Here is a 72,089-nt window from a genome sequence, read left to right on the forward strand (position 1 = left end):
CTTTTCCTTTCTCGTTGCCAAAAAATCTTAATATTTTATGAAAGATAAAATGGGCCCATAAAAACACTCTCTAAAGCATTGTCCGACACTTGTAGTGGTTGGACCACATCGCTGGCCATTTGGAGAGACCTCTACCAGCGTTCCCTCGCTGAGTTTTTCTGTTTAGTGGAGGAAACCCCAAAAACGCATTGAGAAGGTGAAACTTGATCAACGTCCCCTTCATTTTTTTTCTTTTCTCTTCATTTTTGGCTAAGTCGGAGAAGCATCCTCCCAAAGCTCTTCCGTCGGAGATCGACTGCACCACCGAAGGTGTGTGTGTGTGTGTGTTTGTGTGTGTGTGTGTGTGTGGGGGGGGGGGGCTGGGTTGTTGAAAAAAAATTAACGAATTATCTCTGTACATTTGCCAGAACTAACGCTAGTGGTGGGCTCCTCCTCCTTCTCCGTCTCTGCGTTACAACACTGCCACCACTCTTTACCAAAAAATGCAGCAATAGTTGCAGGTCTTGTGAAGGACTCAAATCGTTGGCCATCGGTAGAGAAACTCCATCGTCGAAAAGGGTGAAGGGGTCGAATCGCAGAGAAAAGAAAAGAAAATTTTGGGATTTCGATTTTTTTGAGAAAAAAGCTTCTTGAGGAAGAAGAAGGGCCGAGACCCTTCTTCGATTTCTCATTTTATTATAATCGAAAGTTTTTTATTTTAAGTCCAACTTAATTTTAGAAATTCTGTTTAAAGACCCTACTATTATTTCTATAAAGTGGTTATATTTCTGAAATTTGTAAAAACAAACTTGTCTGTTAGAAAATTCTCTGATAGAGTCTCTGCCTGTCGATTTTCCAGAAACAGACTTACAATCTTTTCTGAAATTATAGAAAGGCATTTTAGCTTTTCTGTTTAACTCAAAAAATTTCAGATTTGCAGTTTAAGGTCCTGGTTTACAAACCAACACTCTAACTTTTCCAAAATTACAGAAAAGTGGTTCTCCTTTTCTGATAAACTCAAAAAATTTTAGAAAGTGTTCTGTTTTATTGAATTTTTATAGAAAAATGCCTTTGATCTTTTTTGATATTATAAAAAGAGGGCCAGGACTTTCTGTTTAACTCAAAAAGTTGTAGAAACAGGCTTTTGTGATTTTTGTTTACACATAACCTTTGATTTTTATTTTCTAAAATTACAGAAAGGTGATCCTAAGTTTCCGAAAACCACCTAGTACATATTTTGGCAATAGTGCTTAAAAACTTAGCACTTTTTATGTATTTCTTGCATATTTAAGTATCTTGTTGCATGTTAAACTAGTTTAGAATGATTAAAACTAGTTACATTTATAAATATTAATTGAAATAGTTTTATTAATCATAATATTTGTTTATAATTAGGATAATGGCAAATTGAATACTCATGGCTGAGTTGTCTAAAATTGAAAAACTCAATGGGACGAATTTTGGAATGTGGAGGAGGAAGATGGAGTATTTACTAACACATAACAAGACTCTGTATGTATTGAATAATGTGAAATCTTCGTTAACTGATAAATCTAGTGAAGAAGAGAAGAAAACTTATAATAAGTTTATCGAGGATGATCAACTTGTTCGAGTAATTCTTCTAACATTCATGTGAGATAACCTCATCCGAGTATTTGAAGACTTTGACACCACAAAGAAAATGATGAAAGAAGTAAAAAAAAAGTATGATATGACTTCAGAAACCTATATTTAACTTCTTCTAGAACAATACAACTCATACATGATGAAAGAGTCAGACAATGTAGTCGATCTTGTGAATCAAAATCAGGTAATGGCTAAGGACTTAGCCATATCTGAAAATGATATCCCTAGGCGAATGCAAATCTCCACCATACTAAACAACCTTCCTCCAACTTGGAAGATTGTGTCAATTATCATGAGATTGAACCAGAAAAGTCTCTCTCTAACTGAGCTCCCTTTGCAATTGGCTCTTGAGCAAGAGCACATGTCAAAAGACAGACAAAAAAAAATCATGAATACCCAAGAATTCTTCCCAGCAACCTCTCATAGGTTCAAGCCTAAAGGCACATTCTTCAAAAAATTTAAGAAGAATAAATTCAATAAGAAGCATCCAGTGCAAACCAAAAACTCTAAGACTGCAACCAAGGGAGCATGTTTTTCTTACAAAAAAGTTGGACATTTCAAGAATAATTGCCCAAATAGAACTAAGAAAGAGAATTCAGGAAAACAAGTAACTAGAGAATGTGAAATAATATGCATTGTATCTGAATCATTGATCATAGATGGTGATATCTCAGGATGGTAGATTGATTTAGGAGTGACATGACATGTGTCTAAGTCAAAGGAAAGACTTGTGGAGATGAAGAGTTGAAGCGTTAAGATCACAAGGCATATATGGGAAATAACACCTATAGTGATGTGGTCGGGATAGGGACCTACAAGCTCCAAATAGAAGGGACTAGTCTTCTAGTGACAAATGTACTTTATGTACTTTCCATGAGAAGAAATCTTTTAGCAGTAGGAGACCTTGCTAAAAAGGGCTTCAAAATATGTTTTCGGGGTGACAAGGTTACTATTGAGAAAAATAAAAAAATGAAGCTCAAGGGTCACTATGATGCTGACTATGGTCACTTTCGTTTAAATGTAACTTCTTCTATAAATAACACAATGAATGTTTCTGGTTATATTGATTGTGCAATTAATGTTGATGCATATTTATGGCACTTAAGGTTAGGACATGTAAATGTCAATTAAATGAAAAGAATAATTCTTACAAGATTATTACTTTCTCTTAAAAATATAGAATTTGAAAGATGTGAACCATGCATATCAGGTAAAATGACTAGACAACCTTTTCTTAAGGGTAGTAGGGCATGCGACTTACTAGTTTTAGTACATAGAGATATATGTGGACCATTAACAATAGAAACACGTGAAAAAAAATCATATTTCATCATATTAATAGATGACTACTTAAGGTATGTATACATATACCTAATCTTTAAGAAATCAGAAGCTCTAGAAAAGTTAAAGGCATATAAACATGAAGCTGAAGGATTATTGGGAAGGAAAATTCAAGTTATTAGATTTGATAAAGGAGGTGAATATATCTTAGATGAGTTTAAGACCTTTTGCAATGATAATAACATAATTCATCATATAACTATGCCTTATACACCTCAAAAAAATGGTATGGCAAAAAGAAAAAATAAAACTCTAATGGATATGATAAGGTCTATGTTGGCACATGCAAATCTTTCTCAAAAAATTTGGAGAGAAGCAATATGCAATGCTATGTATATTCTAAATACGGTTTCTTCTAAGGCTGTAGAGCTTACACCTCATGAGTTATGAACTGACAAGAAGCTATATTTTAGTCATTTACGAAAGTGAGGGTCACCTGCTCATGTGTTAATTCCTAGTCAGATGAGCGACAAGTTAGATAGCAAGACTATCAAATGCATCTTCATGGAATACCCAAAAGGGTCAAAGGGATATCATCTATATAATCTTGAGAAAGGATTTATAGAGTAGGGAGGTAGAATTCTTAGAAACCAAAGAAAGCAATTTTGATCCTGAAGATGATGGTATCTTTCTAGATATCATAAATGATTCTAGAGTACCTACTCAAGAGTTAGAGCATAACGATCCAATTGTGAATAATGAACAAATTTCACAACTAGTAATTGAACAAAAAAGAACAAAAACTCCTTTATCTTATTTGAATGATTATTATACATTCGTGAGTGAGGAATTATACTATTCTATGACTTTGGATGAAACTCTTGACAACTTAAGTTTTGAAGATGTAGTTACTTCCAATGAATCTGAACTATAGAAGGAAACAATGAAAGATGAGTTGGACTCCATAGAAAAGAATGGAGTTTGAGAACTACCCACATTGCCTAATGGATATAAGGTAATTGGTAGTAAGTGGGTTCTCAAGAAAAAACTCAAGGTAGATAGATCTATTAATAAATTAAAGGTAAGATTAGTAGCAAAAGACTATTCTCAACGAGAAGTGATTGATTATGAAAAAACTTATAATCCTGTAGCCAAACTGGCATCTATTCGTATTATTTTGGCATTGGTAGCTTATTTTGATCTTGACCTATATCAAATGGATGTAAAAATGACCTTCTTAAATGGTGAACTAAATGAAATTATTTTCATGCAGCAACTAGAAGGTTTTGAAATTGAAGGTCAAGAGAATAAAGTATACTAGTTGAATAAATCCTTATATAGACTTAAGCAGTTACCAAGATAATGGTATTTGACTTTTCATAATGCTATAATCGAGTTGCGTTATGAGGCAAATAGTCTGGACCACTGTATATATGCCAAGAATAGTGAGAGTAAGTTTACTGTGTTATCTCTCTATGTTGATGACATATTAATTATAGAAAATTACATAAACATGATAAATATGACTAAATCATGGTTAAGTTCTTGATTTGAAATGAAGGATATGGCTGAAGATTCATATATCCTTGAAATTAAAATACAAAGAAATAAAAAATCAAGGTTGCTATGTCTAAGTCAATAAAAATATCTTGACCACATCTAAAGAAATTTAGAATGTGAAGTACCAAGGCAAATGGTACTCATGTAGTAAAAAGTCTAAAACTAAGTATGAATGACTGTCCAAAAAATGGATAAGAAAAGTTGAATGTTCCCTATGCTCAGGCAATTGGAAGCCCGATGTATGCAATGCTTTGCACTAGACCTGATTTAAGTTTTGTTGTAAGTCTAGTAAGTAGATATCAAAGAAATCCTGAGCTCTTTTATTGAGAAACAGTGAAAAATATTTTTCGATATCTAAAAGAAACTAAGAAACTCAAGCTATTCTATTAGTCATATAGTCTAAAGCTTGTGGGTTATTCAGATGCAGACTTTGCTGGTGATAGGGATGAAGCAAAATCCACCTCTAATTATATATTTATGTTAGGAGGTGGGGCAATTGCATGGTCATACAAGAAACAAGAGTGTGTGACACAACATACCTAGGAAGCTGAGTATATTGCCTGTAACATGACAACCACTTTTAATGTGTGGATAAATCGCTTCCTAAATGAGTTGAAATTGGATATTTTAAAAGATCCAGTTCAACTTTATTGTGACAATAAAGCTACTATAACACTACAACAAAGCAGTAGATTAGCGACGACCACATTCCGTCGCTAATCCGTCGCTAACCATGTTAGCGACGGATTAGCGACAACGCGGCGACAATATGCTTACGTCGCGAATATTTCGACGCTAACTGGCGACGGAATAATTCTGTCGCCAAGTCCGTCGCTAATTGCGACGGAATAACGAGCGCTATATTCCGTCGCCAATCCGCCGGTACTAAACGGCGACCACGGCGTGGCGACGGATTTAATTCCGTCGCTAAGCCGTCGCTAGATTAATATGAATAGCGACGGAATCATCCGTCGCTAATCCGTCGCAAAAATGAAAAAAAATCAAAAAAAAATTATTTAAAAATTAATTACCGAGAACTGTACAATTTATATTTCATGTACAATTTATATTTCCTGTAAATAAAAAACAAACCACACAAAAAAAATCATATAACAAGTATCTATAATAATTAATCGTTCCACCTTAAAACTAAGAAGTTTAATTATTTACAATTCAACAATTACAATTAGGAAAAATAAAAAAAATAGAACTTCTTCAACACAGTCCTCTAATCATCGCCAAGATTTTGTGCGTCTTCTTGTTCATTGTCTTTATCTGTCCCTTCAGCTCCACTACCCTGATTATCGCTAGCAGCCTACACAAGAAAAGAACAGTCAGTATTGATAAACAAAATATAATGAAATAAATTACACACTATATGTGATTCTATCATGTGCTCATGTGTGATCTAAGGCAATAAAAAAACTCTATATGTGATTCTATCATGCTCATATGTGTGCTAAGGCAGTCAAAAAATTGAATATGTGATTATAGCATGTTCATATGTGTTCTAAGGCATATAAAAAAACTCTATATGTGATTCTACCATGCTCAGATGTGCTTTAAGGCAGGCAAAAAACTATATATGTGATTCGATCATGCTCGTATGTGTGCTAAGGCAGTCAAAAAATTGAATATGTGAATATAGCATGCTCATATGTGCTCTAAGGCAGGCAAAGCCAAAAATTTTATATGTGATTCTATCATAAATGATATATAACATGTTCATATGTGTTCTAAGGCAGTTAAAAAACTCTATATGTTATTATAGCATGCTCATATGTGTGCTAAGGCAGTCAAAAAACAGAATATGTGATTATAATATGCTCATATGTGTTCTTAGGCAGTAAAAAAACTGAATATGTGATTATAGCATGCTTATGTGTTCTAATGCAATCAAAAAAACTTTATATGTGATTCTATCATGCTCATATGTGCTCTAAGATAGACAAAAAGTTAAATATATATATATATATATATATATATATATATATGTGATTCTATCATGCTCATATGTGTGCTAAGACAGTCAAAAAATTGAATATGTGATTATAGCATGTTCATATGTGTTCTAAGGCATATAAAAAAACTCTATATGTGATTCTACCATGCTCAGATGTGCTTTAAGGCAGGCAAAAAACTATATATGTGATTCGATCATGCTCGTATGTGTGCTAAGGCAGTAAAAAAATTGAATATGTGAATATAGCATGCTCATATGTGCTCTAAGGCAGGCAAAGCAACTTTATATGTGATTCTATCATGCTCATATGTGTGCTAAGGCAGTAAAAAAATTGAATATGTGATTATAGCATGTTCATATGTGTTCTAAGGCATCTAGAAAAACTCTATATGTGATTCTACCATGCTCAGATGTGCTTTAAGACAGTCAAAAAAACTATATATGTGATTATACCTGAGAGGGACCTGGAATCGAAGATCCCCTATCCCATTTCGGAGAAAGGGGGCGACAGTGTATTGGAAGTAGTTATTCAGTGATTCATTAATGATCTCGCGTACATCATCACCGGAAAGAATAGTCGGCTGCTTGGAGCTTATGTCGGCGCAAGAAGTCGGTGAGCCGTAACTGGAAGAACCAATAACTGGTGAAGTGTTCATATTACTCCCAAACCCGAACACGCGACCTTTTTTGGGTTCACCTGCTGCAGTCACCCATGCTGTAGGATCAAATAATGGATGCTGAGTAGCGTCTTCGCCATATCGCTCTACCATCTATTGCTCATATGCCTCCTACAAAATAATGTTTAAAGTATTCATTAATAATTAATGATAACATTATGATGACTTGCATATATATTGTAATGATTATTAATAGAATTAATACATACCGTTGTCGTTCTCGCCTTCTCTGATACGAAGACTCCCGTGGTCTTCCGTTTATGTGTTTCTACAAACACATCCTTATATGGTACACTGCCTCCTTTTTCTGCTTCCTGCGAAGTTAAATGACAAAAGATTTAGTACACAAATTTGCAACAATACTTATAAAATTAATATTATATATTGATGAGTTACCATTTTCTTTAGGTGGCTCCCAAATGTCTTAGATCCACCTGTGTGTAGATGGGCTTCGAACATCTTCGATCGATTTTGTGAAGCCTTCGCAGAGCGATTTTTAAATACATCTCCCGCCCACATATCGCACATTTCATCCCAGTAATCTCTCCTGATAGTAATAGGACCATGACCCTTCCACAGTAATGGATCATCTACTACGCCAGATGCTTTTTTTGCTGCAGTCTTCATAGTGTGCAGCATGTCTGCAAATCGATTGGCAGCCACCTTCTGCCACACCTTCCTTGCATCATTTTCTTCCACCGTAGTTGCAAAGCGATTCGAAGCCTACAAATATTTTCAGAAAGTTAGTAGACATTGCTTAAATAACTTAAATATGAAACACATTAACTATGAGGAACAACTGTATACCATGAATGAGGACCACAATCTGTCTAACACCTCCTTTGGGTACTCTTTCCATTGAGCAACTGGTCCTGGTAAATGTTGAAGAAGTGAATTCCTAATCTCTCGTACTACTTCTTGTGGCTCAAACCTCGTGCTGCACATGAATTGTTACACAGTAAATATCAATATAAAATATTTAAAAGATATGCAATAATTGAAAACAAAATACTTACGGTCGATTATCGATATACACTATTCGAATGAGTCTTCTTGTGCCAGCCTGAGAAGACCCTGTTTCCTGTGTTGGTTGTTGACTTGTGCGATCAACTGGTGTAGGTGGGTCGTGTACAGGCGCAACATCATCTGTAAAAAAATACACACCAAGTTCTCAGAATGTGCATTTGAACTAATCAAGCATCTAATTAGTTATATGATATACCTATCACAGGAGCCCGTGAAGATGAAGGTTGAGCCTGGCTATTACTGGATGAGCGACCACTATAACCTCCACGAACCATATTCTAACAAATAACATATGTCATACAATACATTCAAATAATTCACATCAAGTATTACAATGCATTCAAGTCATTCACATCAAGCATTGCAATGCATTCAAATAATTCAAATCATTGACATCAAGTATTGCACTAATTCAAATCATTCGTTAATTGCATAAATTATAATACATTCAGATAATTGAAATCATTCACATCAAGTATTACAATGCATTCGAATCATTCGTATCAAGTATTACAATACATTGAAATAAAATTTTTAATCATTCACACCAAGTATTGCAATACAACTCACATCAAGTATTACAATGCATTTAAATAGAGGTTTGTAGTATAAGATTTTGCTCACTAGCTTGAGAATTCTTCCTCGTCACTAGTTTGACTTTCTTCTTCTTCTTCTTCTTCTTCTTCATTGTTTGCTCATCCACTTGGTACATCATTTGGATCACATTCCTCTATGAATGTTTCATCAGCCAATGGAGATATGACATGCATATCATGCGCAACATCGTGACCATAAGCGAAGTCACAGACATCATCTGATTGATAGTAATCACTGTCTTCAGCTAACTCATCTTCCTGTAACTGATCATACTCGGGGTATAGTTTGGATTTCACCTTGCAAACTGCCCACCATTCATTTCTATCTGACTTTTTTATACTCGGATATGAAGTATAATAAACTTGTTGAGCTTGCGAGACTAATATGAATGGTTCATATGTTCCAAACCTGGATTTATGATTCACCTCCACAATGCCTGAAGCTTTGTCGAGTCTTGTTGCAGTTGGATCAAACCAATGACACTTGAATACCGTAACCCTGTTAATCATGCCTAAGTAAGTCAACTCCATTATTTCCTCTATAACACCGTAGTAATCATGTTCATTTTCACCGTAGCTGCTACCCTTGACACACACGCACACTATTTATCGTTGATTTGTTTATACCGTAGTCTTTTGTATGGAATCGATAACCATTTACGATATACCCGTTGTAGCATTGCACAACTTTGGTCGGACCATTTTCTAAATCACATATTCCTTGATCTTTAACATCACCATGGCGAACCTACGCACAAACATAAACAATTATTGTGATCACGATCAATTAAGTAACTTAGTGTTGTTTATAAGTACAAAATTTATGTTAGCTTCTTTACCAACTGTTTCAACCACTCCACAAACTTAGTTTCACGTTCTTTTTGTACTTCTGCATTAGTGAGATGTGAAACTTTGCTTTACAACTCCAGATCAAATCGTCTGCAAACCATAAATACTTATATTACCGAGCCATGTATCCACATATAGAACATAAAAGGATTTATAATTGAGTTGCATATACATATACTTACTCGATGTATGGGTCGATCGCTGAACAATTAAAAAGAATATAGATGTGTGCTGCATCTTGCTCTCGATCTGTCAATAGCCTTGATCGGCAACTACCAAATGCATGCCCAAGTGGTTGAAATATCGACAGCTTGTCAGCTACAGTTACTTGTTCTCCATCATCGTTACGGGGCGAGCATGTGTAACGTGTTGAAATATGAGGTTCGAAGTACATAGATGAGAAATTTGAAATCTCTTCTAAAGTGTACGCCTCACAAATAGAGCCTTCTACTCTTGCTTTATTACGAACCTTTTTTTTTAGGTCGAACATGCATCTGACAAGAATATACATTTCAAATTTTAAATATCTGTCATTAAAGAGACAAATATAAAAAAACATATACCTTTCAAATGGGTACATCCATCGATATTGCACAGGGCCACCAACCCTTAGTTCATATGGCAAATGTATGATCAAATGTTCCATAACATCGAAAAATGCTGACGTAAATATCTTTTCTAACAGACAAACAGTGGTGATGACAGAGTCCTCGAGATTCTTTACATCTGATACAATGACCTTCGATGCGCACAATGTTCTGAAAAATCCGCTCAACTCAGACAATACCCCCATATAGGTTTGTCTAACATATCATGGAATGCTAGGGGTATCAATCGTTGCATAAAGATATGACAATCATGGCTCTTCAACCCATATAACTGTCCATCGTCAATCTTCAAAGCCCGAGCAATGTTAGAGACATATCCATCTGGAAATCTCAGTTGTCTCAACCATTGACATACATGTTTTATTTGATCAGGTCCGAGCACGTACTTCGCCTTTGGTTTCAGTACTTTGCCATTATACTCTTTGAGTTCCAATTCTGGTCTTTTACATATTAATTTTAAATCCATACGGGCCTTCGGATTATCCTTCGTTTTTCCTTTAATATTCATTACTGTATTGAACACATTATCAAACACATTTTTCTCTACATGCATCACATCCAAATTATGTCGTATCAATAGGGTCGGCCAATACGGTAGTTCCCAAAAAATAGATTTTTTCGTCCAATTGTGTTCCTTCCCAAATCCACGGAAGGGTGTAGGACTGCGGGCATCTGTTAATACATCTGGAAAGTATCGCAATCTTCTTAAAATCTCTATGCCAGACAATCTTGAGGATGGACCTTCCATTTCAGTTGTGCCTGCTGTAAATGCATTCTTTTGACGTCGGAACGGATGATCGCTGGGTAGAAATCGACGATGGCAATCAAACCAGCAAGGCTTCCTTCCATGCCTCAATCTAAAAGCTTTGGAATCCTCCATGCAGTACGGAACAGCCAACCTCCCATGTGTGCTCCAACCAGATAACATACCATATGCAGGGAAGTCACTGATTGTCCATAGAACAACGGCCTTCATGTTGAAATTTTGTTTTTTGTAGGCATCATACGTGGTAACACCGTCATCCCACAGTACTTTTAATTCATCAATCAATGGCCTTAGATATACATCAAGATTTTGGCCAGGTGAGGTCGGACCAGGGATCAACAGAGACAAGAAAAGATTTGGACGTTTCATACACAAGCTTGGTGGAAGGTTGTATGGAGTTACAAATACTGGCCAGCATGAGTATGGAGTTGATCTACCCCCAAATGGATTAAATCCATCTGTACATAGACCGAGTCTAACATTTCGCACTTCCATTGCGAAGTTCTGATGAGTACGATCAAAGTGCTTCCAAGCTTCAACGTCAACAGGATGCGTGATCTTGTTTTCATCGTGTCGAACTTTATTTGCATGCCATCTCATGTGTTTAGCTGTCTTTGAAGACATATACAATCGCTGCAATCTAGGAGTGATAGGAAAGTAGCGGAGCGACTTGTATGAAACTTCCTTTGATCTCGTGCTACCATTGCCTCTTGTCTTTGGCTTGAACCGAGGATGCCCACATGACGGGCATGATATGTCGTTTTCCTGCTCCTTGAAATACAACATGTAGTGATTTGGACAAGCATCAATCTTTTTGTAACCCATACCTAGAGCGTTGACCATAACTTTCGCACGATAGAAATTTTGTGGCAATTTCTCATCTTTAGGCAACATACTCTTCACAATCATGCACAAACGGTCAAAACATGATTGACTCAAATTATACTCGGACTTCAAATTCATTAGTTGAAGAACTGCAGACAAGATAGTGTGACTCTCACAACCGTTCCAAAGTGGCTCATCAGCATCTTTAAGTAAATCATAAAATCTACTAGCTGCATCGTTTGGTGATTCTTCATCTACGGCAGTTCTTACATCACTAGAACTCATAGCAGAACCCAGTTCTGTTCCTGCAGCATCAAATATCAAATTCGTATATGGATTATCGTGCACCACATTCACCCGTGCATCAAAATCGTTTCTAAATTCTTCTCCATGAAACGTCCAGTTCTGATAATCACTCACAAAACCCTTCCTGTATAGGTGATGTCTAACGCCATGAGGTTCTACAAATCGATTATTCTTACAAATCTTGCAGGGACACCTAATCCGACCTGTGGGATCTACCGTACTGACACTCGCCGTTGCAAATTCAATAAAACTATCGACACCATCCATATATTCATGCGATAACTCATTGTCCACTATCCTACGGTACATCCATTCACGGTTTGCAGTCATTCTGTCGTATGATGTTACGAATAGTATCCTAACGAATTAAGAAAAAAACAATCAGAATGCTACGATGAAGAAAATATCAAATTTATCATGCAATATACTATGTCAAACAATAACAAGAATTTTGATGCATGCATTGATAACTTAATATTTTCATGTGCAAACTATTAATGACATGATACAATCATTTGAAGCATGCTTTTATTATAAAATTTCACATAGAAGTCAAAATCAAATTGAAAGTAACTACATGCAAGCATGGATACAATTACATCAAACATTGCAATACATCATAATCATTCATATCAAATAAATGGCAAACATGTACCTGCAGCAAACACACTTCAATATCTCACTAACTACTACCATGCTTAGCATGGACTCCGTACTCCAAAAATAAGAACACTTCCATATTTCTACATTAAAATCATGCTCAGCATGATCTCCAAACTCCAACAAAGCAGTCCTAGATATCAACAACTAAGTGAGTGTGTGAACAATAAAGTGCTGCATTCAATAAATTAAATAACATGTGATATGTTTGCATCACTTACTCACCACGGGTATTTACCCGATTTGCATTGTTTTTGTCATTTACTTACCACAGGTGGCCGAGCACGAGTTGGTTCCGTTGAAAAATCTGCACAAAAACAAAACAAATTAAGTAACAAACTAACTAATCATGAAACAAGATGAAACACTAACTAAAAAAATTAAAACAACTCTAACTAATTGAAAGAAGAGAAAAGAAAAATAGTATATATGTTAAGCCAAATCTAACCAGAAGATGCTAATTTAACAAACTAGCTATAACATGTTGAACCAGTCGACTAACATAAAGTCATAGACAATTTCTAATCTGAACTACTTAGCAAAGGAATAGTAAATCAATCAATTAGTTTACTAGAAAAGATGTGAACTCCGTTTAACCACCACTATCATAAAGAATTCAAATAGCCCTAATCTAACTAACTGATTATGAGAACATTAAATACCAATCTATCTAAGAAAAATATAATTATAAAAGACTAATAGATTGAAATACTCTAACTAACCAGATTTCAAGAAAACAAATTGAAGTAAAACTAACTACCAGTAGACATTAACAAACTAACAAATTGATAAAAAATTATGAACTACTCTAACTAGAACAAACTAACAAATTGATAAAAATTTATGAAATACTCTAACTAACCACAGTTGATTAAATCTCAACCTAGCCAGTTGATTTCGATTTGAATTTTTTTTTTATAATTAATTTTTTTTTTTAATTTTAAATCTCAACCTAGCCAGTTAAACCACCTGCCTTTCCGGCAGGGAAGGGGGTTAAACCCCCTGCCGGAAAGGCAGTTCCGGCATGGGGGGTTGACCCCCTGCCGTGCCTTTACGGCAGGGGGGGTCGACCCCCTGCGTTTTCGGCAGGGGGTCGACCCCCTGCGTTTTCGGCAGGGGGTCGACCCCCCATGCCTTTCCGGCAGGGGGTCGACCACCTCTGCCGGAAACGCAGGGGGTCGACCCCCCTGCTGGAAAGCACGGGGAGCTGCAGCTGGCGAGGTCGCCGGTGGCCGGCGCAGTCGACAGCAGAGAGGGGGAGACCTGGAGCGAATCGCCGGCGAAGGGGAGGATCGTCGGTCGTCGGCGGCTGAGGACGCCGGTTGCGAGTCGCCGGCGAAGGGGAGACAACACCTCCCGGCAGCAGCCACAGGGAGGAACAACAGGGAGGAGGAAGAGGTCGGCGGCGGGTCGCCGGTGCTCGGGGTCCCTGGCGCAGCCGCTAGCCAAGCAGGGAGGTCGGCAGCGAGGATCGTTGGCGAGGCGGCGGCGGCCGGACGGTGGCGAGAGCCGACGGGCGGCGGGAGGGAGAGGGCGGCGGGCGGGAGCAATACAACGAAACAGGAAAAAAAGGGATGGGATTAGGGATTTACGCGATATTTAGCGACGACTTAGCGACGGAAACATTCCGTCGCTAAGCCGTCGCTAAATCAAAATACAAAAACCGCGACGGAATATATTCTGTCGCTAATCCGTTGCTAATTAGCGACGACAGAGTTCCCTCTCTAAATCCATCGCTAAAATGGTGTTTTTGTAATAAAAAGTAGCGACAAAAAATTTAGTCGCTAATCCGTCGCTAAGTAGCGACAGATTAGCGATAAAATTTGTTTCCTCGCTAATCCGTCGCGAATTAGCGACAGATTCTATCTCTAGCTAATCTGTCGCTAATTAGCGACGGACAAAAACCGTCGCTAATTTCCGTCGCTAATTAACAATTTTCTTGTAGTGTAAGATAACAAACAAGAGCTAATAGCTCTAAAAGTAGTTCATGATATGCTTATGAAAAATGAAATAGTAGTATACAATATTCCTTCAAGTGACATAGTAACTGATCCGCTAACCAAGACAGTCACTAAGGATGTTTTCACTAAGCATGTGAGTCAAAGTGGTGAGTGAATAAATATTACTTAGAAAGCATGTATGCAAGGTTTCAATTGAGAACAAACATAAAAACACAAGATATCCCTTATGTCTAAGTGAAAGATGTAAGGTAATATGGCTGACTGTTGGGAGGCCATCCCAACAATCACTCTCTCTCAATGGTTGCAACTGTTCAAGCATATAATAATTAAAGTACAAAACTAATTAATCTAAGTTATAAGATGATAATACATATTAAGATACAATTATATGCTTGAATTGCAAAGAGATGTGTCTCTTGGAGCTGAAGGAATTTCTTCCAAGGATGTGTCACAAACTTAAACCCCTTACATGCTTATAAATGCAGTGTAGAAGTATGGGAACATGTACAGAATCATTCTGAATTCGAATTCTTTGAGTATGAGAGAATTATTGCAGTTTAAGAGGGTTGAGAAGTGTGGACCTTCTATGATGATTTGGATTGTAATGGCGTACGCTTCAGCTCGCCAAAATTCTGCACTTTCGTGTGTTCAAGTTCTAACAAAACTTGGGTATGTTTGGTATCAATTGAAACTTGAGAAAGTTCATAAATAAGCTGCAGCAGCATATCTGGTTCTTTTTAACTTTCTCAATCACATAGAGGAAAAGGTGATAATTGTTACTGATCCTATGAAATTAGCCTTTCCCTCTTTCTATTAAAAAGTGCTTGGTCTTAGATTTGAAAGTGACACTTTGATCAAGATAGAAAAAAGCTCAAAACCTTCAATTCAAACCAGATTAAGCAGGATAAGAACTGCCACGTGGAGATTCCCAAAAGGATAGGGAATACAGCATTTTTGTTTATATCTCCATTGGGATAGTATGTTTGGGGACATGACACAGAAGGGGAATATGATGGCTAAACCTCAAAGTTTGCCCAATCACATTCTTTGTCAATGATTCAACGGATGCCCAAAAATTTTTACTGCAATTTTGCAAGCGAAGCAACATAACGGCCATGCTTTACTTCAAGACTTTCAGTACAATATAAGGTACGTTTGGCATCACATATAAGGGATTCAAAAATCAATAGTTGACAATGCAACAAAATTCTAAAAAAAAGTACTTTGATATTAAAAGATCATGATCAAACGTGCGATCTCTAGCAAACAAACTATGTTGAACATGTATCAAATCCAAGGCTGCTGACCTGGTAAGAGATGGGTCCATAGGGTGCACACCTAGCAATACCAAGGCCGCCCCTAACCAGGATAGCCCTTGTGGGCACCATAGTTAAAGACTTACTCAAATATGCCATTGGATATTTTTTTCCCTCAAATGTTGGTAATCATCTTTTATTTGGACCCGTTTTGGTTAATACACACTTTTGGTAGTTATAAGTACACCTGTTAAGGGCTATGCCCACTTGATAATATTGGAGTCTGGACCTGCTATGGTAGGTCCAAGTAGTTTCCGATCTACAAGAATTAAGTAGTAGATGCACTTGGGCCTGGTTCTTCATAACCAAATCCAAACCCAAACCCAAACCCAAACCAAGACCTGTCCTGCCCAATGTTGTTACAATCGGTATCGGTGCTGAATCGAGTTTCAAAACGATCCAGAGAATCAGCCGCTTCCGATTCTGAATAGAATCAAACTGAATCGCCCAATTTTTAAGCAGTAAATGATACATGTCACAAAAATGTTAAAAGCTGATAAAATATTAAAAAACAATTTAATTAATTTTCATTATTATTTAAAAATAAGCCTAATAGGCATGGTTTCCTATCAACTTTTTGCCGATACAATACGAATCGGCGGATTCGCAACTATACTGATAGCATTGGTCCTGCCCAAGACAGGCCCAATTAGAACTGGAATCGGACCCGCATAAGCACCTCTAAAAAGGATCCGAGTCCGGACCAAATGAGATCCAGATCAAGTCCTACCCGTTAAGGTCCCATTAAATGGAATGAACCGTTTCAGAAACGTATGCCCGAGAAGCCATCAAATACGGAAGCAGATCAGGTCATGTTGAACATGAGCTTTTTTTCTCATGCCAACATCGTGGCCGTCTGTTTGCATTTTGGATGAATGCCACGTAGCATATAACTGTTCTGTTGACTTTTTAGCTTTTCAAAATACAAAACGGATGGCCAAGATGTTGGCATGAGCAAAACAGGTCATGTTCAGCATGACCTGATCATGAATGGATAAATCTCCCTCTCCAATCTCCACAAGCCACTCTTCTCTCTCTTTCCTTCCCTTCGTCTTCTTGGATGGCCACCACCATCGTGTTGGGCTCCCCCATATCACTCCTGCAACAGAGACTACTCTCTGCCCCTGTGCTACTTTCTGCAACACACCCATCTGCTCTTCGCTCTCGCACTTCTCCCCACCTTTCACATTCATCACCATTTCTTCATCTCAGGGACCTCCCAATCAAAAGAAGCCTCCGTTACAAACTCTTCTGCGCAGTGCAAGAAGCAGCAGAAGTCGCAACAGATGGGCCACAAGACTCGGCAGATGGAGACTCACAAACTGCAGAGCAGAAGAGCGCACCGAGCACTAGGAGGAGGCTTTATGCCGAGAACCTCCCACTTAGTTTGACGGCATCAGACATCCAAAATCTCTTCGAGCAATGCGGCACTGTCAATAAAGTGGAGGTTCAGCCACTACCCACTTGCTCTTTCTCTTCTTTTTCTTCTAATTTTTGTTGGTTTTCTCTACTTGAATGTGAATTGCTGTTTTTTTGTTTTTTTTCCCGTTTCTTTCTCTTTGTTGAACTAGGTCTCTTTCTTATCGTAGTTAATAAAGCACAAGGATGGGAAGAGCAGAGGCTTCTCATTCATCACCATGGCTTCCCCAGATGAGGCCTATGCCGCTATAGAGAAATTCGATTCGCTGGTAATGTTGTTTTTCCTGCTAATTTGAGTGTTTCTCTGAATTGGGTTTTTATCTTGAAGCTCATACAGTTAGTTGTCAATTTAGGAGATGAGGTTTAGATTGTTGGTATGGTTGAATCGGGATTGATATGATGTCATTCATTGTTGTTAAGTAGTTTGGTATGAAAATCAATGTCGTTGAATTTGTTTTTTTTGTTTTTCATAATGTGGTGATTGTGGTGTTGATGAAGCCAGTGCGCTTGAATTCGTCTTTTTGTTGATAATGTAGGAAATGGGGGGACGGATTATTAGAGTTTCATATGCAAAGACTGCGAAGAAGCCATCTCCTGTAAAACCTGTTGTTGTTGAAACACGGCACACGATTTACGCTTCGAATTTAGCTTGGAAAGTGAGATCTAGTCATCTACGAGAGTTCTTCATGGCCGACAGCAATCCTGTTTCTGCACGAGTAGTTTTCGATAGTCTATCTGGGAAATCTGCTGGATATGGTTTTGTTTCATATGCTATGGAGGAAGAAGCAGAGGCTGCTGTTCTTGCGCTAGATGGGAAGGTAGTTCACGTCGTCCTTTTCTGCTTGCATGTTGCTATGATAAGCTTTTGAGTTAGTTCCATGCACAGTCTGTCACAAATGAATGTATTTGAAGTGTGTTGGAGAAATATCTTTCTTTGTTTCCATTATTCATGCGCTGGTTGCAGTGTCAATTAGTGTAAGTTGTGTTGGGTTTCCCTCCTTATGGAGACCCATCTATCTTGGAAATGGATTGTCTGATAACTGATCATTTATGACATCATCAGTAGTTTGATGCATATTCATTATTGCGGCAGAATTTTCAAGCACGATGCTTGATCTTCTCGAGGACGATTTGGAGTATTCACTGGATAACGATTTGTAGAAGTCCTCACAGCTGAATGACGATTCAACTGTTCAGAGTTTTGAGGATCAACGATTTGTCGATAACGATTTGTGGTTAGTGCTTTAAGTTGCATAGCGATTTGTTTCAGTATTCACTGGATAGCGATTTGCAATATTCGCTGGATAGCGATTTGTTTCAGTATTCGCTGGATAGCGATTTGTTTCAGTACTCGCTGGATAGCGATTTGTAGTATTTGCTGAATAGCGATTTGTTTCAGTACTCGTTGGATAACGATTTGTAGTACTCGCTGGATAACGATTTGTGATAAGGCAATTCAGGCGCATTGTAAGTTGTGTAAGACGTTTAGTCTTCCGCATTAAATACGTGTCTCGTCCTCTATTTAAGGGATAGATGAGAGAGAGAAAGAGAGAACTGAAAAAAGCAGGAAGAAAGTGTAAGAAACACTTTTAGGGCACTGAAAGGGTGTGAAGAGAACAAAGCAAGAAGTGCTGCTACACTTCTTTCAGGACAACTTCATGAGGCTGAATCTTCAGAACATTCGTTCTTGGTTCTTCAGTGAGGTATATCATCTTTGTTTATTTTCGTTACACCGTATGTGTTTGTAAGGATTATGCTTTTTGGTCACTTTGTAATCTCTGTTTGAAAATAGTGGAAGGTGCTGACCTATTGGTCACCGTGGACGTACCTCAGTTTGAGAGGGAACCACATAAATTTGTGTGTTGTTTTTGTTTTCGCTGTTGGTTTACCTTTCTTCCACTGTCATCGTTGTATTGTCTCCATCGATTCAGACTTGTGGGAAAGCCAGTTTTTTCCAACATCTGGTATCAAAGCCTTGGTTCCTCTAGTCTCGGTTCGTTATATTTGTGTGTGAAGTCATGTAGAACAACGTCAGTCGTATGATTAATTTGAATGGCACAAACTGGATGACCTTGAAAACAAAAATGGAAGACCTCTTAGTTTGTAAAGATTTGGATGGACCTATAGAGTGTGATAGCGGCAAACCAGAAGAGATGAAAGATGATGAGTGAAAAAAGCTAGACAGAAAAACTGTCAGTTTTATTCGATAATGGATCAATGATAGTGTTTTTCATCATGTATCCACAGAAACTTCTGCACATGGTCTTTGGACCAAACTAGAAAGTCTTTATGATAGAAAGACGACAGTGAATAAGGCATTTCTATTTTGAAAGCTTGTGAACCTCAAATATAAAGAGGGCAGCTCTATTGCAGAGCATCTAAATGATATCAAAAGCATTGTAAATTAGTTGGCTACAATGAAAATCACTTTTGATGATGAATGATGAGTTGCAAGCCTTGTTGCTCCTTAGTTCCCTTTCTAAGAGTTGAGAAACTTTGGTGGTCACAGTTAGTAACTCCACACCTGATGGAACAGTAACGATGAGCCAAATTATCAGCAGTATGTAATGAAAGGAGGCGGAAGCACCACTGGAGCAAAGACACTCTTTAAGAGTGACCACAAGAGCCAAGAACACAAACACTAAAGGTGTACACACAAAACTCACAAAAGTAGAAAATGACTTAAAGTCATAAGTTGAATATTATTGAAGAAGGAAAGAGAAGGGTGAAAACCCCATGCAATTACAAGTGAGAGCCTCCTCTATTTATAGAGGAGGGCTAAAAAGAAGACCATAAAGGGGGGCTCCCTTCTATTCGTTGGGAGCCCCAACGGTCATAAATATGATCGTTGGGGCCCCAACGACTAGATGGGTGGGCCCCCCTATGGTCCTACAAAAAGAAGAAAAAAAAAATAAAAAAGGAAAAGAAAAAAAGGAAAAAGAAAGAAAAAGGAAAAATACAAAAAGGAGAAAAATACATGGTAAATTACCAAAACACCCCTATCAGGTTTTTGGTTGTAAAAAAAAAGAAAAATAAATTATGTATATATATGTATATATATACTTATATATATACGAATGTATATATATATATATATATATAAGTATATGTATATATATATATTAATATATACATAATTTAACACGTCCCCTCAAACTTTACGGGGAGAAGACCAAAAGTTCGCTAAGAAGAAACATAAGTCGTGGAGTTGGGAGCGCCTTGGTGAAGAAGTCAGCCAGTTGATATTCTGAAGTAACATATGGTAATGTGATAGTTCCTCTGAGGTATTCGTCTCGAACATAATGGCAATCCATTTCGATATGCTTTGTCCGCTCATGAAAAGTATGATTGCTTGCAATGTATATCGCACTTTTGTTATCACAACAGAGCTTGGTGGGAGTGGAAATGAGGACGCCCATGTCACCAAGGAGACTTCTAAGCCATACGATTTCCATAATTGTCATTGTCATGGCCCGATATTCAGCTTCAGTGGATGATAGTGATACCTTCTGCTGCTGCTTGCATCTCTACGAAATGAGAGATTCACCTAAAAAAATGCAAAGACCCGTAATTGAGATACGATCATTGGGATTTCCTCCCCAATCAGCATCAATAAAAGCAGTTAATTCAAGAGATGAGAAAGAGGATAAGAAGAGTCCCTTAGAGATGGTATTTTTGATGTATCACACAATTCTCATTACGGCTGCCATATAAACCGAAGTAGGTGCATGCTGAAACTCGCTTGCTGCATGAACCGCATGAGCTATATCTGGACGTGTGATGGATAGATAAGTGAGGGATCCTGTAACGCTCCGAAATTTTAACCCAAATTTTGAAGATTTTTTTTTATAACAGCGGAAACAAGAAATAAAATAAGGTTAAGCATTTCGAGACATTACGGTGGAGAGAAACCCAAGACATTTATTTCATTTCAATATTAATGAAAATCATCAGAGTTTTAAATGATATGAATGGTTAAAATTTACAATAAACTCAAGCGATCCCTGGAACAATAAATCCAAAAATCTCCGATGCCTCATCCCGCAGCCGCTCATAAACCCTATTCTTTACCTGAAAAATAGTAAATTGATTGGAATTAGACTACCACGTCTAAGTAGGAAGACTGTAACTCTTAATGCAGGTACATCATGAGTCTAGTATGTGATGTGGGTGTCAAGTGTAAATTTTTTTAGTATATACAATAGCACGTAAAGCAACAACAGAAATCAACAGTCATATACATGAGCAGGTAGAACATGGTATGCAATATTAATAAGTGAGGTAAGTTATGCAACAACCATAACAATAACATGCATAACCTTCATGTAATAGTTCAATCATCTCATATTTACCCATTTCAAGATTTCAGTTCATTACAATTTCAAAATATAAAGCATGCTGAAAGAATATGCAAATGTCCCTTTAATAACTCTACTCACTGTGATACCTAACTGTTCTAAATAGTGTTTATATTATCTTATCCCGCGGGTACACACGGGCCAAGGCAACCATCACAGAAGAGAACGCTCGGGGATATATTATTCAAGGGTATTTTATTAACCCGAACATTCTAACTGAGACTGAAATCCCAAAGGAGCGGCCAGTGACCGAGAGAAACTCTCAAAGGCCAAAACCAAAACAGGATGCATCCTAACTTCTGCAGAAGAACAAAGAGCTACCACCTAGGACATATTGGTAGTCTGGGTCCCCCAACTCCGAGGACTGGGGACCATCGAGTCACTTTAGCTCGAAACAGTAAAACACATGTCCCCGGAGTTTTGTACCACCTACCCTCTCCAAGGTAAGCCCGAATCTGAGTGGTTTAATCTTTTCATTTAATTATGTTCCCGAAGTATGGGGCATTTCCCCAACTTCCTTCTACTATCATAGCAGTAGAATTCCCAACCTTAGTCATTTTACCAAGGTGTATAAACCAGTCTCAATCCTTTGTCATATTGATTGCATAACCCACCCAAAGTGCTCCGGTGCCTTTAAACCAGTCAAGCACGAATGCCCCGGTGCCTTTAAACCAGTCGGGCAACAATTTTTTTTTTATTTCACTTTACTTGTGTAGTCTCATTATAAACTCGATTAGATTTTAATTTAGCTAGAATCATAATTACTTAGTCTAATAGTTACTAAGTGTGAATGGTGCCAACAACCTTTAAGATAGATTCCATTGCCAACATACAGAAACAATGGTGCATACATCAACAGTTCACATGACAAAATTTTCAGATATAGGCAAATTTACACATACGCCTATTTCCATATCAGGTTACAATCCATTCTATCAATAGAGCATAAAACTCAGTGTTTCACAAATATGTAGCATCCCATATTTCCCACTATAATCAGGATGTCGTATACAAGTTCGTAATGGCAATAAAGATTTAAACGAAGTTTGTTCTCTTCTTCTTCTTTTTCAAATCGGCTGGCACATAATAACAATTGATTTACTTAGGGAATATGCATTGCATAAATCAGACATGCAGTTTCAGAGATTTTGTAATGAACCTATATGACAAACATTTATGAAAATATGTTGTTTCTTTCGTGTATATCACCCATATACTTCTGTGTACATAAAGTTATAGTAAAGGCCGAATGTAATCACAACCAAGGTCACAACATGAAACACGTATGCATTACTGTATGTGCTCTGTAACGTGTGTAATACGTATGTCACATTAGGAATATGTGAGCTACAGAAATGTGTAGGAACTACGATCATAAAAACACATATACCGTTCAGGTTATACAACAATTAGCAAAGGAAATACATAGGGCAATCTCTGTTATAACTACCCAGATATACTTATAGATATTGTCCTGCTTATGGATCGACATATACTCGTACAGCCTAATAGGGTGACAGATGTGTACAGGTTATTGATCTACCAAAGCATAAAAACAAATTAATTTGTCAATCATTCAGTATGTGCATGCTTCTATTCTAAGCCAAGCAATAATCTGAGCATAACAATTTTAGAATATGCATTTATATGTGTCCGGGAAGAATCAGGACATACAAATCACCCGCTTAATGTACAGTTACACAAGCATCAGATTGATATACAACTTCCTATGAAACAGAATATCACCATAATAGGCAGCTACCTAGGCAGTAATCATCAGATTAATGTGCAATTTCATATGAAACAGAATATCATAATATCAGGTAGCAAACTTGACATTTGGAAATATGGCACACAGGCAGTTTCGTGTGAAATCAAAGATCATTATAATAGGCAGCAAAATTGTCATTGATTACTCATATGAAAATAAAAATAGATGCGAGAGAATCGTTTACGGTGGTTTGGACATATTCGGCGAAGGCCTAATGATGCTCCAGTTAGAAGGTTGGAGAAATGGGAAAATATATTAGTTAAAAGAGGTCGGGGTAGGCCTAGGAAGACTTGGATGGAGATGATAGGAAAGGATATGAATGCTTTGAACCTCACCGAGGACATGGCATTGGATAGAAATGATTGGAGGAAAAGGATTCATGTGGAAGACCCAAAATGAATTTCTTTTTTGGTTCATATCGCTGACCCCAATTGTTTTGGGATGAAGGCGTAGTTGTTGTTGTTGTTGTTGTATATATATATATATATATATATATATATATATATAAGTCCTGATCCAGCTAGAGACATCCATTCCTGTCATTAACATAACACTATATATATATATACATATATATATATATATTTCATTAGCACATGCTGCAACAATATGATGATCAATTAAAACACAAGTGATCCCATCTAATATTTTAGCGTGTACCCTGCATCACCTTTCCAGAGAGTAACCATTTTACGAGTTTATCGCATAGTCCTAACACAGAACTGGAGCCTTATACACACATGTTATTCATGGATTTCTGTCCATTGTTTGTCTTTATGCAGGAATTAAGTAACAGATCATACAAATAATGACTTGACATTGTAAATAATACAGAAAAACAATCTAGCCCAATAAAAACATGCAGACTTCTAATCCTTTCTATTCTGAAGGAAAGGAAGCAATAGTTCATATGTGGGTGAGGATATCTTTTATGCATTGACATGCACAGACACAACACATATTTGCATGATACCTTGAGATCACAAAAAGAATTGTTTAACCTGAACTACTAAATTCTTATACTAGCGTATCATAACATTTATAATTCAATAAGTGCACAGAGTGTACTGAGAAGCGAAATATCAGTTATACAATGATGTTAATGTTACGGTAAAGGATGAAACATCTTAGGTTTAAGGCTTGGTGAATAAGAAACTTATATTCAGGTAACTTTACAACTTATCATTGATAGAGGCAGCACTTCTAAAACTCAGGGAATACTAATAAGACCATCACATCGGAAACTGATACCAAAAGAAAACCGAAATAAAACTACGTGTGCGCAATTCACATTTTTTTTTCTATAGTTCATAACAGGAATCAAAACCCTTCCGTCAGGAAAATCCGAAATCCCAAAAATAACAATTCGGTTTGCCATTCACGGAACCCACACACACATCTCTCGACCGATAGGAACCCTAACGAAGAAAAATAGGAAATCCTATACCTCATTATTATTATTATTATTTTTTTATTTGGGTTCATAGCAGCCGAAACCCCTAAATCTGCCAATTTGGGTTTTACGGCAGTAAAAAAGAACCTTCTCATGATTTGGGGATTTACAGCACCCCACACCTCATGCTCGACCCACGACGCACCATTGAAAAAAAGAAACAGTATCATCCTACCTGTTCCGGCGAGAGGGAGAAGGTGGTTGTCGCTGCGGGTGGAATGGTCTGTCGGCCTCGACTGCACCGCAACCTAGAGAGAGGGCAGGGTCGGCTATCGTGCAAGGTCGTCGGCAGCATCGACCGACGTCAGGCGATGGTCAAGTTTGTCGCACGCAGGGAGACAGAGAGAAGAGAAAGAATTAACGAGAGAGTGGGAGGAAGACCGAGAGAGGAAGAGCGCAAGGCCTCCCCTCGCCCATGCGTTATTTTATGGGTGCGGGAGGTGCGGATTTGGAAACCCTAGCAGAGGGAGGAAGAAGGAGAGCAGTGCAGGGGAAGTTTTAAAAGAAAACCCCTGGCCATGCGAGTTTTAACCCTAACGGGTTGGCAGATCCGGGTCGGATCCGGATTCGACCCGGGTCCAAATGTGTGTGCGTTTTTTTTTTCTTTACTTAGCATGCTCGGGGGCACGGCTTGGGTCCGGGTCCGAGACCCGGGATCCAGCAGTAAGGTGGATCCGCAATTCTCTTGCGGTGTGGATTCGCATGTTGGATCCATATGGATTCCCACTATGGATCCACACATTAAAATTATACATATATATATCTTTAGTATATGATTATTATTATATTACTATTACTATTATTATTATTATATATATTTTTTTCAAATATATGTATATGATATTATACATATATATATGTATGGACCCTAATTGATATGGATCCGCTTCATTCATCCTGGATCCAATATTAAATTTGATCCCGATAATGAGGATCCATTACCAAAAATCCAATCCATTTGGCCGAAATCCATTATTAAATATTCATTTTAAGGTTCGTGGTCCGATATCTAAAATCCGAATGGAATATTGGAGTTCTAAACAGGATTTTTGGGATCCAATATTGAAGATCCAAATAGGTTATCCAAGATCCAATTACGAATAAATAATTAAAACAATAAAATATTCTTGTATCACCTTAATGACTTAAAAATCTAAGTTTATTTATCTGATAAAAATCATGGTTATTACAGATCCAATTAATTGACGGAAGGGGGTTGGATCCTCAAAAAGAACACCATCCTCAAGTCTCAGTTTTGCATTGATAACTTCGGGAGTCTCAACCTTCTTTTCATCAGATATGCCTGATTTGGTACAAATTTCTGCAGCTAATTTCATTTTAGATAGGATGTATCCTCGCGCGGAATACGCCACTTCAATTCCTAAAAAATATCTCAAGTATCCAAGATCAGACATATCAAAAGTTTCTTTTAACATAGACTTTACATCATTTACCCCCTTTTTGTCATTCCCAGTGATGATCATATCATCAACATATAGCAGAAACATAACAATGGAGTCACCTGTCTTCTTAACAAAAAGTGCTCTGTCAGAATAGCAAGAAGAAAATCCTAAATTGATTAATACATTACTAAACTTGTCATACCAAGCTTTAGGAGCTTGCTTAAGTCCATATAAGGCCTTTTTTAATTTCAAAATTTTTTCATTTAAATTCATACCTGGAGGAGGTTCCATATAAACTTTTTCATTTAAATTTCCATTCAAAAAAGGCATTTTTGACATCAAGTTGAAAAATTGGCCATTTTTTAACAGAGGCTATAGCAATAAGAGCTCGAACACTAATCATTCGAGCAACTGGGGCAAAAGTTTTATCATAATCTACCCCATACTCTTGGGCATATCCTTTGGCTACTAACCTAGCCTTATATTTTTCTAATGAACCATCACTCTTAGTTTTTACTTTAAAAACCCATCTACATCCAATGGGTTTCTTGCCATTGGGAGGATCAATGATTTCCCAAGTTTGTGCCTTTTTAAGAGCATTAAGTTCTAGTTCCATAGCTTCATTCCAATGAGCATATTGTTTAACATCATTGTAATGAGATGGTTCATGAAAGGAGTGAAACAAATCTATTTGGTACTTTGGAAATACGATTTGATCTTCTTTGAGAGGTTTCTTCGATCGCTTTTACATTTGATCCGGGCCTAGTAACGGCCAAAACTTCATCACTCTTAACGCTTAGGCCAAGTCGAGTTTCTTCTTGGCATATTTCAGCAAGGACGTCTTCAATGGGTAAGGCTTTGCTTCTATGGAGAAGGGATGCCCTAACTTGTTCAAATTCCGGTCGAAGACTATGAAGAAATTGGAAAAAGTGCTCTTTTTCAATTTGTTCCCTTCTCAACTCAATGTCTTCCGGAGCCACCCATTTAGGCTCAAGAAGAGCAAGTTCATCCCAAAGAGGGGTTAGAGAGCTAAAGTAGTCCCGGACACTCATATCTATTTGTTTGGTGGAACGGATTTTTTCTTGACAAAAAAATTGTCGAGCAAGATCCTTTTGGGTATACATACCCTTAAGGAAAAACCATGCCTCATTGGCCCTTCTAAATTTGGCAATATTAGCACAATTTTTAAGGTCTACATTGTTCATAAACCATGCCAAGATTTTGGCATGGTTACTCTCCCAATCCTCAACTTTGGATTGATGGTCATTGATAGCTTTGATGCGCTCATCGCCATCTAAAGCTTTTTCAACCTCATTTTCGATTTTAGTGAGAACAAGAGAGGGTTCAGGAGTAGTTCCCATAACAAAACCCCAAAGTTTCTTACCTCTTAGATGATTTTCCATAGCGGAGGCCCACATAAGATAGTTGGACCCATTGAGCTTAAAAGAAAGCTCAACTTTAGAATCACGTTCCATCGGCACCAAATATTCTTTCTTTCTTCAAAAGCTTGAGAGGCACACGTCCCAAGATAGCAACGAGAAGCCCAATCACCAACCAAGCTCTGATACCATGTAATGAAAATAGGCGGAAGCACCAATAAAGCAAAAGCACTCTTTAAGAGTGACCACAAGAGCCAAGAAAACAAACACTAAAAGTGTATACACAAAACTCACAAAAGTAGAAAATGGCTTAAAGTCATAAGTTGAATATTATTGAAGAAAGAAAGAGGAGGGTGAAAACCCAATGCCTTTACAATGAGAGAGCCTCCTCTATTTATAGAGGAGGAGAACTAAAAGGAGACCATAAGGGGGGCTCCCTTCTAGTCGTTGGGAGCCCCAATGGTCATAAATATGATCGTTGGGGCCCCAACGACTAGATGGGTGGGGCCCCCTATGGTCCTACAAAAAGAAGAAAAAGAAAATAAAAAAGGAAAATAAAAAGGAAAAAGAAAGAAAAAGGAAAAATACAAAAAGGAGAAAAATACATGGTAAATTACCAAAACACCCCTATCAGGTTTTTGGTTGTACAGAAAAAGAAAAATAAATTATGTATATATACATATATGTATATATATACTTATATATATACGAATGTATATATATATATATATATATATAAGTATATGTATATATATATATATATTAATATATACATAATTTAACGCAGTCTGCTGAATGAAGAAACTAGGAGAAAAAATCATCAGGTCCTTCTCTCTCTGAGGTACTTGTGATTGAAAATCGGGGGAGAATGAGTAAGAGCAGGACTCCGCACTATCGTGACAAATCCAGAGGTCACTCACACTCGAGTTCAAAGAAAGACAACGAGTGTTATTATTGCCACAAGAAAGGGCATATGTAGGAAGCTCAAGTTCAAGGATCAGAACAAAGAGAAAAGCTGAGAAGAAAAGCAAAGTGCCACAACAACAGCCAGAGATGGAGAGCTCATGGTTATCTATGATAGTACTAGCATCAATTTGATCGGTCAAGAGACTGATTGGGTAATTGATTCTGGAGCTTCATTTCATGTTACCTCGCAGGCTGATTTCTTCACTTCCTATTCGCAAGGTGATTTCAGGAATCTCCGAATGAGAAATGAAGGTGTGTCAAAGATTGTTGGCATATGCGACATTTGCTTAAAAACAAATGTTGACTGCAAATTGTTGCTCAAAGATGTTAGGCATGTACCAGACATCCGACTGAATCTGATGTTTGCCGGAAAGTTGGATGATGAAGGCTATAACAACACCTTCAATGACGGAAGGTGGAAGCTAACCAAAGGCTCTTTGGTGGTAGCAAGAGGAACGAAGACCTGCTCTCTCTACACTTTGCAAGCGAAGATCTGCAAGAGTGTTGTGAATGCTGTAGAGAATGGCTCGTCTACAGAGTTATGACATAAAAGGCTCAGGCATATGAGTGAGAAGAGGCTGCAAGTCTTGGTTAAGAAAGAGCTCCTAGCAGGAGTAGAAGGTACATCTTTAGAACTATGTGTTCATTGCTTCCATGGTAAAAAGAATAGGCTTTCTTTCCATAGAAGCATTGCATCTAGAAAATCTCATGTTCTAGATCTTGTACATTCTGATGTGTGTGGACCTTTGAAGGTCAAGACACTTGGTGGTGCATTGTATTTTGTGACTTTCATAGATGATCACTTTAGGAAAGTCTGGCTTATACACTGAGAACTAAAGACCAAGTTCTAGATGTATTCAAGCATTTTTTGGCCATGACTGAAAGAGAAACTGGCAGACAGTTGAAATGTGTTCGCTCGGATAATGGTGGCGAATACATTGGGCCATTTGATTAGTATTGCATCAATCATGGCATCAAGCATAAAAGAACCGTGAGGATGACACCTCAATAGAATGGGGTTGCTGAGAGAATGAATCGCACAATTCTTGAGAGAGTCAGATGTTTGCTGTCACACTCTAAATTGCCAAGATTTTTCTGGGGTGAGGGAATGAGGACAATAGTTAATCTTATCAACTTGTCTCCTATTCCCTTGAAGGAAGATGTTCCAAAGAAAGTTTGGACTGGGAAAGAAACTTCCTATGGTCACTTAAGAGTGTTTGGCTGCAGCGCTTTTGTTCATGTTCCAAAGGAAGAGAGGTCCAAGCTTGATCCAAAGGCCAATCAGTGCATATTTCTTGGCTATGGCCACGAAGAATTTGGCTACAGACTATATAACCCTGTTGATAAGAAGGTGGTCAGAAGTCGAGATGTTTTCTTGGAAGATCAGACCATTGAAGACGTTGGTAAGTCTGAGCCATCAGAGTCTAGTAAAGGTGATCTTGTTGACTTAGATCCCCTTGATGCACCGGCTGTTCATGATTTTGTGGAGGAGATGCCACTTCCTCATATTGATGCAGAGGAAGGAAGTGCTGAGACAGAAATTGAGTGGGAGTCAACACCCCAAGAGCCATTTCCTCAAACTCCGGTAAGGAGGTCCACTAGAGAGAAACGACCATCCAGAAAATACTCATCAAATGAGTATGTGATGATTACAGATTAAGGAGAGTCAGAAACTTTTCAAGAAGTTTTGGAGAATGAAAACAAGTCTGAGTGGCTCAAGGCAATGAAAGAGAAAATGAATTCATTGCATGAGATTCATACCTTTGATCTGGTAAAGCCACCTAAAGGGAAGAAGGTGTTGAAGAACAAGTGGGTCTTCAGGCAGAAGACTGATGAGAACTTAACCTAGATTCAAGGCACGACTTGTCGTGAAAGATTTTGCTTAGAAAAAGAGAGTTGACTTTGATGAGATCTTCTCACCAGTTGTGAAGATGTCCTCCATTCGAACTGTGCTCGGTATAGCAGCAACAATGAACTTAGAAGTTGAGCAGCTTGATGTAAAGACTGCATTTATGCATAGTGACTTGGAAGAAAAAATTTATATGGAGCAAACTGAAGGCTTCATTGACAAGGGCAAAAAACACCTTGTCTGTAAGCTGAAGAAGAGCTTGTATGACTTAAAGCAAGCACCAAGGCAGTGGTATAAGAAGTTTGATTCTTTTATGACTGAGCATGGATATTCAAGAACCTCCACAGACCATTGTGTGTTTGTGAAAAAATTTTCAGATAAAAATTTTACCATTTTCTTGCTTTATGTGGATGATATGTTGATTGTAGGCCAAGACATTAGCAGGATAAGCAAGCTGAAGTTGGGGTTGAGTGAGACCTTTGCCATGAAGGATTTAGGTCCAGCAAAGCAGATTCTTGGGATGAAAATCGTTCGTGACAAATCACATGAGCTGATCTGGTTATCTCAAGAGAATTATATTAAAAAGGTTCGTGAGCGGTTCAATATGGATAAAGCAAAACCTGTTAATTGTCCTCTTGCAGGGCATTTTAAACTTAGCTCAAGTCAATGTCCTACAAATGATGAAGAAGAAATCGAGATGCAGAAAAATTTCTATGCTTCGGCAGTAGGTTCTTTGATGTATGCTATGGTCTGTACTCGACCAGACATAGCTCATGCTGTTGGAGTTGTTAGTCAATTTCTGTCAAATCCAGGGAAAGAACACTGGGCAACAGTGAAATAGATTTTAAGGCATCTTCAGGGCACTTTGAAGATGAGTCTGTGTTTTGGAAATGATGAACCTATTCTCGATGGGTTCACAAATTCTGATATGATTGGTGATGCCGATAGTAGAAAATCTACTTCTGGGTATTTGATTACTTTTGCAGGGGGAGCAGTTGCATGACAGTCGAAATTACAGAAATGTGTAGCTCTCTCCACCATAGAAGCCGAGTTCATCGTCATTACAGAAGCAAATAAGGAATTATTGTGGTTGAAGAAATTCTTGCAAGAGTTGGGCTTGAAGCAAGAAAGGTATGTTCTTCATTGTGATAGCCAAAGTGCAATTCACTTGAGTAAGAATTTCTCATTTTATTCAAGATCAAAACATATTGATGTTCGATACCACTAGATTCGAGATGTCTTAAATGACAAATTGCTGCAACTTGAGAAAGTTTACACTGATGATAATACATCAGATATGTTGACTAAGGCATTGCCCAATGACAAGCTTGAGAAATGTCGATTACTAGCAGGAATGGTAGAAGCCTCCTCATAAGTCGGAAAAGGGGAGAATTGTTGGGTTTTCCTCCTTGTGGGACCTATCTATCTTGGAAATGGATCGTCTGATAACTGATCATTTATGGCATCATCAGTAGTTTAATGCATATTCATTATCGCGGCAGAATTTCCAAGCACGATGCTTGATCTTCTCGAAGACGATTTGGAGTATTCGCTGGATAGCGATTTGTAGAAGTTCTCACAGCTGAATGACGATTCAGCTGTTCAGAGTTTTGAGGATCAACGATTTGTCGATGGCGATTTGTGGTTAGTGCTTTAAGCTGCATAGCGATTTGTTTCAATACTCGCTGGATAGCGATTTGCAGTATTCGCTAGATAGCGATTTGTTTCAATACTCGTTGGATAGTGATTTGTAGTATTTGTTGGATAGCGATTTGTTTCAGTACTCGCTGGATAGCGATTTGTAGTACTCGTTGGATAGCGATTTGTGATAAGGCGATTCAGGCGCATTGTAAGTTGTGCAAGACGTTTAGTTTTCCGCATTAAATGCGGGTCTCGTCCTCTATTTAAGGGATGGATGGGCGAGAGAAAGAGAGAGCTGAAAAAAGCAGGAAGAAAGTGTGAGAAACACTTTTAGGGCACTGAAAGGGTGTGAAGAGAACAAAGCAAGAAGTGTTGCTACACTTCTTTCAAGACAACTTCGTGAGGTTGGATCTTCAAAACATTCGTTCTTTGTTCTTCAGTGAGGTATATCCTCTTTGTTTATTTTCGTTACATCGTGTGTGTTTGTAAGGCTTATGCTTTTTGGCCACTTTGTAATCTTTGTTTGAAAATAGTGGAAGGTGCTGATCTATTGGTCGTCGTGGACGTACCTCAGTTTGAGAGGGAACCACGTAAATTTGTGTGTTTTTGTTTCTGTTGTTGGTTTACCTTTCTTCCACTGACATCGTTGTATTGCCTCCATCGATTCACACTTGTGGGAAAGCCAGTTTTTCCCCACAAGTTGCTGTTAAATGCTTATAGTTCTACAATACACATATTTGAATCATGTTATTAGTCGATTTCGTATTGGTTCTTGCCAGGCTTTTGCAAGGGAAAAACTTTGTTTACTGTTATTGATTAGGTTTGATTTTTTGAAGGGCACAATGATTTTGTCAATTGTTGGCTAGTAGAAAGTCAAGATAACTGTTTCACCCTGCTCAAACTCTGGTAGAATCGATTCGCAGCTTGGACCCGAAGGGAGCCCCTGGCTAGCAACATACATGTATTCTAGTTTGAATTCAACAGAAGCGAAATGATCGTGCCTGCGGTTCTTATCCCTCCGAGGCTGGGTTGAACGGGCCTGGGGTGCAGACCCCCGCTGGATACGATAGAGTAGAGGTCTAAGGGTAATCGTAGTGTAGATTCTAGGTGGTTCTGGGCAAAGATCTAAGGAAACAAGAAAATCAGGTAGGCTAAAAATGACTACTGAGGCTAATCAGAGAAGGGTTTCAGTTCAAATCTGGTATGAGCTGAACCAAGGGCTTGCTGCACACCTAGGGATGTATGTTAAGGTTAGGATAGGCTACTTGAGTTCAGAGGTCACTAAAATAGGTCATTGGGTGGCTGGGATGCTCAACGGTTAAAATATGACTTTTTAGGTTAATAAGGTAAATGCAATTTTGGTTTTAAGTCTATGAAAAGAAAGATAATTCAACCTAAGGTCTGATTACAAGTCTAGGATGTTAATATCAGAGGTTTAGAGGGTTGGACACCTGAGTTAGGCATCGGAGAGGACGGTCCAATAGAACCACGGGTGTAGAGGCTTCTGAACAACTTCTCGGGCAGTGTAACCTTCTTGAATCTCTGAAAGGAACTTGTGAAGGGCTTGGGTCTTTTGCGTAGGATGGATTCACTACCACACACATTGTGTCAGGTGAGATCAAAGAGAGAGAAGATAAAAAGACGTTAAGGGAGGAAGGGACATTTAAGGGAAATGAGAGAGGGACAACTAGGCCTTGGAGGAAAATTCACTTCATTAATCAATGACCCATATGGCTCTCCAAGCCCTCCTTATATAGAGAGGGCTTGAGTTGAGTCATACTTTCATGAAACCTCATCTACTTAGAAAAGTCAAATGACCAACTAGACTAGGACTCCTACTTAGCTAAGGACTTCTCACAAAAATAAACCCAATAAAAGACTTTCATAATTATCCAAACTTGATTAATGGTATTTAACTTCTAGAACTAGGGGACATCCCATAGGACTCTCTAGCACCACATGCCCCCCTAGGTGGACCCCACTCCTTAATTGACATGCCTTCTAGGCTTGACATGTGTCCTGCTTCTCCTCCTCTTGTTTGGGACTCTTGATTTTTGACGTGTCAACCATTAGAAAAGCTATGTCGGTTGCCACGTCATCAACCTGGGACCCACATTGTGTTAGTCGACTCCCATAAAGCTTTAGAGGTGGCATCTAGATTCTGGGCACTGGTTCTAGATCTACTGTCATATTCTGGACTGTATCAGATCCACTACGCTCTGACTTACCTTGCTCCCAAGGTCCAAAATATGAAAATCTCCTTTTCATATCAAACTCCCACTCTCATGTGGTAGTGTCTTTGCCCCCATTGTCCCATTCTATAATGTGTTTCCACATCATACTATTGTACTTGCAGAGTCTCTTGATCTTCAAAATTTCAGTGGACTGGGGTCCTTATCATGGGGAGCTTCTACTATTGTTGGCGGCTCACCATGGAACGACTTGTGAAACACAGGGTTTATCCGCACGTCACTAGGCATGGCTAGGCAGTAGGCTAGATTTCCAATCCGCTATTCAATATGATACGAACCAAAATACTTCGACAGAAGCTTATGGTAGTCCTGGGCAAAGGGGGGTTTTTGGCCTCTAGGCTTCCTCTTTAACCAAACCCAATCTCCTACCTGAAACAACCTGTTTGAATGACCTCTGTCATAGATCTGCTTCATACGTTGTTGGGCCTTGGCGATATTCTACTTTAAAGTAACAAGAATCCAAGTAACAAGAATCCTGTCCCATGATCTCAAGTCTCGATCAACTTTAAGAGACGTAGCACTCCCGTGCTCATAGGCCATCACCAACGGTGGTGGATACCCGTACAGTGTCTCGAAGGAAGTTACATCAATGACCAAATGATGACTCATGTTGCAAGCATATTCTATCCATGGAAAGAACTAGAGCCATTTGTGTAGGCGGTCCCCTACAAAACACCGGAGATACATCTCAACTGCCTTGTTCACAATCTTCGTCTGACTGTCTTTTTGTAGGTGATGGGTTGTACTGTAGTTCAGTATGATACCACTCAAAGCGAAATAGGAAGTCCAGGATTGACTAAGGAAAATTGAGTCCCAGTCACTTACAATGCTCCTAGGCAAATTGTGAAGCTTGACCACGACTCACGAACTGGCGTGAGACCAACTCGACAGAATACTCTCTGGGCAGTGGGATGAAGTGTGCATACTTGCGAAATCGGTCCACTACTATCATAATCACTTCCTTTTTCTCACATGAAGGTAAAGCCTCCACGAAATCCATGGATATGTCATGCCAGGGGCGCTTCGGCAATGGTCGTAACAACCCAAGCGGTTTGATAACTTCGTATTTGTTTGCCCAACATACAAACACTTTTGCACATAATCGCGGACATAGCCTTTCATACTCGACCAATAAAATAATGCTTTTAGTCACTGGTATGTTTTGGACACTCCATATCCCACGTAAGGAGTATCATGCACCTCATGTAGAAGACTCTGGAGTACATCACTCTTGGGCAGAAGAAAGATTCGTCCTTTGTAGAATAAGATCCCACCTATAACCGTATGGTTAAGGTGACTCCGGGTCTGAATTCAACTCACACACCATCTTCTCGACAATAATAAGGGTGTGCAAACCTGTAGACTCCTCAAAATGCTGGGATAGGACATTGGTTACTGTCTTCTCCATGCCTTTTCTGTACTAGATCTTGAAGTCATATCCCATGAGCTTCGCAACCCACCTCTGTTGGCTGATGGTGGTGATTCACTACCCTAATAAGTATTTGAGGCTCCGGTGATTCGTACGAATAATGAACTTGCTCTCGAGGAGGTAGGGTTGCCACTTCTCAACTGTGAGAACTGTGGCCAACATCTCCTTGTCGTAGGTGGACAAGGGTCGGCTCCGATTGGGCAAAGCCTTGCTCATGAACGCAATGGGGTGTTCTTCTTATAAGAGGACATCACTAACCCCACTGTTGCAAGCATCAGTCTCCACCACGAATACCTTAGAGAAGTCGGGCAAGGCAAGGATTGGGGCTTGGCATATCGCGTCCTTCAACCTCTCAAAAGCGTCAGTGTCCTTTTTAGATCATGCAAACCTGTCCTTCAAGAGGGAGGTAAGGGGCTGAGCGATAAGACCATAATCTCTCACGAACCTTCTGTAGTATCCGGTCAACCCTATGAAGCCCATAGTGCCTTCACTGTTTGAAGCTTGGGCCACACCTTCGTGACCTTTATTTTTTTCGGGTCTGCATGAACTCCCTTGCCGAAAACAATATGACCTAGGTAGCTCACATCGGCCTGTCCAAAGAGCCACTTGGACATCTTCGCATGCATATGATGCTCACGTAGGGCCCTCAAAACAATACACACATGCTGTAGATGTACGTCCCATGTGCGGCTATACACCAAAATATCATCAAAGAAGACCAACACAAACTTTCGAAGCATCGGCTTGAAGACATTTATGATCACTTGGAAGGTGGTTGACGTGTTGGTCAATCTGAAGGGCATGACCAAGAACTCGTAGAGACCCCTCGTGGGTCCAAAAGGCTGCCTTATGTAAGTCCTCATGGGCCATGTGCACTTGATGATACCCAGAGCGAAGATCCAACTTGGTAAAAAAACCTATGCCATGCAACTCGTCCAACAGTTCCTCGATGACCAGAATCAGGAACCATATTCTTCACAGTGATCTCATTGAGAGTTCGATAATCCTTGCAAAACCTCCAGGTGTCATCCTTCTTCTTCACCAAGAGTATGTTAAATTATGTATATATATATACATATACTTATATATATACATACATATATATATATATAAGTATATATATACATATATGTATATATATATACAGTTTTCCTTTTTTATTCTCAAAATACCCGATAGGGGTATTTTGGTAAAACCACATGTAACCTTTTTTCTTTTTATATTTTTTCTTTTCTTCCTTTTTCTTTTTTCCTTTTTTATTTTCAGCTTTTTGTAAGACCACAAGGGCCCCACACATGTAGTCGTTGGGGCCCCAACGGTCAGATTTATGACCGTTGGGGCTCCCAACGACTACATGGGAGCCCCTTGTGGTCCCTTCCTCATTACTCCCTCCTCTATAAATAGAGGAGGTTTTCCTCTTGTATTGTAAGGTGTTTTTCACCCTCCTTTTTCTTTCTTCAATAATATTCAACTTATGACTTTAAGTCATTTTCTACTTTTGTGAGTTTTGTGTGTACACTTTTAGTATTTGTGTTCTTGGCTATTGTGGTCACTCTTAAAGAGTGATTTTGCTCTATTGGTGCTTACGCCCCTCTTCATTACATGGTATCAGAGCAAGGTTGGTGATCCGGATTCTACCTTCTCCTTTTCGTGCCTTGGGACGCGTGCTTCTCAAGCTTTTTTGTAGAAGGAAAGAAGTTCTTTTCGGCTCCCATGGAACGTGATTCTAAAGTTGAGCTTTCATTCAAGTTCAATGAATCCAATTATCTTATGTGGGCCTCCGCTATGAAAAATCATCTAAGAGGTAAGAAACTTTGGGGTTTTGTTATGGGAACTACTCCCGAACCCTCTCTTGTTCTCACTAAAATTGAAAATGATATTGAAAAAGCTTTAGATGGCGATGAACACATCAAAGCTATAAATGATCATCAATCCAAAATTGATGATTGGGAAAGTAATCATGCCAAAATTTTGGCATGGTTTATGAACAATATGGACCTCAAAAATTGTGCAAATATTGCAAACTTTAGAAGAGTCAATGAGGCATGGTTTTTCCTTAAGGGTATGTATACCCAAAAGGATCTTGCTCGACAATTTTTTTGTCAAGAAAAAATTCGTTCCACTAGACAAGCGGATATGAGTGTCCGTGACTACTTAGCTCCTTAACCCCTCTTTGGGATGAGCTTGTTCTTCTTGAGCCTAAATGGGTGGCTCCGGAAGATATTGAATTAAGAAGAGAACAAATTGAAAAAGGAGCATTTTTTCCAATTTCTTCATGGTCTACGACCGAAATATGAACAAGTTAGGGCATCTCTTCTCCATAGAAGTAAAGCCTTACCCATTGAAGACACCCTTACCGAAGTATGCCAAGAAGAAACTCGACTTGGCCTAAGTATCAAGAGTGATGAAGTTTTGGCCGTTTCTAGGCCTGGATCAAATGTAAAAGCATATAGACCTCCCCACTTCAACAAAAATAATAGATATAGAAAGGGAGTGATTTGCCACTATTGCAATGAACCAGGTCACATTAAACCGGTTTGCCCAAAGCTAAAAGGGAAAGTGACCACGGTTGAAGAAAACTCTCCAAAGAAGGAAGAAGAAAGTGTCAAAGAGGGAGATATTAAAGAAACTCTTAATCATATCTCCGAAGTTCTCCAACATCTTCTCAAGACTTCTTCATCTTCAACATCCGGAGCCGCCATCGCCTACTCTTCATCACCTCCAGGTACGTGGATACTAGACTCTGATGCTTCTTTTCACATAACATCTCATAAAAACTCACTCTCTAATGTTTTTTCCGAACCCATATCTTCTTATGTTTCTACGGCCTATGGGACATCTTTAAAAATTGAAAGTATTGGGACACTTGATTTTAAAACTTCTCAAACCTTCTTTGTTCCTAAAGTAAGAGTCGTTCCAAAAATTAATCTAAATCTTTTTTCCGTTTCCCAAATCACCGATCATGGATGCAAAGTCTCTTTCTCACCTAAAGATTGCACTGTGTAGGATCTCCAGTCAGGGAAGCTGATTGGGCAAGGCCATAGAAGGGGTGATCTCTATTTTATGGTTTTTTTGACTCTTCCATCTAAGTCATCTTGCAATTTTGTAAAGGACAAAAGTATTGGAATTTGGCATGAGAGACTTGGTCATCCAAATTTTGTAAAAATGTCTCTTTTTCCTTTTTTGAACAATACTTGTAAAGACAATCACATGACTTGTAAAGATTGCATTTTTGGGAAATCTAAAGCTACTCCATTTCCTCCTTTTGAACTTGTTTATTCCGACGTATGAGGACCTTCCCTTATTTTGTCCAAAGGAGGATTTTCGTACTATGTGGTCTTTATTGATGACTTCACTCGATTCACATGGATTTACTTCTTAAGTCGCAAATCCGAAGTTTTCTCTTTCTTTAAAGAATTTCATGCAATGGTCAAAAATCAATTTTTGGGAAATCTATCAATTCTTAGGTCCGACTCGGGAGGTGAATACATGTCCAATGAATTTCAAAACTATTTAAAAGAAAACAGAATTTGCCATCAACGTTCTTGCCCAAACACTCCGCAACAAAATGGTCTTGCGGAAAGAAAGCATAGACACATATTAGAAACCACAAGAACCTTATTAATCTCAAAAAATATTCCAAAATCTTTTTGGGACGAAGCGGTTCTAACCTCAATGTATCTTATCAATAGAATTCCTTCATCTTCTTTAAAAAATCTTTCTCCATTTGAGAAACTTTACAATATGTCTCCCGATTATAAAAGACTAAGAATTTTCGGATGTAAATGCTTTGTTTTAACTCACAAAAATGCTAAACTTTCTTCTAGGGCTATTGAATGCATTTTCTTAGGATATGGCGAAAAACAAAAAGGTTATCAATGTTTTGATATATCAAATAATAAACTTTATATCTCAAAAGATGTTACATTCTTAAAAGAAGAAAATGGTTTTTCGCATAAACCAAATGAAGATATTGATTATTCCTTTTTATTTGACTTATTGCCTCAAGAAAAGGTCATTAATGATAATATTGAATCGCTCATAAACGATTTTTTTGAACCTTCAAATGATGACCATTACAAGAAAATGTGCAAAGGCAAATACAAGTCTACTCTAGAAGAAATGAAAGTAATCCTCCTTGTGCCCTTGAAAAATTCTCTCAAAATGGGTTAACTGAAGAAACCTCTTATAGAAGATCAAATCGTATTTCAAAAATACCAAATAGATTTGTATCTTATGATTCTTTTTCCCCAAATTTTCGGGCATGTCTACTTGCTCTTCACTCAATTCATGAACCAACTCATTATAATGATGCTAGACAATATGCCCATTGGAATGAAACAATGGAACTGAAACTTAATGCACTTAAGAGGGCTCAAACTTGGGAAATTGTTGATCCACCCAATGGCAAGAAACCCATTGGATGCCGATGAGTTTTTAAAGTTAAGACTAAGTGCGATGGATCTTTAGAAAGATATAAGGCCAGGTTAGTGGCCAAGGGATATGCCCAAGAGTATGGGATAGATTATGATGAAACCTTTGCCCCTGTTGCTCGAATGACTAGTGTTTGAGCTCTTATTGCAATAGCCTCTGCTAAAAAATGGCCAATTTTTCAATTAGATGTCAAAAATTCCTTTTTAAATGAAAATTTAAATGAAGAAGTTTACATGAAACCACCTTTGGGTATGAATTTAAATGGTAAAGTTTTGAAATTAAAAAGGCCTTATATGGACTTTGGTATGATAAATTTAGTAATGTATTAATCAATTTAGGATTTACTTCTTGCTATACTGACACTGCTCTTTTTGTTAAGAAAACAGGTAATCTCATCGTTATTCTTCTGTTATATGTTGATGATATGATCATCACTGGGATGACAAAAAGGGGGTAAATGATGTGAAGTCTATGTTAAAAGAAACTTTTGATATGTCTGACCTTGGATTCTTGAGATATTTTTTAGGAATTGAAGTGACTTACTCCCCGTGAGGATACATTTTATCTCAGATGAAATTGGCAGCAGACATTTGTACCAAATCTGGAATATCTGATGAAAAGAAAGTTGAGACTCCCGAAGTTATCAATACAAAACTGAGACTTGAGGATGGTGTTCTTCTTGAGGATCCAACTCCCTATCGTCAATTAATTGGATCTCTCACTTACTTATCCATCACCCTTCCAAACATAGCTCATGTAGTTCATGCTGCAAGCCAGTTTCAGCACGCACCTACTACAGTTTATATGGCGGCTGTAATGAGAATTGTTTGATACATCAAAAATATCATCTTCAAGGGACTCTTCTTATCCTCTTCCTCATCTCTTGAATTAACTGCTTTTACTGATGCTGACTGGGGAGGAAATCCCAATGATCGTATCTCAACTACTGGTTTTTGCATTTTTAGGTGAATCTCTCATCTCGTAGAGATGTAAGAAGCAACAAAAGGTCTCACTATCATCCACTGAAGCTCAATATCGGGCTATGACAATGACAACAATGGAAATCGTGTGGCTCAGAGGACTCCTTGGTGACATGGGTGTCCTCATTTCCTCACCCACCAAGCTCTGCTGTGATAACAAAAGTGCGATCTACATTGCAAGCAATCATACGTTTCACGAACAGACCAAGCATATCGAGATGGATTGCCACTACATTCGAGATAAATTCCTCAGAGGAACTATCACATTACCATACGTCACTTCAGAATATCAACTGACTGACTTCTTCACCAAAGCACTCCCAACTCCATGATTTATGTTTCTTCTTGGCAAACTTTCGGTCTTCTCCCCGTAAAGTTTGAGGGGGCGTGTTAAATTATGTATATATATATACATACGTATATATATATACATACGTATATATATATACATACGTATATATATACATATATGTATATATATACAATTTTCCTTTTTTATTCTCAAAATACCCGATAGGGGTATTTTGGTAAAACCACATGTAACCTTTTTTCTTTTTATATTTTTACTTTTCTTTTTCTTTTTTCCTTTTTTATTTTCAGCTTTTTGTAAGACCACAAGGGCCCCACATATGTAGTCGTTGGGGCCCCAACGGTCAGATTTATGACCGTTGGGGCTCCTAATGACTACATGGGAGCCCCTTGTGGTCCCTTCCTCATTACTCCCTCCTCTATAAATAGAGGAGGTTTTCCTCTTATATTGTAAGGTGTTTTTCACCCTCCTCTTTCTTTCTTCAATAATATTCAACTTATGACTTTAAGTCATTTTCTACTTTTGTGAGTTTTGTGTGTACACTTTTAGTATTTGTGTTCTTGGCTATTGTGGTCACTCTTAAAGAGTGCTTTTGCTCTATTGGTGCTTCCGCCCCTCTTCATTACAGAGTACATGTGAGAAAAAGGGCTCACGCTAAGGTGGATGATCTCTTGACTCAACATCTCCTCCACAAGTTTTTCAATCTCATCCTTCTAGGAGTAGGCGTTGCACCCATTGAAAATAAGATGAAAGAGAATCGTTTACGGTGGTTTGGACATATTCGGCGAAGGCCTAATGATGCTCCAGTTAGAAGGATGGAGAAATGAGAAAATATATTAGTTAAAAGAGGTCAGGGTAGGCCTAGGAAGACATGGATGGAGGTGATAGGAAAGGATATGAATGCTTTGAACCTCACCGAGGACATGGCATTGGATAAAAATGATTGGCGGAGAAGGATTCATGTGGAAGACCCAGAATGATTTTCTTTTTTGGTTCATATCGCCGACCCCAATTGTTTTGGGATGAAGGCGTAGTAGTTGTTGTTGTTGTTGATCCTTCTGGGAGTGTGCGTACTGATAAGGCCTCATAGTCATAGGACCTGTGCCAACCTTTAAGGGGATACAATGGTCTTGAGATCTCATAGGTGATAGTCTGTGTGGCTCATCAAATATATCAACAAATTAGACTAAAACTGAGGCTAGATTGGTTGAAACGTTTGTTGGGAATGAGTCCTGTTTCGGCTCTATTGCTTGGGCAGTGACCAGGAAGGCCTGCTGGGTGCCTTTCAATAACATCAAGCCCCCCTTTGGTTGTACCTCCTTTCTTGTAGGAGGTCGGATAACAACCATTATGACCTCTTCGCCTTTCCAGAAAGTTATCTCCATGGTAGAGAAATCCTAGACTACTTTTTCCCGTGTCCGTAGCTAGTGCATATCGAAAACCACATCCACACCATGGATAGGTAGGACGTATAGGTCCAACACAAACTTAGCTCCTTGGAGCTCTAAACAAACATCTGGGCAGACCTCAACACACTTGAGGTGTGACCCGTTTTCCACCTTTATATTAAAAACTGGGTGTTCCTTGAATTTACACCTGACTTTTTAGACAATGCTCTCATGAATAAAGTTATGAGTGCTACCTGTATCAATGAGAATATTTACCTCTCGGGAGCTGAGTCGGCCAGGGACCTGCATAGAGTTGGGCACGGATACGCCCGAGAGTGCATGATAGGAGATGTTGTGGCTAGGCTCGCCCTCACTGTTCTTCGTATCTGACGCATGATCATTAGGCGACTCATCTTCTTCAGAGTCAGACTCTACCACACAGAAGATGTAGTAGCGCTTGCATGTGTGGCCTTTGAACCACTTTTCATTGTAATTAAAGCACAAGCCTTTCTTGATCCGCTCCTCACGTTGAGCTTGGGTAATGGACTCTACCTTAGGGGTTGTCGTCCCCTCTCTGGTCGGACTGACCTTTTGCTGAGCACCCTATATTTTGACTAGGGTTACTGGAAGCATTTTAAGACTCTGGATAGCGCGCTTCCCCAAAACCTGTTTCAGAAGCACGAAACATGAGTGCTTCCCTTACATGGGAAGCTTGCTTCAGAAGACTCGGCCCTCACTTCCCCTTTTTTTCTATTTTTTTTTTGGTTTTTCATTTTCTTTCCTTTTTCACTTCTTCCACGCTTACAGGTCGCTTTTGGTTCGCTTCTCTTCTCGCTTCTGAGACGATTTCTGGTTCGCCTGTAAGTCGTTCCGCGCTTCTCGCTTCTTAAAATTTTAGAAGTGCCACACTTTCCGCTTCCGCTTCCTAAATCGCTTCCCGCTCCCGCTTCCCCAAAACGTGTTTCAAAAGCACAAAACATGAGTGCTTCCCCTATATAGGAAGTTCACTTCAGAAGACTCAACCCTTGCTTCCCCTTTTTTTCTATTTTTTTTGTTTTTTTCCTTTTCTTTCCTTTTTCACTTCTCCCTCGCTTACAGGTCGCTTTCGGTTAGCTTCTAGTTCGTTTCTCTTCTCGCTTCTGAGATGATTTCTGGTTCGCCTGTAAGTCGTCCCGTGCTTCTCGCTTCTTAAAATTTTAGAAGTGCCTCACTTTCTGCTTTCACTTCCTAAATTGCTTCCCGCTCCCGCTTTCCCGATTGATAACTCTGATTCTAACACATACATCGGTAAGCCTGAAGCCTCTTCTGCTTCTCCTCTTGGAGTTTGACCAATTTGTAGGCCTCCTCAGGCGTTCGAACAATTGTAGCTAGAACCTCAATACGAAGATCCTCTTGCAGTCCACCAATATAAGACCTCAACAAGGTTCGACCTATGTTTGCTCGGAAAGAGTTTGAGTCTATCCTGCATGCTTGCGAGCTTTCTCGCTCTTCTCGACCCACTCGAGTGGTAGTTTATCCTTATGGGAAATTTTGCTCTAATACTACTTTATTGCATCCTCCTCAAACTCCGATAGAATCGATTCAGAGCTTGGACCTGAAGGGAGCCCCAAGCTAGCAACATACAATTACTTTAGTCTAAGCTCGACAGAAGCGAGAGGATCGTGTCTGCGGTTCTTATCCCTCCGAGGCTAGGTTGGACGTGTCTAAGGTGTTGACCCCCACTACACATGATGGGGTAGAGGTCTAAGGGTAACCATGGTGTAGGTTTTTAGGTGGTTTTGGGCAAAGATCTAAGGAAATAGGAAAATCGAGTAGGTTAAAAATGGCTACTGAGGCTAATTGAGGAAGGGTTTCAGTTCATATCTGGTATGAGCTGAACCAAGGGCGTGCTAGACACCTAGGGACGTGTGTCAGGGTTAGGATAGGCTATTGGAGGTTAAGGATCACTAAAATAGGTCGTTGAGTGGCTGGGATGCTTAACATCCAAAATAGGGTTTTTCGGGTTAATTAGGTAGATGTGATTTTGGTTCTAAGGCTCTGAAAATAAAGATAATGCAACTTAAGGTCTGGTTACAGGTCTAGGATGTTAATATCAGAGGTTTAGAGGGATGAGTACCTGAATTAGGCATTAGAGAGGGCGATACAACAGAACCATGATTGTAGAGGCTTCCAAACAGCTTCCCAAGCAGTGAAGCCTTCCTGAATCTTTGAAAGGAACTCGTGAAGGGCTTGGACCCTTTGCATAGGCTGGATCCACCACCACACACGTTGTACCGGTTGAGATCAGAGAGAGAGAGAAGAGAAGATGTCAAGGGAGGAAGGGACGTCCAAGGAAAATGAGAAAGAGGAGAGAGAAGAGAGAGAGAGGGTGCGACGGCTAGGCCTTGGAGGAAAATTTACTTCATTAATCAATGACCCACATGGCTCCCCAAGACCTCCTTATATAAAGAGGGTTTGGGTTGAGTCCTACTTTCATGAAACCTCATCTACTTAGAAAAGTCAAAAGATCAACTAGACTAGGACTCCTGCTTAGCTATGGACTTCTCATAAGAACAAACCCAATAAAATACTTTCATAATTAGCCAAACTTAATTAATGCTAATTAACTTCTAGAACTAGGGGACGTCCCATCGGACTCTCCAGCATCACACGCCTTCTTAGGTGGACCCCACTCCTTAATTCACATGCCTTGTAGGCTTGACACATGTCCTGCTTCTCTTTCTCTTGGCTAGGACTCTGGATCTTTAACTTGTCAACCATTAGAGAAGTCATGTCAGTTGCTACATCATCAACAACCTGCCATGTTGGTCGACTCCTATAAAGCTCTGGAGGTGGCGTCTGGATCTACTGTCATATTCTAGACCGTAACAATAACATTATGCTTTTCTAGGCAGGATCTTATAAAAAATCTGTCATAATTTTGAAAACAATGTCTTCCTAAGTAATACGTTGTAGAGCAGAAGTCATTGCAATTTCTATGCATGTTGAAGCTTGAAATTTTCCATGTATTATGTGATTTGGGAAGTGTATTACCTACTCGCCTTTTTCCTAAGTTGGGGTTTCTGAAGAGCAATATGTGGAGCATGATTAATCACTTGTTCACGTGCTTCAGGAATTGATGGGGAGACCACTTCGTCTTAGGATAAGTCAGAAGGTTGCTACTAAGCCCGAAGAAGAGGCAAATAATCCAGATGGCAGAAATGAAAGTTCCAAGGAGAAGGAATCTGAACCTCCTCTTAACTGAATTAGATATGTGATTCTTCTTTTCTCTTGGTCTGGTGAGCTTCCTGTGATGCATAGAGATTGGCATGTTCTGATGATTCTTTTTCCCTTTTGTTTCTACTCCCGCATGAAAAAGGATGTGTTATTTTTATCCATGAAAGATATGTACATATTTCTTGTTTCGACCCTCGTGTTAATGTATTTTTGTATTTTTTTGAACCGGATATTTCTTTGTAAGCTATCAGCTGCCTATCCGTTTAACATTCTTGTATAATGATTCACCATCATAATTTCATACTGAAATTCTGTGACACCATTTTTCACTTTCTTTTCTTATGGTTGGAATCATGGATGTGGGATAGGTATCCATGATATTTTATTTCAGAAGGTAAGTGACTGATCAGGAGTGCATATGAAATTCTAGTTTGTTGTGTAGTTCACCATCTGCTACAACTTGAGCATTGGTATTCAAATTTGTAAGCTGGGCTTCACTATGTTGGCTTTATTCAGTAGTCCCTTGTTTATATGTCAATTTTCTCCATGTAATATTGGTGTTCCATTTTTCATTTGTTACATGCTTTTTTTTATGTTCAGCAATTTTGTAGTGTTTAGTAATTTGGTCAACTCATCGTTGATGGTATAGCATATTATAGGAAATTGGAAAAGATGTTTATGAAAATGTAATTCATTTTATCCAAAGTTCCAAACTCCATTTGAAGCTCATCACATCAACCTAATGCTTGATAAGATTGGTGAGATGCCAAACATCCAAGGCATATATGACCGATGTTGGTGTCAAATTTGATGAGTAGGCATACCAACGAAGACGAATGTATCTACCCCATATTGTAATGGTTTTCCACAAAATACTTTATAGCATACATCCTTGCATGTGGGTGGACTTTTTTCTATTTTAGATATAATTGTACGGAGATCACCTTATATGCTTGGCAAGTTTTAGAATCACTACACTAGGCTACTTCATATTACAATTTCACGTACAATGATTCTAGCCTGGTAAGAAATGACCACTAACTGCTGTTACATATATGTAACTTTGTGTTTACTTAGTCTTTATTCTTTTGTATATAGTCTCATAGGTAAGGGGTAAACTTGTAAAATAACTCTTTTCCTTTTCCTTTGTAGCCCTTTAGAGAGGTCGACCCATAAAAGTAGACATATTTTCATTCACTAAAATTAATGAAGTTTAGTTTTCTTCTCTCTCTTCGTGTGCTTTCTATTGAGAAAATACTATGGCATGTATCTCTTCTAACATGGTATCAGAGCCTCTGCTCTAAGAAGAGGTCATCTGAGATTGGAAGGAGAGTATTAGGAACTTCATTCTGGGACTGTTAGCACTGTTCATGTGGGCACAAATCTTGAGATGCTGGCATGAACACGTCTAGGTAATGTTAAAAATTGTAAATATATATTTATATATATATTATGTGTAGAAGGAAGATGCGATGCACAGCCACCTGTGTAGAGAGAGAGAGAGAGAGAGAGAGAGAGTCGGCTGCACAATAGAAAACTCGTTAACTTATGTTATTAGGGCTTCTCTCTATGTTAAATAGAGAGGCTAAAAAGAATAAATTACATCTAAGCCCATTGTTAAAAAAAATTTTCAAATAACCTCTAATATAAAAAGACTTAAACTTAAAACCACCTATTCTCAACACTCCCCCTCAAGCTGGAGCATAGATATCAATCATGCTCAGCTTGTCACAACATTTTGAGAAATTTGGTCTAGCAAGAGGCTTTGTAAACATATTTGCAACTTGGTCTTCCGACTTTAGATATTTGGTAGTGATATGACCAGCTTGAACCATATCTCTTACATAGTGACAATCAACCTCAATGTGTTTTGTTCTCTCATGAAAGACATGATTGTTCGCTATATATGTTGCAGCCTTGTTATCACACATCATGGTCATAGGAGCGGAAACCTTCACCTGAAGATCATGAAGAACGGTACGAACCCACATCAATTCAGCAGCTGTTTGGGCCATAGCCCGATATTCTGATTCGACACTCGACCTAGAAACCACATTTTGTTTCTTACTTCTCCAAGAAATCAAGTTGTCTCCCAGAAATACACAGAATCTTGTGGTAGATTTTCTATCCACTACAGATCCTGCATAGTCAGCATCAGAATAGGCCACTATCTCCAGAGTTCCACCTTTACTGAACAATAACCCCTTTCCAGGAGAAGATTTTAGATATCTAAGAATCAGCATAGCTGCATTCCAGTGTATCTTAGTTGGTTTGTCCATAAACTGGCTAACTTTGGTCACAGTTACATACAGTAGCTTCCCTACTAGGGAGCGATAGCTTTTGCTATCAACAGGTTTTAACCCTTCTTCAAACAACTGAACTTTATGGTCCATGAGGATATTAGCTGGTTTAGCTTCTAACATTCCCGTTTCCTTTAATAAGTCAAGAACATACTTCCGTTGAGACAAAACCATCCCTTCACGGCTCCTGGCAACTTCTATACCCAGAAAATATTTAAATGAACCAAGGTCTTTTGTAACAAAGTGTTTTTGAAGATGAGCCTTTGCGACTTCAATAACTTTCACATCATCTCCTGTAAGAATGATGTCATCCACATATACCACCATAACAACTATGCCAGAGTTAGTTTTCTTGATAAATAGGGTATGAGCTGACCTATTAAAGCCAAAGCGTGACATCACTTTAAACAATTTTTGAAACCATGCACAAGGACTTTGTTTCAAGCCATAAATCGCCTTTCTCAATTTACACACCTTCTGACACTCCCCCTCAACCTCGAATCCTGAAGGTTGTTGCATGTAAACGGTCTCAAATAGATCCTCATATAGAAATGCATTTTTCACATCTAATTGGTACAAGCTCCAATCATGCTGGACAGCTACTGAGAGAACAAGACGAATGGTACCCATCCGTGCAACAGGAGAAAAGGTTTCAAAGAAATCAATACCATATGTCTGAGTATACCCTTTTGCTACTAATCTGGCCTTGTACCTTTCAATAGAACCATCAGATTTGTATTTTATTGTATATACCAGAGTTACCAGTCGAGGAAGCGGGAGCGGGAAGCGATACGGGAAGCGGGAGCGGGAAGCGAGGCACTTTCAAAAATTTAGGAAGCGGGGAAGCGTGGAAGCGTGGGACCACTTAGAAGAAAATTCCGAACCGTCTCGGAAGCGACCTAGGAAGCGAACCGGAAGCGAGGGGGAAGCGAAAAAAATGGGGAAGCGTGGGGGAAGCGCTTCCCATAAAAGGGAAGCGTGCTTCCCATAAAAGGGGGACGCTTCCCCTCACGCTTCGGAAGCGCGACGTTTCGCGCTTCGGAGAAGCGCGCTTCCCCTTTTGCCTAGGCGCTTCTAGTAACTCTGGTATATACCCATTTACATCCAACAATGTCAGCATCTGCTGGGGAATCAACTAGATCCCGTGTATGCTGAGATACTAAAGCATCCATTTCTTCTTGCATGGCCAGCTTCCAGCGGTTATCACGCTCTGCCTGTTGATAGTTCAGAGGAATAGTTTCAGCAGATAAGGCTGAAATAAAAGTTTTCATCTGATTTCCAATTCTGGCATCGGAGACAAAATTAGATATGGGATATAAGGTACATTGTCGTGTCCCCTTGCGTAGAGCAATAGGCCTGTTATCATCATCATGAAGATCACTATTGTCAGTAGAACTTACCTCAGGGGAAGAAGAAGATGAAGGCACTTGTGGAGGTAGAGCTCTACGCACATATACCAATGGAGGATTATTGAATCTGGAAGAGGATTAAGTTTGGTTCGGTAATGAGGGCACAAATTCCAAAGGAAAAGGAGGTATAGGTAATGAAAAAGACTCAGCTGGATCAACCTGCAGCGGGAAACTAGTACTAGAGTAATATGGAGTGGATTCCAAGAAAGATACATCCACACTGACATACTCTTGGCGAGAAATAGGATCATAACATCGATATCCCTTTTGATTTTTGGGATAACCTATAAACATGCATTTTGTAGCTTGAGCAACTAATTTATCACGGTCAGGGCCGAGTTTGTATACAAAACAAACACATCCAAATATTTTTGGTGATAAAGAAAAAAGTGGGGCATTATGTTTTAGGATATGTAATGGAATTTGATCACCCACAGAAGACGAAGGCATGCGGTTGATCAGATAGCAAGCAATGGTAATCGCATCACCCCAGTATAACGCAGGAACATTGGATTGAATCATAATGGTCCGGGCAACATCAAGCAGGTGCCGATGTTTTCGCTCAGCCACCCCATTTTGTTGAGATGAATAGGCACAAGAAGTTTGGGGTTGGATGCCATTATCTTGGTAAAATTGTAACAAAACTTTTGATTTAAACTCAAGAGCATTATCAGTGCGAACAATCTTGACAATAGATTCAAATTGAGTTTTTATTTCAAGAATTAAGGATTTGATAATACTTGGAACTTCATATCGTTCTTTTATTAAAAACACCCATGACAACTTAGAGAAATCATCAACAATAACAAGATAATATCGACACTGAGTCCTAGTAGGAATCTTACTGGGGCCCCATACATCTGCATGAAGAAGTTCAAAAACTTTATTACTAGACTGACTCTGACTCGAAGGAAACGAACTTCGATGATGCTTGCCCAGCTGACATGCTTCACACTGAAAGGATATAGTGGAAGGAATTTGAGGAAAGACAGACCGAAGCTTTGACAATGAAGGATGACCAAGACGACGATGCCACTGAACAAGACTGAATGAGTGTTCCACTGCAGCATGAACATTACCCACTGGATGATGTAGGTAGTAGACTCCATTTTCTTCATAGCTTCCACCAATCTTCTGCGCCGTCAGCAAATCCTGAAAATGACAACCCATCGGATCAAATATTACTCTACAATTTTGTTCTTTTGTAAGGCAACTAACAGATAGTAAACTTTGAGGAAAGTTTGGAGCATGAAGAACATTTTTCAACTCTAAGGAGGAGGATATAGAAATATTTCCCTGAGCAACAACTGGAGAGGAACTCCCATCGGCTAATGAGACTCCTCGATGAACAGTAATATCCTTTAGATCTGAAAAAACAAATGAATTTCCACACAAGTGTCTGGATGCACCAGAGTCAATAATCCACTTACTGTCAGTCGGATGAAGATGATTTTCTGTTGAGTAGGCAACACCAGCTACAGGAGGAATGAAACTCAAAGGACGAAGAGCTATCAACTCATCATATTCAACACGACTGAGGGTGATACTATGATCACTTGCAGAGATATTATCCTGTACATTTGTTGCCTCGATAGTAGTAACATTTGTTTTAGGAGCATATGACTTTAATGAAGAAGAGGTTGGCCGACCATGCTTATCCCAACAACGATCTTCTAAATGTCTAGATTTTCCACAGAATGTACATTGAAGCTTTCCTCTACTTCCCATACCACGTCCACGACCTCGTCCTCTGATATTCTGAATATTTCCACGCCCATAACCAGATGAGACAACAAGAGCAGATGACTGAGTCACAGGCTGAGATTGTGGAAGAGAGATTGCAAGTCTACTCAGACGATTGTATGCATCAGCAAGAGTAGGAACATCTGATCCAGTCAACATTTGAACTTTTACAACAGAAAATTCTGAAGAGAGACCTGTAAGAAAGCGAGCAACCATGGTTTTTTCTTGATGATCCTTTTGCTTCGAGCAACAAAGAGGCCTGTGAGCATTAAGTCTTTCAAACGCAGCTTTGACAGAGGCATAGTACTGGGCCAAGGTCTGATCTCCCTACTGCAAATTATATATCTCCTGTTCGACTTGCAGGATACGACTCACATTAGTTTCTTGTGAGTATGTATCACGAAGATTGTCCCACATCAGTTTGGTTGTATTATAGTAGATCAATTCATCTGCAATATGGGGTTCGACACTATTCATGATCCATGACATAACTATGTCATTATCTTCATCCCAAGTAACATATTTTCCCAATTTTTCAGTGGGTTCGTCTTCCAACAGAATATGTTTTCGACGATGTCCAGATACCGACATCATAAAAGTTCTCGACCACCTGGTATAGTTGGTTTCATTCAACCGTACGAGAAGGGGTTGGCAAAAGCCTTATACTCCCCAATATGTTCCATTTTGGAATCACATTTCGAAGTGTCAGCCATATTGAAAATGTAATTCCAAAAAAAAATCAGATTACCTCACTTGAACAGCAAGTGCTCAAGTAGATTTTTCCAACACAGCAGGGAATCAGACCTGTTGTTTCCACGAAAAAAAAAACAGCAGCCCACAAACAGAGAAATTTTCCAACACAGCAGGGAATCACTCCTGCTGTTTTCACGACAGAAGGATAACCTTAAACTAACATGCTTTTTTCACAACACGAAAAAAAACTCGACACAGCAGGGAATCACGACTGCTGAAATCCATATTCTGAAATAAACCAACCAACTAAAGTCCAGGAATCACGACCATTGCTGCACCCAAACACATCACGACCAACGATAATATGCAGTCGTAGAAAAAATAATCATAACAACTTCTGTTCTCCAAACATATAAGACACGACAGCCAATAAGTCTTCAGGGCACAGTTAAACAGATCAATCATATCTCGATCACACACAACAACACATTAAATAAATCTTGATCACACGCAATCAGCACAGGAAATAAAATTTCAGCTCCTCCCAAACAACAGGAAATCACGACAAGCACGCAACAACACAGGGAATGAAATCACGGCAGGCACGCAACAACATCGAAAATTTCTGCTGCTCCCAAATAGCAGGAACACAACTCAACAACAAACAAAAACCACGTCACAACAGGAACAAAACTCGACAACAAAAGATCACGACAGGAAATCACGACAGGAGATCATGAAAAAAAACTCCAAACTGAGTAGCTCAAGGGTTACGGCTCCACATCTGCTCCTTAGATCTGACGACAAATCTAGGTAACATCCCAGATCTGTTAGCAGATCTTCCACAACAAACAACAACAAACCTGATTTCAAGAAGTGTTTTTTTTTTCTCGTTGGTGAAGATCAGTCCTCTCGTGATCACGCTCCTGAGATTGAGGGCTTTGATACCATGTGGAAGGAAGATCGATGCACAGCCACCTGGAGAGAGAGAGAGAGAGAGAGAGAGAGAGAGAGAGAGAGAGAGAGAGAGAGAGAGTCGGCTGCACAATAGAAAACTCGTTCACTTGGATTAGGGCTTCTCTCTATGTTAAATAGAGAGAGGCTAAAAAGAATAATTACATCTAAGCCCATTATGAAAACAAAATTTCAAAAACCTCTAATATAAAAAGACTTAAACTTAAAACCACCTATTCTCAACATATATAATATAATAATATAATATTTATTTATATTTATATTTATATTTTTCTTTATCTTTATTCTTTTATTGCATTTTTGTCCAGTTCATTTTGAACTAGACTTTGTACCTAGTCAAGATCTAATTAGATCTTGACTAAAGATATAATCGTTGGACCTAGTCCAACGGTTATAAATAGAGCCGTTTGACTAGGTCCAACAACTCTTAGGAAGAGCTCTTCTCACTCTTCTCTTGTATAAATAGGGGTGATCCCCTCTCCTTTGTAATTCAATGCTTCTTAAGCATTTTTCATGAGAAATAAAAGTTTATTATTTTATCTTGTGTTCTTTCATTTATACCCTTTTGTGAGTTGTGCTTGTAGTGTCTCCAATAGACACTTATAGTGAGCTTTTATGGTTTTGTGGAAGACCACCATTTCATTACATGGTATCAGAGCTTGGAAGCTTCTAGATCTTGGAGAGTTTTCACCTCATTTTCCATGCCTTCTTAGCAAAGGGCGATTCATCCTCTTGTTCGTGATTCAAGTGATTTTTGTGCAACTCTCATTGAAGAAAGAAGATGTTTGGAGGATAGATTGGTTACACAAATTCGTGATTGTGCTCTTTTTCCCTTTCTCTTTTCTCTTTCTTTTTTCTTTTTTTTCTCTCTTTCAATCTATCTTTCTTTCTTTTTCTCACCCATGTAAAAGATGGATGACAATGCTAAAGTCACCATCATGCCCATGAAATTAAATAACACCAACTATGTGATGTGAGCTTCAATTATGAATCACTATATTTGGGAAAAAGAGTTGTGGGGTATAGTAGATGGTTTTGATTCAAAACCCAAACTAGTTCTTACAAAAATTGAGAATGAGAAAGAAGTACCTCTCATGGAAGGAAAGAAAAATAAGGCTTTGGCTACCTATGAGAAAAAATAGAAAGAATGGAGGATAGGGCATGAAATGCTTTAATTTAGCCAAATTTGAGCATGCCGATAAAGCTTGGGAATATCTTAGGAATATATATTTCCTTAAAGATATTGCACATGTGTGCAATTTGCAAGACAAAGTTCGGACTTTGACTAAAAAAGACAAAAGTATTAGGGAATATTATGAGTTATCTGAACTTTAGGAAGAGTTGGCTCTTCTTGAGCCAAAATGGCATTGTCTCGAAGATATCAAACTTCGCCAAAAGCAACTAGATATGGAACACTTTTATCAATTTGTAAATGGTTTAAGGTCGGATTTTGAAACAACCAAATCGACTCTTTTACATCGAGGAAAGATTCTCTCTATCATTGATATTATAGAGGCACTAATTATGGAGGAAAATAGACTAAAAAAGAATACTCTAACACATGAAGACGATTCCGTTCTATCTGTATCTAGACCAGAAAATTATGTACGTACTTATAAGCCGCCTCACTTTGGTTAACAAAATGGTGATTTTAACGAGAGAAAAGTCATTTGCCACCATTGTCATGAACTGGGGCACTATAGGCCTCAATGTCCTAAGTTAAAGAGAAGAGAAGAAAATAAAGTTGCATCTGTTGGTTCAGAATCAAAAGGTTAAATCAATCAAGATGCATCCTCCTCAACTGAAACCTCAACTGGAGTAGTTGTTGTTAGAAAGTGACTTTGAATACATTAGGTTCAATAATGAACTCATACACATGCACACGAAGTGCGAATATACCCACTCAATGGAATAACACAAGCACATCATGTGCTAATACATAAACCCATAAAAGGGGTTAATATGACTTAAAGTCATAAGTTGAATATTATTGAGGAAAAAGGAAGAAGAGGGTAAAAACCTATACAATGGAGCATAAGCTCCTACAAGGAGTGAAGTAATTACAAGGGGAAACCCCCTATTTATAATACAAGAGAGGAGCCACGTAGGGGGCTCCCAAAGGAGTCGTTGGGAGCCCCCAACGACTCTTTGGGGAGCCTCCCTAGGTGGCGCAAACCACAAAAAAAGAGAAAAATAAAAAAAGAAAAATAAAAGTAAAAATTACAAACATATTCCAAATGGAATATGCGTAAAATTGTGAAATGACTAAACTACCCCTATGCCTATAAATAGAGAAATATATATTTTATATATATAATTAGGATAATACATATGCATATATACCATATATGAATATGTATTATCCTTTATATATATAAAATATATATTAGATTACAAAGGTTGAATGATACATTTTAACACCCCCCCTCAAACTTTGCGTGGGGGAACAAAAAGATTGAAGAAAGCAAGAGGAAGAATCTCAAGGCTTCAAGAGCCTTCAGTACAAATGTCATTGCAAATGTCTTCCTCCAATGTCTTTAACGATGAGCACCTTCCATGATCTATCCAAGGTACTTCTTTTCCTCTTATCTTCAAGATCCTAAGGAACAACAACAAAGAACAAGTAAAAAATATCTTTGCACTTTTACTCAAATGGAACATTCCTGTGCAAAAATTTATGCATAATAGGATAACTACTTTAGCATGAAAAGAAAAATTTAGAAAACCAAAGTTTCAAAAATCAAATATCATGTTAAAGAGTGAGCGGAAACGAATTACAAGAATGCATAATGCATTCATAAGGTCCAATATTGGACAAACACAACCCCATAACGAGAAATAACAAAATGGTCCACTAAGGGACACCACAATAAGCCTACGAAGAGACATAAGCTACATATGATTTATTGAATGAGGGTCTAAAAGGCCATAATGAGCATATGTAAATACTATCATGAAATGAATTAACACTTAAATAAAATCATTAATGAACATGCTCCAAACATACTTTAGTCAAAATGAACACGGATGCAAATGTTCAAAAGCATGATGAATATGAACTTCAAGGGGCTTTATAATTTTAACACGTATAGATCAACAATAGAGTTTTTCACATCTTTAGGGAGAAGATCTATGTCAAGCAAATGTCATATATAAGAAGCATGATTTGACTAAATATATTAAAGCATCCACCCAAGATTCAAAAATGAATATCATTTGAGACAAAAGACTCATTTTGCATATTAAATACAAAAGGTGGCCGAAAAACTGTAATCACTTAATATATAGATTAAATGCTAAAAAATCAATTTGATTTAAAACCATATCATAGATATGATTCCCTTGTATCTAAAAACACAAGTTATGAGAGAAATTTTGCAATTTTTTAAAAATAGTTCATCCACTACAAGCAACTACCTCATTAGTCCTCCAAAACCCACAAATCAAGTGTATAAGCTACTAGATCAAGAATATAAATATAATGTCATTAAAGGCCAAATAACACACACAAAGGTGTGCAAAAGAACCTCTTGTCTACATATAATAATACTTGAAATGAGTGCATCTACGACAAGAACAAGAGAATACACGCCAACAAGGACTAAAAGCATCTATTGTCTACGTAAAAATACACCCAAAACTAAGTATGTTCAGCTACTAGAACAAGAGTAACAAGCCAACCATGGGCTAAAACACAATACATCTCTTGTCTACATAAGATTGCACTTGAAATGAGTGAAATAAGCCAACCATGGGCAAACATCTCAGCGACTAGAACAAGGACACAAAAGCCAAAATAGGCTAAAATCACACATCATGGTGTGAATCAACGTGCCTTGTCTACATATAATAACACTCAAGACAAGTGTGTTCAGCTACTAGACCAAGAGAGCAAAAGCCAAAAAAGGGCCACCAACACACGAAGGTGTAATAAAATTCTTGTCTACATATGATGACACTTAGATAAGGGGCATAAAAGGAGAAGACTTTTGATGCAATAAAACTTGTAATGAAAAAACATATAAATAAAACCTTGAAATAATTTTCTTCAAAAAGAATACCCATAACAATATCATTTTGAAATAAATGTGTGAATATACACACACCAAGAACACTTGTGCACAAAAGCACAAAACATAGATGTGCAAATGCACTCATATGATTCATAAACAATAAAAGATTGGGCAATAATCCCCAAAACCTTGATTTTAATATACCTTAAAACATTTAAGGTTTTAAACACCATATATCCATCACATTTACATATAAATGAGAGCATCCATTAGATCAATGGCCAAAAGAGAAAAAATGAGTGACACACTCATAATTAGAGATCATATAACAAATCATTTTAGAGTCCCAAGGTGCCCATAACTCACCTCAACAACCATCTATAATATGGCAAGTGGACAATCTAGAATGATATAACACGAGGTGCCCATAACTCACCTCAACAAACATCTCTAATAAAACAATAATAAGGTCAAACAAATGATGCACTAAATAACATGTGATGGACAAATATAAATGCCACAAAAAGGCAATAAACACTTTAGGAATCATTTTTCAAAGAAAAGAGGACCGATTAAAAATTGAATCAAAGGTTCAATATAATAATCACAATAATATGCTTTATAACAACAATTTTGCATAAATCCGAATTATGCTTAATCTTCAAAAGAAGTCATTTATACAAAAAAGACTTATTATGCAACTAACACAATTTATGAAATATTAAGCAACATCATGCGTAAGAACCGATTTGGAATAATCAAAAAGTCAAAAACAAGCCTCAACTATGATAGATATAAAGTGCAATTAAATGCACACCAAATGATAATAGATACACTTTTATGCAATGCAAGATTTTTAAATGGCAATAATCTTGAATGAGCAAATAACAAACTTAGGCCAATATAGGCATTCGAAGTTTGAAAATCTTATGAAATCCACTATTGTAACTTAAAAAATGATGCTCACAATCAATCTTCTCACAACAACCATGAAATCTTCATAAAAGAGTATATACTCACAAGAAGATTATAAGGACCGAAAGGCTCCTTAAAGAGAGCTCAAAAAACACACAAAATTCCCAAAGAAGGGGGAAACTCCACTAAAGTGGGAGAAATCCCAACAAAGAAGAATAATAGATTTATTAAAAAACCTTATGATAAAGTAAGATTGTACTATGGCATAAATCTATAAAATTAAACATTTATCGAGGAAAAATTCAAAACTCTTAAGTTTTAGCAAAAAACATGACTTAATAGATTATTATCAACTCCTAATGCAATAAGTACGCAACAAACATTAGTGAAGACCATAAATTTTATAATGAGACAAGCTCTTTAAATCAAATTGAAAAATCTTTTAAGAGTATAAAGATGCAAAGAAAATCACCATATTCCATAAGACCATTTTAAAACTTAATTCAACCGGAAAAAAACCTTCTTAATTAAATGTTGCTCATATAAAAAGGACACATTAGGAAAGTGAATCAAAACTTATTAAGGATTTTTTCATATATGACAAGCATTTTTCAAAAAAAACTACACCTCACAAACATTTTAATCTTAACATACATTTCTTTAAAGACTTACCATTCATATAAAAGGTATTCTTATAAACAAAGTTAGGTTTAAAATATAAATTCAAAGCTCCAATGGTCATAAATTTTTACGGACTCATTAAAGCAAGTTTTGAGCAATCATATATCTAATTTTTCGCCAAACAAGTTATCATTTAAAAATTTTCAAAGAAAAACATACGAAAAAGTATGTATACGAAAAAGATTCAATAGAGTATCAAGTAACTCAAATTTTTATAAAAAGACATAATGACAAAGAGTACATATAAAAAAAGAACAGATTAAATTCTTCATACAATACTTAAAGAAATAGAATGCATACCGAATAACTTTAAGAAAGAAAAGAGAGAGAAATGAATACTTCACCATTTTTCTTTAAAAATTTCTTGAATACCACGCTTCCCGATGCACCAAAGAGCAACTCGATCTCAACCGAGCTCTGATACCATGTTAGAAAGTGACTTTGAATACATTAGGTTCAATAATGAACTCATACACATGCACACGAAGTGCGAATATACCCACTCAATGGAATAACACAAGCACATCATGTGCTAATACATAAACCCATAAAAGGGGTTAATATGACTTAAAGTCATAAGTTGAATATTATTGAGGAAAAAAGAAGAAGAGGGTAAAAACCTATACAATGGAGCATAAGCTCCTACAAGGAGTGAAGTAATTACAAGGGGAAACCCCCTATTTATAATACAAGAGAGGAGCCACGTAGGGGGCTCCCAAAGGAGTCGTTGGGAGCCCCCAACGACTCTTTGGAGAGCCTCCCTAGGTGGCGCAAACCACAAAAAAAGAGAAAAATAAAAAAAGAAAAATAAAAGTAAAAATTACAAACATATTCCAAATGGAATATGCGTAAAATTGTGAAATGACTAAACTACCCCTATGCCTATAAATAGAGAAATATATATTTTATATATATAATTAGGATAATACATATGCATATATACCATATATGAATATGTATTATCCTTTATATATATAAAATATATATTAGATTACAAAGGTTGAATGATACATTTTAACAGTTGTTTCATCCTTCTTCGATCCAGGTAACTTTCCTTGGCTCCTTGACTCTGGTGCTTCTTTTCATATGACCACAAATATCAATAGTTTGTCCGAATGTCTTAACAATAACTCAAGTGTGTCAAAAGTTTTCACAACTAATGGTACATCTCTTCAAAAAGAATATGAAATTTTGAAAATCTTCAAAAATCCAAAAAATTCTTTATTCTAGAAGTTAGATATATTTCTAAACTAAATCTTTTATCTGTTTCTCAAATAACTGATTATGGTGTAATATCTCCTTCTCTTCTCATGGTTGTTGAGTACAAGATTGCCAGTTAGGGAAGTTGATTGGGGAAGGCCATAGAGAAGGACTCTATTATATAAGATTTTTTGGAATTGCCTAAGAATGCTTTCTGTTATAATGTTCAGAAACTAAAGTTGGATCCATGACACAAAAGACTTGGCCATCCTCATATGTCTAAAATCCAACATTTTCTAAGTTTAGGAAAATTTTGTAATTTTAAAAGTTTTATGTGTAAAGATTGTATTCTTAGCAAAATGAAAAGATTATCATTTCATGATAACTTTTGTTTCTTCTAGACTACTTGAGTTAATACATTTAAATGTTTGGGGTCCTGCACCGGTCATATCAAAAGGCAGATATGCATGTTATGTAATTTTTGTCGATGACTTTTCTAGGCATACTTGGATTTACTTAAGCATAAATCTGAGGTTTTTCACATTTTCAAACATTTCACAAAATGGTTAAAAATAAATTTCAAAATGATATTTTCATTTTTCGCACTAATTCAGGGGGAGAATTTATGTCCAAAGAATTTAAAGACTGTCTCAATTTACATGACATCACACATCAAAGATCTTTTCCACACACACCACAAAATGGCCTGGGCGAACGAAAACATAAACACATTCTGAAAATCACTAGGACTTTATTAATAGCAAATCAAGTTCCAAAAGGTTTTTGGGCAAAAATTGCCCTAACTGCTACCTATCTTTTTAATCGAATGTCATCTTTTTCTTTGAGAAATATAACTCCAATTGAGAAACTTGTTAACTCATCTCCTGATTACTCTAGATTAAAGGTCTTTGGATGCAAATATTTTGTTTTCACCAACAAGAATGATAAACTCTCCCCTCGTGCCATTCCTTGGGCCTTCATAGTTTATGCATATAATGAAAAAGGTTATAGGTGTTTTAATTTTCAAAATGAAAAATTGTATGTATCGAGAAATGTATCCTTCTTGGAAAAAGAAAGTTTCTTTGAATTTGAAAAGCCCAAGGAAGTAACCAAATATTCTTTTTTGATAGATTTGATTTCGAAATCTAATAAATGTGATCATGAATTCAATTTAGACGATGATCAAGGTACTATTGATTTTGAACATAATGTTGATAATGAAGAGCAAACCCATAAGGACATGGGTCTACAATATTCAAGACGTAGAGAATCCAATCTTCCATGTGCATTAGAAAAATACTTTGAAGTTCAAACCGGAAGGTCATCCAAAATTTCTAGACCTAAAAAATTTGTCCTACGAATCTTTTTCACCCACATATAAGGCATTTATTGCATTAATACAATCATATGTAGAACCGTCATTCTGTTCTCAAGCCAAAAACCACCCAGAATGGGTATAAGCCACGAAGGCAGAATTGGAAGCATTAGAAAAGGCTAACACTTGGACTATTCAAGATATTCCTCTAGGCAAGAAACCTATAGGCTGCCGATGGGTTTATAAAGTTAAACCAAGAGTGATGAAACTCTTGAAAGGTATAAAGCCAAATTAGTGGCCAAGGGGCATGCTTAAGAGTATGACATCGACTATGAAGAAACTTTTGCTTCAGTTGCTCGAATGACTACTTTCAGGACATTAATAACTGTAACTTTTATTAGAAAATAACTCATATTTCAAATGGATGTCAAAAATGCTTTTTTCAATGGAAGTCTAGTTGAAGAAGTTTATATAAAAGCCCCACCTGGTATTAGTATCCCCAAAGGTAAAGCTCTTTGTTTAGAAAACTCTTTACTGTCTTAAACAGACACCAAAAGTCTCATATGACAGGTTTAGTCATGTTATGCTTGATATTAGATTTTGATCTTTTTTGACTGACACTGCTTTATTTATTAAGAATTCTGATGCAAGGATTCTTCTTCTTCTTTATGTGGATGACATGATCATCACCAGAGGCAACAAACAGGGAGTTGAAAACATTAAAAAGCTTCATAAAACTCATTTTGAAATGACTTATTTAGATTTATTGAGATATTTCTTAGGAATTAAAGTTGCTTATTCCCCTTGGAGGTATTTATTATCTCAATCTGAATTTGCTTTTGATATTGTTTCTAGGTCTGAAATTGCAGATGATAAGAAAGTGGATACTCTTGAAGTTGTCAACATCAAAATGAGAATCGATGATGGAGAACCTCTTGATGATCCCACTCCTTACAACTTATTGGAGCACTTTCCTATCTTTCCATTACTAGACCTGATATAACACACGTTGTACACACAGCTAGCCAGTTTCAGCATACTCCCACTTCTGTTCACATGGAAGCAGTTTTACGTATTGTTAGATATATAAAGTCTTTCCTTTCAGAAGGCCTCTTCTTATTTGCTTCATCTTCATTAGATTTAATTGCTTATACCGATGCTGACTGGGGAGGTGATCCCAATAACAAGCACTCAACCACTGTTTTTTGTGTTTTCTTAGGTGAGTCATTGATTTCATGATAGTGCAAAAAACAACAGAAGGTCTCTCTTTCGTCCACTGAAGCTAAATACCGAGTCATAGCTACCACAACAATGAAAGTAGTTTGGCCCAGACGTCTGCTAGTTGATATGGGAGTTGAAGTGACACAAGCTTCATGCATGTGTTGTTATAACAAGAGTGTGATATATATTGCCAGCAACCGAACATTTTATGAACGCACCAAACATATTGAAATGAACTGTCACTATATTAGAGAGGAGTATCTGAAAAAGGTGCAGGATCCGACTCGATCCATGTCACCGTCCATGTAAAGATCATGTATTTTGTTATCGGGTCTGGATATACCAGACCCGGACCCATAGTGTAATATAAACTTAAATACACATTTAGGTCACGATTTCTTTTACAGAAATCGTGACAGCCGCAATCTCTCTCTCTCCCTCTCTCTCTCTCTTCTCTTTCTCAATACAGGAGCAAGAAGAAAAACTTACATGGTATCAGAGCATAGATCCAGCTAAGGGTAGAAGAGGATTTCGAAGGTGCGGCAAATCAAGGCTTGAGGTTTCGTCCATTCTTTCTTTCTTTCCTTCAGTTTTTTTTACCTCCATTCCCAATCTCCCCCTTTCGTTTTCCCCTTTCTGTTTTCCCAGCCTTTTCTTTTCTTCCTTTAGTGGATTCACGTCTCACGTGAATCCCTAAACTGTTCACGCAGGATTCACGTGAATCTTGGTTCACGTGAACACTGTGCATCAAAAAGGTCGTGAATTTCACGTGAATCTTCTTCACGAGAATCTTCTTTCTTTATTCAAATCTCCCTTCTTGCGTATCCCTTCTTTATTTTGGGAAGATGTGCGACATATAATCTGGGACACGTGAATCTCCTTTTTTATTCAAATATTTTTTTTGAATCTCCTGTTTTTGTTTCTGTTTCACGTGAATCTTCTTTCTTTATTCAAATCTCTTTTCCTGCGTATCCCTTCTTCATTTTGGGCAGACATGCGACATATAATCTAAGATTCTAAAATCTGACATAAAAACAAAAATTTGCTGTCCAGCCTGCTGTGCTACAGAAAATCTGTTCATTTCTTTGTTCTCATCTGTCTTTTCTCGTATCATATTTGTTCTGACTGTTACGAGTGGGATTCACATTGAAAACTCAGTCCTTCCTCTGACAACTTTAGTCGTCAATCTTTGAGTTACTCAATGCAAAAAAGAAGAAGGGAAGACGATCAGAAAACCTCTCTGACTGCAGACTGAGCACTCTGTGAATACTTCAAAAAAAACAAAAAAGGGGTTCCTCTTCTTGTTAAAACTTCTTTTTCATGGATCTTCATTCCTCTTCATCCAATCTTTCTTCAAGTTTTCTCACTCAACTCGTTTCTGAAAAGTTAACTACCTCAAACTTCTTGATTTGGAAGAGACAAATCATTCCTTTTATAAGGAGTCAAGGTCTCTTAGGTCACCTTGATGGAACCACTACCGCCCCACTCGAATTTGTTACGAGAGAAGAAAAAGACGACAAAGGAGTAAGTTCAATTGTGTATGTCAAGAATGTTGAGTACATCAACTGGGAAAGGAAAGATTAGTCAGTAGTTGCATACATCACTTCCACCTTGTCCCAAGAGGTCCTTGTTGCAATTCCCGACAATTGTACTGCTCTGCAACTTTGGGAAAAATTGGTTCAAACATATTCACAAGTTTCGCAAGCGAGAATGGTTTTTCTCAAGAGGGAATTTCAGATGTTGAGAAAAGATTCCATGACCATCATGGAATATCTGAACAAGATGAAGACTATCACAGGCTAACTTGCAGTTATAGAATGCGCGGTGAGTGACAACGATATGGTACAACATACTCTGAGTCGATTGGGATCCGACTACAACATGATCGTCACTTCCCTATTGTGTCTCCCTGCCCTTCCTACCTTTGATGAGTTGCGAGCAAAATTAATTCAGTATGAGATGACTCTGAAAGGGTTCTCTGAGGAATCTCACGTTCACACAAATTCTCAGGAAGTTTTTGCCACAGGGGTGTCTTATGGTTGAGGACGAGGACGAGGAGGACAAGGGCGAAGTGGACACAGAAGGCGTGGTCTGCTTCCCACTCCAAATATGTTAGCTCATGCGTAGGGGTCAAGATCCATTCCTACCTGCTTCCTTTGTAACAAAAAGGGGCATATCAAGGCGAATTGTTGGCATAATCCAGAGAATAAAGGAAAGGGTCCACAAACAGAAAACAAAAAGAAGTTCTCAAGTAGTGGAGAGATTAAAGATCTGTTGATATCTGCCTTGTCAGAGTTGAAATTGAAGCAGAGTGATGAAGGCACCTGGTTTGTCGACTCAGGGGCAACGACTCATGTAACAGGTGATGCAGGTAAGATTTTTAATCCCATTCCTTATTTTGGAAAAAGTAAGATTGTCACTGGAGATGGATCCCACCATCCTGTTTCTCATGTTGGAAAAACTGTCATTCCCATGTCACATTCCACTCTTACTCTTTCTGACGTTCTTCGTGCTCCTGACATTAAAAAAAATATTGTCTCTATTTCCAAACTTATTGATGATAATAATGCTTCAGTTGAATTCACTCCCTTCTTTGTGCAGGTCAATGACCTATGCACGAGGGAAACATTCGCTGAAGGAAAGAGACGAGGCAATATGTATGTCTTTGAAGAAGCTCCTTGTCATGTTGTTCGTCTTGTCCACCTGAATTCAAAGCCTTCATTAAAGTCATGTTCATCCTCTTCTGCTAATGTTTTTAGTATTTTTGAATGTAATAAGCCATTCTTATGGCATAGTCAATTAGGACATTGTGGGGGTCATTTCATTGAGAAACTTGTATGTAATAATCTCATTCCAAAAGAAAGTCTAAATAGGCATGAGAACAGTCACAAATGTTCCAGTTGTCTTTCCTGCAAGAGTCATGTATTGCCTTTTCATTCCATTAATAAGAGAGCTTCAAACCTTTTGAGATAATCTGTTCTGTTGTATGGGAACTCGCCCCAGTTACCTCTGGATCTGAGAGCAAATACTATCTAATCTTTGTTGATAGCTATACTCGATACACTTGGATATATTTCATAAAGAATAAGTCGAAAGTCTTCTCTTTGTTTCAATTTTTTTTTCCCTTGTCAAAAATCAATTTTCTGAGTCCATTCAATTTTTCCAATGTGATGGAGGTGGGGAATTCTCATCCCGTGATTTTATCTCTTTTCTTCAAAATAACGGAATAGGAAGAAGGGTGTCCTGTCCTCATACCCCTTAACAAAATGGAATTGTTGAACGAAAACACATGCATATCGTTGAAAGTGCCATGAGTATGCTTCATGACAGCAATCTTCTCATCAACCTATGGACAAAAGCTTTCCATTCTGCTGTGCATGTGATAAATAGACTACCTATGGTTATTCTGGAAAATAAGTCTCCTTATCACTGTCTTTTTGGAACTTATTCTAGTTATTATGATCTGCGTGTTTTTGGATGTGTTTGCTATGTGCATATTGATCAGTCCCTGAGAAACAAGTTTCAAGACAAGGCCCAAAAGTGTAGATTTGTGGGATATGCAGATGACTACAAAGGATATAGGTGTTATGATCCCACCAACAAACGTATCAAAACCTCAAGAAATGTTGTCTTTGATGAACAAAATTTTGATCACGGAACTGACACAACGAATATGTCAACTGAAATTTACTATCCTTGGCTAAGCTCAGAACTTTTTGTTGGCTCCAATGAAACATGTTCCTCAGATTGCGTGCAACAAGAAGAAGATGTATTTGAGAACACTGGGACGTCGGGGTCACAGAATGCAGAGGAAGTACCGGGCAGATACAAAGGCATTGTCTATTCTAGACAGAGACCGACAACATCATGCCATTCAGATCATGTCTCAGTCGCTAATCCTACTCCTTCTCATACCCTTGCAGTCAGAAAATCAAACCGCATACAACATCCTATTGACAGGTGGGTTAGTTATAACAACTTCTCCTTGGATTTTCAACTGTTTTTAACTGCCATCAATAAGGACGAAGAGCCCATCATGTATTATCAGGCAGCAACTTCTATGAAATGGGTAGAAGCCATGAATGATGAAATGCAAACCTTGCATGAATGTGGAACATGTGAAGTTGTTTCCAGACCACCTGACAAAAATGTTGTCGGACCCAAATGGGTCTACAAAATCAAGTACAAGCCAGATGGAACCATTGAACAATATAAAGCAATGCTTGTAGCAAAAGGATTCACTCAAGAAGCAGGGCAAGACTATGATGAGACTTTTAGTCCGGTTGTAAGAATGAGAACGATTCGAATTATCATTTCCCTGGCTGTTGAACATGGATGGAAGTTGAGTCAGCTTGATGTAAAAAATGCATTCTTACATGGGGATTTGAAGGAGGAGGTATACATGGAACAACCCCCTGGATATCAAGAACAAAATTGTAAAACCCATGTATGCAGGCTAAAAAGAGCCATCTACGGCCTGAAGCAAGCATCTCACTTTTGGTTTGATAGCTTCTCATTAGAGATTCAGAAACATGGATTTTCACGTTCCATGCTGGACCACTCGTTATTTATCTTTAAAAGCCAATCTGTGACCACTCTATTATTAATTTATGTCGATGATATTATCATCACGGGAAACTCTGCGGACCACATCCAAGAAATAAAAGACTTATTAGGTCAAAGGTTCAAAATGAAAGACCTTGGAGTTCTATGCTATTTCCTAGGTGTAGAAGTTGATAACTAGGCTCATGGATTGACACTCACTCAACACAAGTACACCGTAGATGTTCTCAGCATGGCAGGCATGAAAGACTACAAACCTCTAGGAACTCCGAGTGTACTTCATCAAAAACTTAGCGCTCATGATGGGGATCTGTGTGATGACCTCACCAGGTATCGCAGCATAATAAGAATGTTACAATACCTCACATTCACTAGACCTGATATTGTTTATTCAGTCAATCAAGTGTCTCAATTTATGCATGCGCCATGCACTGGACATATGGAAGCGGTCAAGAGGATCCTTAGATATCTGAAAGGTACTATTGGGGATGGATTGATATATTTACCACAGTCATATGACCAAAACGAGCACGAAATTACTGTATATTGTGATGCAGACTAGGCAGGAGATCCCGACGAAAGAAGATCTACATTAGGATATTGTGCCTTCATTGGAAGAAATTTAGTCTCCTGGAGCAGTAGAAAACAAAAAGCTATCGCTAGATCAAGCATTGAGGCTGAATATAGATCCATGGCTGCTGCCACTGCCGAAGTCACATGGATCAGGCATCTTCTAACTGAAGTAGGAGAAAAGATCTCCCACACTACCTTGCTCTGTGACAATCAAAGTGCTATCAATATGTGATTCAATCCAGTACATCACAGTCGTGCCAAGCACATTGAGATCGACCAACACTTTGTGAGACAGAAGGTTGAAGAAAAAGAGATTGAGCCTGAGTTTGTCAGTACTGAAAGACAGGTTGCAAACATATTTACCAAAGGGTTAACCAAGGATCACTTTTGGATGCTTAAAAGCAAGTTGTTCATGGTCCAAAACCATGATCAACTTGAGGGGGGGTGAAAAAGGTGCAGGATCCGACCCGATCCATGTCACCGTCCATGTAAAGATCATGTATTTTGTTATCAGGTCTGGATATACCAGACCCGGACCCATAGTGTAATGTAAACTTAAATACACATTTAGGTCACGATTTCTTTTACAGAAATTGTGACAGCCGCAATCGATCTCTCCCTCTCTCTCTCTCTTCTCTTTCTCATTACAGGAGCAAGAAGGAAAACTTACAGTATCTGAAAAGAAGTCGCTGTGTATATGGCTGACCCGATCCACTTATATAATGGATCGGGTCTAGATCCAATTAGTGTTTTAATGTAAATTAGCATATTGTTAAGGGGTATTTCTGTACCCTAGTTGTATTCACTTAACTTTAAATATAATGAAAGGTGCAGTCACGAGCGATGCATGACCTTTCTCCGAAACCCCTCTTTCCTCTCTCTCTCTCTCTCCCCTCTCTCTTTTTCGCTCGATGGCAGGAGAACGAGGGCTCCCCTTCTAACATGGTATCAGAGCCTGTTTAGAAGACCACGATCTGCTGAGTCTGATCGAGTCTTCTCCACCCACGATCTGCCAATCACGATTTGTTGTTCCTTCAGCCACGATCGAGTCTTCTCCAGCCACGATCGCTGATCGAGTCTTCTTCAGCCACGATCGACGCCTGTTTCTTCAGCCACAATCGACGCCTGTTTCTTCAGCCACGATCGAGTCTTCTCCAGCCACGATCGACGAACTGCTGAGTTACGCCTGCTCCTTCAGCCACGATCGACGTCTGTTTTCTTCATCACGCCTGTCAACCAGGCCACGATCTGCTGAGTCTGATCACCATCCTTCAGCCGAGTACATCTGGAAACGCAAAGTGCAGCTTTCTTAGCCCTCGTTCGTTCTCGCTGTGAGAAAACTCAACATCTGTGGTGACGTAAATTTCTTTTTATTTCAGAATCACTATGATTCTTTTAATTTTCTACAAGGATAAAGAATCTGCACTTCTGAAATTTCTGTTAATCTGTGATTCCTCTGTTAATCTCTGCTGTTTTCATTGTCTCTGAAATTCTGAAATTCTGCTGTTTTCTGAAATTCTGCTGTTTTCATTCTGAAATTCTGAAATTCTGTCGTTTCCTGACTGCCGAGTATCATCTGGTACATCAGCCTCTTAGCCGAGCTCTCAGCAGCACCTAGAAATCACGTGAACTTGTCTTCCAGCTCTCCTGTCAACCGAGTGTCCTGTTAGCCAAACCTTCTGTTTTGCTTTGTTTCTTTTTATATACCTAAGTGTGAGTTCAGATTTTCCCTCCAATGGATTTTACTCATGGGCAATCATGTCTGTCCTCAAGTTTCCTCGGTCAACTAGTTTCTGAAAAACTGAATAACCTCAATTTCTTAACCTGGAAAAGACAGATCATCCCATTTATAAAGAGTCAGGATCTCTCTGGTCATCTGGATGGATCGGTTCCAGCTCCTCCAGAATTCCTTTCGCAGGAAAAAGCGGATGATAAAGGAGAACAATCTGTTGTTCTTCACAAGAATCCAGAATATGTTGCTTGGATGAAAAGGGATCAATCGCTAGTGGCATACATCACTTCAACTCTCTCACAAGAGGTCCTTATTGCTCTTCCTGACGATTGTTCGGCCAAAGAACTGTGGGATACGCTAGTTCAAACATATTCTCAAATTTCTGAGGCAAGAATTATGTTTCTTAAGCGAGAGTTTCAAATGCTGAAGAAAGATTCCATGTCTATCATGGAATACCTGAATAAAATGAAAAGCATCACAGACCAACTGGCTGTTGTTGGGTGTCTTGTCAGTGAAAAGGATAAAGTTCAGCAAACCTTGAGTGGATTGGGGCCAGATTATCATGTTATGACGACAACCTTACTATGTTTACCAGAACTTCCAAAGTTTGAAGATCTTCGTGCAAAATTATTACAATATGAAATGACTCTGAAAGGATCTTCTGAAGATACTCATGGGCATTCAGGAACACAGGATGTGCTGGCTATGGGAATGAGTTATGGTCGAGGACGAGGAAGTTCCTTTCGAGGAAAAGGAGGCAAGGGAGAAATACCTATGGAGGTCGTGGCATACTTCCAACACCCAATATACAAGGACAAAGACCCACTCCCACGTGTTTCCTATGCAACAAGAAAGGGCACATTAAAGCGAATTGTTGGTTTAACCCTCAAAACAAAGGGAAAGCTCCACAAGCAGAAGCTAGGAAGGATGGAGAAGTAAAAGAGTTGCTGCTGGCAGCCTTGGCAGGATTGAATATGAAGCAAAATGACAAAGGAATTTGGTATGTTGACTCTGGAGCAGCTACTCATGTCACGGGTGATGTAGGTAAACTCTTGACTCTCACTCCTTATGTTGGTAAGAATAGCATAGTCACAGGAGATGGATCTCATCACACAATCTCACATACTGGAAATGCCATTATACACATGTCAAAGTCCTCTCTTAAACTTCCAAGTGTCATCCATGCACCTAATATTCAAAAGAACATTGTTTCTGTCTCAAAACTTGTTGATGATGCTAATGCTTCAGTTGAATTTACTCCCTCTTCTGTTTATGTTAAGAATCTTCGCACGAGGAAGACATTCGCTGAAGGAAAACGATGGGGAAATATGTACATCTTTCAAGAAGATCCTTCCTTCATTCATTCCAACTATTCATCCTTGAAGCCTCACCAACGTCAATCTTTTGATCCTGATTTTATATTTACTATTTCTGAATGTAATAAGCCAAGACTTTGGCATAGTCGTCTTGGCCATTGTGGTCACCATTTTATTGAAAAACTTGTCTCAAATAATCTCATCCCTAAGTCCAGTCTGAGTTCAGAAGTCGTTGATACAAAGTGTTCTAGCTGTCATTTATGTAAGAGTCATGTTTTACCATTTACTTCCATTAATAAAAGAGCTTCAAGGCCATTTGAGGTCATTTGTTCAGATGTCTGGGGTCCTGCCCCCACTTACCTCTCTTTCTGGCAGTAAATACTATCTTATCTTCATTGATAGTTACTCACGTTATACTTGGATATTTTTTATGAAGCACAAATCAGAAGTCTTTGGATTGTTCCAGAGATTTTATTCTTTTTTTCAAAATCATTTCTCTACCAATATTCTCAATTTCCAGTGTGATGGAGGAGGTGAATTCTCCTCGAGTGACTTTGTTAGTTTCCTTCAACATAATGGGATAAAGAGAAGAGTGTCTTGCCCGCATACACCTCAACAAAATGGGATTGCTGAGAGGAAACATCGACACATTGTTGAGACTGCTATGAGCATGATGCATGGGAGTAACCTCCCTGTATCATTATGGACTGAGGCCTTTCACTCCACAGTTCATGTGATAAATCGATTGCCCATGAGTATCTTAGAAAACAAGTCACCATATTTCTCTCTTTTTGGCATACAACCTGATTATCATGAATTACGTGTGTTTGGGTCTGTTTGCTATGTTCACATTGACAGCTCACTCATGCACAAGTTCCAAGATAAAGCCTTAAAATGCAAATTTATAGGATATGCAGAAGACTACAAAGGGTACAGGTGCTATGATCCCTTGAGTAGGCGTGTCAAAATATCAAGGAATGTAATTTTCGATGAAATGAACTTTGATGATCAGGATGCTAATTCAACCTTTCATGCTGATAACTCGAGCCCTAGCATTGAGGTCTACTACCCATGGTTAAATTCAGAACTCTTTTCCAATGGTAAAGTAGACTGTCCAGAAAATTGCAGTAAGAAGGAGACCCATGAGGAATCAGCCAATGAAACTCAAACGGAGGAGACTGTTACACATGACT

The 72,089-nt window shown here is 38.2% G+C and overlaps 1 protein-coding gene and 1 long non-coding RNA gene across 2 annotated transcripts; one reads left to right on the forward strand and one right to left on the reverse strand.

The window, feature by feature from the left end:
• Positions 1 to 5,519: 5,519 nt before the first annotated feature.
• On the reverse strand, positions 5,520 to 13,030 carry LOC149822108 (uncharacterized). Its single transcript, XR_016426007.1, has 2 exons — positions 12,992 to 13,030; positions 5,520 to 5,761 (listed from the first exon to the last, which is right to left on the reverse strand). It is a non-coding gene; the product is annotated as an uncharacterized LOC149822108 (long non-coding RNA).
• Positions 13,031 to 16,992: 3,962 nt separating this feature from the next.
• Positions 16,993 to 46,564, forward strand: LOC149822109 (28 kDa ribonucleoprotein, chloroplastic-like). Its single transcript, XM_089980943.1, has 4 exons — positions 16,993 to 17,446; positions 17,589 to 17,687; positions 17,955 to 18,236; positions 46,144 to 46,564. The coding sequence occupies exons 1-4, from the start codon at positions 17,060 to 17,062 to the stop codon at positions 46,273 to 46,275; spliced, it is 900 nt and encodes a 299-aa protein (XP_089837069.1). The 5' UTR covers positions 16,993 to 17,059; the 3' UTR covers positions 46,276 to 46,564.
• The last annotated feature ends 25,525 nt before the right edge of the window (positions 46,565 to 72,089 follow it).

Source organism: Nuphar pumila, chromosome 11 (genome assembly GCF_984573655.1).
Source record: "Nuphar pumila chromosome 11, dmNupPumi1.hap1.1, whole genome shotgun sequence".
In the NCBI taxonomy this organism is placed as follows: Eukaryota; Viridiplantae; Streptophyta; class Magnoliopsida; order Nymphaeales; family Nymphaeaceae; genus Nuphar; species Nuphar pumila.

Coding starts and splice junctions, on each gene's coding strand:
- LOC149822109 (XM_089980943.1), top strand. CDS start 17,060: ATGGCCACCACCATCGTGTTGGGCTCCCCCATATCACTCCTGCAACAG. Junction 17,688..17,954: donor TAGAGAAATTCGATTCGCTG/GTAATGTTGTTT, acceptor TTGATAATGTAG/GAAATGGGGGGACGGATTAT. Junction 18,237..46,143: donor TTCTTGCGCTAGATGGGAAG/GTAGTTCACGTC, acceptor CACGTGCTTCAG/GAATTGATGGGGAGACCACT.